The following is a 72,089-nucleotide window of genomic DNA, read 5'->3' on the forward strand; positions in this document are numbered from 1 at the left end:
TTACTAATTTCAGAAGAAAACGTTTAGTCATCTTAAAATCAGAATTCATTTTTTTGTTGCAAATATTCAGTGGCAGATAATTTATGCAACTTCAACATCTCTCTGTCCATGAAATTGCCTTAAAAAAATAGCCTATTTTAAAACACAAGCCCTAAATTAATAGAGTTGTACAATGGTGATATTATAATTATCTCATGATGTTGCACACCATGATTCAACATATACAAAATCACATCCTCGAAGTGTTTACAATATCACTGGGCAATAAGCTCTACAACAATGTAAAAAATAACAGCGAACACAATGTACTTGAAGTATGATGGTGTGCGATACTTAACATCCTCTAGAATCCCGAATCCGAGTATAGTGTACTATATATACAGAGCTTCCACAAGTTATTCTTGGGCGATTGTACAGTGGCTTTGGCCGAGCTTCCACACAGGATAGATGTCTCATATATAATTAACAATGATAAAGCGAGCCCTCTTAAGTAGATGGCAGGGTAAAGAATGGGAACCACACTACACGTACAGAAATCGATTTGACAGAACACGTACATATCACACACAACACATGGGGTGAGTGATTTTATTTTTTCACTATAAGCCTATAGTAAAATATCTACTCGACAGGGTTAAGTTTTCTCCCACTCCAAAAGAGTTGATGAAGACATCATTCACTTATATTTGTTTTATTTTATTTATTTATTTTAGTTGGACTATTATTTATGAACTTATGTAATGAACTTGGCCCTTTCTTTTTAGGGTTTCATTTGTTATTTAAATATCGTTTGTCATGTAATATTGACAGATGAAAAATGAATACAATTATTTTGGTGGCTTGTGACAATTTTCTCTCCTCTCCATCCTTCCTCTATTGATTCTTCTGTGGAATCTTCTCCCACCCCTGCTCTTCCCTTAATTCCCTATTCTCTCCAATAATCTGTTCTTATTTTCAATTAATTATTCGGGTTGGTTTTTCTTCTATACAATCAAATTATGTACGAGCAGAATTTTTGAAAGAATGCAAATGCTCTTTCATTACTTTACTACTGAAAGGTCTATACAGATGATCAAATCGCTCAGAGATGTTCTTTACTGGTGGTCGGTCCAATGCCTCAAATTTAATTTTCGTTTTTTCCTTGTGCAGTTGTCCTCTAATATTTGTTCGTTTATGTTGGTTGTTAACTTTGTTTCCCACAATGTAAACAGGTTGACCCATACACTAGCATCAAATGTCGTCTCGAGTGGTGAAAAGTTATGTCCATCGTATTCCTCATTTTCTTTCGTCCATAGTCGAAAAAAATTCATTACTGCAAATGTTTCGTTTGACCTTCAAAAAGTTTAGAGCTGAGATCTTTAACGTTTGAACCCGATTACTGAACAAGTAGATTAGCATCTTATATTATAAGAATAAACTTTGATCGACGATTTTATAGAGAAAACTGGGATAAATTGAGTTCATAGTATCCTCCTTTCCGACACTAATAATTACAAGAATATGAACAACAAATTCACAGGTTTATTTTTATTTTTATTTTTTTTGGAGTATTACAATCATTGGCTGACCAATTTCAGTTCCCGCTCACATAATAAAGACCTTGCAGAATGACCTTGTTCGGTTTGATAGATCATACAACAGTAAAAAAAAATTAAAATTAAAATCTTATCTATTCTACTCCGTGTGCTGAAACAAGCAGCACAGCCAATTAAAAGTTTTAATATAAAGACCCTAACACTAGCTTTCCAAGCATTTATTTCATTAGTACAAGTCACTTCTCTATCTCCACAATGATGTATGCGCATGAAAGCGCAATTATAAAATCTAAGAAAATTGAGAATAGTCCAAGACAATATGTCAGTGAAAAATGTAATATTCCATGTGAGAGAGAGAGAACCAAGAAGAAGAAGAAACTGATATGATCATATTCCAAGTCTTAAAAAAAAAAAAAAAATAAATAAATGTTTCATGCCATGCCGCATGTTGAGCAACTTTTCGCTTCACTTTTGGTTATGCTATTGACGCCGGATCACCTGAAGAGATATCGACAATTAATTGCGAGGAAGCAAAACATTTGTGTCCATGGATAGCTGAGAGCATCAGAATAAGAATGCATGACCCTCATTAACGCTTGACCCATTGGAAGCTCTTTCTTGCTTTGGCTTTACCGGGCTTTTTCCTTTCCACGACTCTTGGATCCCTCGTGAGAAAACCAGCTGAAAGAAAATGATATACTGGATTAAGAAGTGTCAAACTATCATGATCGAGAATGAGATCGATATGTTAAGACTGGAACTTGTTTTGGACACTATCTTTAAGGGTGATAGCGAAAATTTGGAAATATTAATAATGCATGCATTTCCTACAAAACCGGATCTTGGAAAGAAAGATATTTCATTGGCTTACAAAAAATTGAGAAAAAATAAGTATATGATCCGACAAGTCATACCATCTCTGAGAGGAGGACGCAAGCCTGGTTCCCAGTTTTGCAATGCCCTGCTGATGCCCAAACGGATGGAACCAACTTGACCTGTTGAAAATGCAGACTTTTATTACCACATAATAATGTACAGTACAAGAAGCATACAATCAAGATTCATAACTGAATATAAGTGAATGAGTTTCCAACTAAAATTGGGTTTAGAGCTTACTAGTTTGGTTATAATTCAAGACTGCATTTTCCAATCTGAATGAAATACCAAAAACTAATGATTTAGAACTAAGTTTCGACCATTGGAGGTTTGATTTCATGAGCCCATTGAGTCCACAGTATAGCTCTCTAACTTAATGGATGGTAGGGTAATTTTTCAAATCAGGACTGCATGGAAGAATTACACTGGATGGCTACTAGATCAACAACGGTTTTAACATGTCTAGCACAATGATCCCACTTGTATTTACTTTCTCCTGGTCTAGCCTAGACCCAATCAAATCCCAGACTACATGGAAAATACTATAATTCAACAGTCAAACTGAATACGCAACAACGATATGTATACGAAATCAATGCTCACCTGATACGCCACCTCCTTTAACAGTACAATTGACATCCCAAATACCCAAAGTTTTAGTTTCAGAGAAAGGCCAAAGAAGAGCAGCACGGTGATCAAGCATCCGGAAATACACGTCAAACTCTTTGTCATTTACTACAAATTTACCCTCACCAGGTTGAATCCAGACACGGGCTATGCTGCATTTCCTCCTTCCTGTTCCATAAGCCCTTCCCTTATTGAGTATTGTCTACTTGTCTAACACGTGAATTGGCAACTTCCTCCTGTTTCTGGCGCTCTATTTCAGCTCTACCGGATTTTCTGGTGTTCTTTTCGTAACACTGATCTTCAATATCCCTTAGAGGGGGCAGTCCTTGAATGCCTTCAAAGTCTTTCAAAGCAATCATATTATCTAACATTGCATCTGTGATTCCAGATGCTGCTATAAGATCCCCAAATGCACGATTTGGACCTGAAAGAAGTGATGCAATGATAAATTTATCTTCAAATACTATTCTATATAGATGATCTGTATGAGAAAATTGTTAAAACTTTGCCCCTTCACCCAACCACCACACACATGGAAAACTATATCCCACTCAGTGAGAACCTTCACGTGTAATGGCCACAATCATAGGATGTCTGAGTAGTAGAATTACGAAAGAAACTTCTAATGGAGTTCTACGGAGAAACATTCTGCATAAAAATGCAAATGAGATGGGAATAAAAGGAGTAGAATTATAAAGAAACTTCTCATAGAGTTTTAGTAATGCATGTATCCAGATGTTGTATTTTTAGGACCTAGACAACTATTACCCATCTTCAAAAGCTTGAGCATAACAGGAACTAAGTGGATCCTGAAGAAATATGATGAGCCAGACCCAAAATATGTGGTAATTGCAAATCCTTAGTTTTAATTTAGGAGTTGAATCAAAAGAATAAAAAGCTATATGGTATATATAATGGCAAGATGATAATGGCCATTCAGCTGAAAAATCAAGATAGCGACATGAATTATTCCAAAGCAACATCAGCTCTTGACCTTTAAGTTATTCATAATTGTGATTTTCATTTGTGACTAACAATAAACAATAAAATAGTGAAAATGTTTGGTATGTCAATATCACTACAGTGGAAAGAACTAGTGGGCATGAACCAACAATTAAAAGCTCCGGGCAGGATGTTGTTTTGAAACACAGCAGCAATACTAACATCGGATGTTAGAAAAAAGGTCTACAGATGTGAAAATCCACCAAATTAAAGATACATACAGTTTTATTTCCTAGTCATGACTAGTCTTGAATCCTACTAGCCAAAGCATACTATTAATTCTCAATAAGCAACCAGAAATATCAGATACATGAATAAGCTTACATATCTTTCAGACATAGAACATCAACATAGTAAAGCCATTATAAACAATAAAGAAACAATCATCAAACTATAAACTCAAATACTATCCCTCTCACTTATCCCATTTCAAAAATTTCCTGAAACCAAAGGAATATATGTTCATGCATATAAACTTCAAAAAGAACATAATTTTGCACTTAAATCAAACCAAAACCCCCTAAATTCTGTATTAAACCCAACAAACAAGTCCAACGATTCAACATCTGAATATAACTTAACAGGCAATGCCATCAAACTGAATTATCGTTAAGACACAAATATATTGGAATTGTACGAATAACAAATTAAAAAGGAAAGTAATCTTGCCTTTGAGTACAGCAGTGACATAGCCGGACCTGAGGAGAGAGGCCCAAGAGGCCATCGCCTCAGGCCCACATCTTTAGAGGGCCCAAAAAAATGATTTATTTTTTTGGATTTTTCTTTTTTTTTTTATCCTTAAATCCCACTAATAACATTCAAAACGTCCAATAATTGTCCCACTAAATAAAAACCTAAGCCTCCTCCTAAATTCTTAACTTCTCTAAAATCCAACCCGTTTATACTAATTCACTCTTGCTCCATACAAAAAAAGGCTTCTTCAACTATTATATCATGAATCTCGGTAACAATACTGTTTACATTTGAAGTTAAATTGCTTGAATTTTTTATTTTTTTTTTTGATTGATTTGCCCATTCTATTTTATTTATATTTGTTTTATATATGATTTGCAACAAAAATTAATTGTTTTATGTATGTCTAGATTTTTATTAGTTTCTAATGACTTTTATAAACGCCATAGTTTTTAAATTAACCGATTTTTATATAATAAAGCTTTTTCATGGATTTTTATTGATTTTGCATTTGTGTGCCTGCATTATTTATTTTTTCTTTTTCTTTTTATTTCACATTCGGAAAACTTTATATTTTATGATTATGTAAGAAACAAAAAGCCACTGAGGTTTGAGAGTTTGGGAAATTATATATTTTTTTGTTGCTCATACAAATATTTTCAATAATAAGTTTGTTGTGGGATTATTTACTTTGCTTCATTGGAATTTTTGCATTGCTCTATTATTTGGTCTCTATTTTGATGCCAAGTGTGAATGTGGTGGTTTTGGTGGTACTGCAAGTTTTGGATTAGAAATACTCATTTCATTGTGTGCCAATTTAAGTGTACTCTATATCCCTTTCTTTGGATCAAAATTTTCACCTACTTTCTGAACATGCTGCACACATTTTGGTTGCTATTTTTCTTTGATATTGATGCAATATTAGATTGACTTTTCAATGTAAGATATGCAAACATCTCCACAAAACTCGTATAGTTTCAACCCAATCACATAAAATAGGAGGCATGGGTTCAAGAAATTTTATTATGGTTTTCTTTGAGTGTTTTCTATAACTCGATGATGGTATATATGGATTCAATTGCCTTTGACTTATGACTTATGAGGGCTTCATGAATATTGACTATCAATTGATTAATTAATTATTATGTATTAATTTATGTTGTCATTCTTATGAATTTGCCTTATGGTTGGACAATTTGACTATTCAAAATTGATTTATTTTTTGTCTCTAAAATCGCAAGACGAGTTGTATTAAAGTTATCGTTTAAAACATTATAATATAAATATTTTGTATATTTATTTTATTTGTTGTTTTATTGCTGATTTTAACTTAAGAAATTTAATTTCATAAAACTCTTATAAATTAAAAAAAAAAAAAAAAACTCTGTTTGCTATGATTTAGGAGCTCAAATTCTAAAATTCGCCTCAGCCTCACGAAACACACGTACGGCCCTGAGCAGTGAGAGCCTTCTCTTCAACTTCGATCTGCTTCTTCTCGGCGCTCTTTCACTTCCGACACTCACCTCCCTGACACCTTCTAAGCCACTCAACCCCATTTCTCCTTTCTCCTCTCCAACACCAAATACATCCTCATCTTCACCATCATTTCCCTCAGCAGCGAAACTCCACGGCTCATTCTCCTCCGCGGTGTTCCAGACCTGGCCTCCACCATCAATCTTCTCCTCCGCCCTTCTAAATATATCACTCTCCCCTTCATTTCCGCCCTTTTCTTCAACCCCTTTAAACATACCATCTATCCTATCGTCAGCATTTTGATCATGGATGCCCTCTAAAGTTCCAGACTCTACAGAAAACACAGAGTCAATATCTTGATCAATTTCTGAGTTTAGCTCCCACAAATGTGAAGTTGAGGTTGCTGAATTGTCACCAAAGTTTCCATTGCCATTTCTATTTGTGGAGAAAAAAGAAACATTGAGGGTTTGGGAGGATAAACGGAAGGTGAAAACTGGAAACGAGGGTTTAGGTGATATGGGTTTCGTACTTAAGATGTGGGCTTGTGATGAAATTAGGGATCGAAAACGCTGGAAGTGTGAAGATTTGGAGATGAAGCGAGAAAGCATTGTAGAGACGAGAAAACGCGAACTGTAGAGAGAGAGGCGCGAACTAGATGGAGCGGAGAGAGTCCATATTTTTTTTTTTTTTCTTTCAATGACGGAGAAGACGCAGTCACTATCCTTTGATTGAACATTGGATAAATTCTCAGGCTTACGTAATGACTTACAAACTACGCCAACCAGATAAATTGCACTATGCAAACCTATGCGACAGACCCGACCAAAAAAGTGTTGACAAGGGAAATAAATCCATATTTGATTGGGCAAAAAAATGACATAACTGGCACAACCAAAACCATTTTAATACATTTTTGAAGTTTCAATTTTGTACAAATATAACACTGCTGATTCACGAATGAATCGGGAAAGTTAATGAAATCGATTTCATATCTTAAGTAAGAAAGATGAGCCTTCGACGCAAATTCCAAAACCAAAGCATACAAATTTCAGTTTCTGTGAGCCGGCCTGAACATGATAAGAGAGAGAGAGAGAGAGAGAGAGAGAGAGAGAGAGAGGTACTCAAACGATGTTACGATTTTTACATCGTAGAACCAGTGTTGTTGCCTGCACATATACTACTATTAACAAGTTTTTTGAAATTTTGTGCAGGCTTATTTATTTTACAAGTTCTTAATTAGGGCACAACCATAAAGAGTTCTAAAAATGAATAGATTAAACGTGTAATTCCCAAAAGGCAAGTAATGTGAAGACTCATTTGACGTATTTCTATAGGGAAAAATGAAAATTTATAAAGAAAGTAAAGAATTTAAGATTCAAAAGAGTAAATATTCACATTTGTATTTATCAACAACCAAAAAGTAATAATCTGTCACTGGTGCTCAAGAAATGAAGGGAAAGAAGAGAAAGAGCAAGATGACATCGATGCTGTACCCAGAAATACAATCAATCAATCAACCAATTATGCTACTTGTACAATTTATTTTACAACTTGATTTACAATGCATAAGTTAGCAAACATTACATTCATTTATTTGAAAAACTGTTTTTAAAATCAATGATCAGGTTTTTTTCAACACACTTATTGTCAACCAAGTTGTGCATAAATATTGTACATGTGACTTTATTCAAATATAACACAATCATGGCATACAATCATACGTATTACTAGACACAGCTGAATAATATATAATTATTCAAATTTTACCTTCTTCTACCAAATCTTCCTTGCCAAATATACCATAATTTGTAACAGCCCGAATAAGAGCTTTATATAGTTAATTCAACGGAAACTAGCAAAATGGTCATTGGACGAGTAATTTTACTCTAATTATATTTTTAAAGAACAAACTGGAACTCAACCTGGACAGAAATCCGAAGGACTATCACAAAATATAAGATAAATGGAAAATGGACGAGTACTAGGTTCACTCTTCTCTTCAGGAAAATTTTGTTAGGAACTTTCATGACTCGTTTTCGGGCTTTGAAGGAGAAGCCCCCGTTGAAACAACTTCTTGAAGTTCATTGATTTCGGGCTTCGATTGGGTAGCCATGGCTGGCGTAACTTCTTGAACAGCATTATTCTCGGGATTTGGTGGGGGGTCCACTGCCGATGAAGCTTCTTCGACCACATTGCTTTCCGGATTTTCAGTTGGAGGCATTTCTAAAGCAACTTCTTGTGCAGTATCTGAAAAAAGTTGTACCAAAGTGAACGAGAGGGAGAGTGAGAGAGAGTGTGTGTTATAAGTGATAATAATTTACCGACCTTGGGACTCAGCCTGTTCTTGCTCTTTCTGCAGCTGAGCAAGAGTATTTCTCAGATGCACTGCTAAGGGATCCTCGGGTTGGGCTGGAGAACCATCTGATATTTCAGAAGAAAAACAATGAAATCCATCAAGCTCTTTTTTTTTTATCCAGACAAAAAATTTCATAAACTCCCTGTTCCTTTCTCTTCCATTACCCCCCCCCCCCCCCCTTCTTTCCCCTCGACCCACAATACATGTAGCGTGGGAAAAGAATCTGAATGGGGATTTAAAAGCAAAGGGGGGTCATTATTTTGAACCGCCATGCATAAAATAATATTTGGAAAATTTGGCATGAAACTTGCTTTGTCAAACTATGTCTGAGAAGTGAATGTTTTGTATGCAATATTGAGCCGGATTGAATGAACAGTATGATAGACAAGATTTTAATTTCATTTTCATCTTTAGTACAGTCAAATACTGTCCAGCTTACCAAAACAGCAATAAATGCCCACATTTTTCTCCATAATAAGGTAGACACCAGCTTAATATTTCATTTTTCTGCAGTATATGAAGCAGGGAACTTAAATCTATACGATCCAGGGACTCAAATTTCCAAGATACATCTATAGATATCCAAAACCATCACTGGATAATGTTTGTGTTTTTCCGAGTAAACTAGATCTAAAATGTTTTCTTCATACTCTGTGAATTCACGATATTTAAAAAAATCAATGGATGATGAATTAATTAAAAGCTATGAGCACAACTTAAGTAGATGTAATCTGAACAGTAAGGCGACAACGATATACTCACTTGGGTCGACGTTCAATTCTGGGTCTTTGGAGTTGGCCTTCGATGGACTCTTTTTCACTGGATTTTCAATTTCATCTAGACCAATTTCTCGTTCAAGTGTGCTTTTAAATTCTCTTGAAACATCCTACGAAGAAAAATCAGGTGCTTTTAACATATTTAAACTCATTGCAGAAACTACAGGAACAGCCTGTGCACTGGAACCTAAGAAGTCACAAAGAGCCACCTGAAGTTCTCTAATTGTAGGTTGGAATGCCCGTAAAGTTTTCCCCAGGTTACGAGCAACCTGTCACAATGAAAAAGTCATAAGAAAGATTTAAATTGCATTGCTTTGGGATAATTAATTTTCCTTTTCTTCTTCATTTTTTTATTTTTTTTTTTTGGGCCAGGGGAATATGTTCAACATGCAACAATAATCATGTAACACAATGAAATAGATTAGGCATAAACATGCTTTGAAGCTGCTGCAATGCAAACATGAGATAACTCTTACCCATGTTTCAATTTATGTAAATAGGTAAACAAAAGAAGTGTAACAAATGGAAGTTACAGTGTTGTAGCATATTCATGGGAAACAAATAGGGATCAGAAAGAACATGTTCGGCAAAGCTAAGAGAGTTCAATTACAAGTATTAAGCTAGTTTTAAAATCAATAATTTTTTCTATTGGTCAAAGATAGAAATTAGTTACTTATTTTGATAGGAGGAAAGAATTTTCAAGATAAATAACCATTTGATAAATGGTAAGAAAAAAAGTCATCTAAACATATATGTGAACAAAGATTACCATAACATTTTTTTAAGCGTAGCGCTTCAAATCCAAATAGCTTTGCACTTGGTTAAAGTTAGTTTCAAGAAGCATAATTCATTCTCTCTTGTTTCGTAGCAAGGGAAGAGAGCCCAGAAGACAGGAAGGCAGCCAACTGGTCCTGATGCAATTTCCAGTCATAATTTTGGACAAGATTGGAGTAAGAATTGAAGATCAACATTAAGCATATGTTTGACAAGTTTTTACGAATGATTATGTTCATAAACAGATTGAAATGAGTGGCAGATAAATAAGTAGTACTTGTGGTCTCCATGAAATATGTGGATAAAAAGTGATTTGACTTACACTTGCCAAACATACGCCAAAATAGATACAAATACACTAAAGTCATCAATTACTGAGGGTAAAATAACAGGTAAATCAACATCTCCTTATTGTCCTTTCCTTGACGGTTGTGAGAGGAAATGAATTATCTATCACCTGAGATAAGGATTAAAAACCACTCAGTCGAATCAAAGGGGCAGAAAGAACTAGAATGTTTCCTAGAAGGACTTAATTAACCCAACTTGCAATCTCATAGTTTCCTGTTGGATCTAGATTTTTTTTCTTGGCCTACAATTAATGCCACTGACTGCATAAGTCGGAACAAAATATAAAATTAACAGAACCTGCCTTTTTCATGCCTTAATAGCCTGTGGTCTCTCAGTTAGACAGTTGTCGTAGTTTGGATGCATAAATCCTGTAGCTTTTTGGACTAGAATGCTGCTGTCAGTATTTCTCTCCACTTGCACATCATGACAGTGTGCGATTCACAAAGAGGGATTATATTCAGATACCTAGTTTGGTGCTCAGGAGCTGGTACTGGATTGCAGTCACATCAGTGTGTCTTTAAGATGGTGGTTGGTGTGTCATCAAAGGGGGGACAGAGACCAACTAGAAGGGGATGGGATAGAAGGAGGAAGAAAAGAGAACTCTTTTGGTGACACCCGCAACTATTTATAAATTAGGTCTTTTTAGCTCCACCATCTTGTTGGACAAAAATCTTACAAGTTGCATATTAGTCCATAACCGCGAGGGAGTTAGATGCATGTTCTAAAACCATGAGGTTAAGTTTCTCTAGCTAAAAGATGAACCATTTAATGGTTCTGCTTCTCACCATATTTTCATTGGTCCCTTTTTCAAAATCGCAGATTAAGCCATGCATGCTTATTTATTGCATTTCACGATTATAAACTTCCTGTCAGGTTTGTAAATTATTAGATGAGCCATTCAAATGTTCAATCTCACTTTTTATTCAAACAAATTTCCAACAATCACACTTGTTTAATTAAAAATAATTTCAGAATTAAACAGTATTTATGAATACAGTCATGTATATTTTTAATTTGAACATTACCTTAGTTAACATCACAAAGCATCGTCAAAATCCCATTTAGCTAGAAGCTTATAAGTTTTAACTAGTTATTCTTTATGACACTACTGGTGACACCACTTTCACAAATAGACAAATGATCTACTGTTTCACACATTTTTTGCTTAATGTATTTTCTGGCCTTGCGCTTATCCCATTTCACAAAGTTTTCATAAACAAAATTTAACTTTCTTTTAAGGCGGCACCACATTCATATAGTTGAAGTTCTTCTAGTATCTTTATTACATTTGATATACTTGTAGTCAACTTTCATTAAGAGTATAATAAACTCAACTTTTGACCACAACAACCAACACTTAATTATCTACGATAGGACATATTGAGCCCTTGCTTGATCCCCATTTTATCAAAAATTTATTTTTTCAAAACTCATTTTCAACCACACATTCTCCCAAAAAAAAAATATATATATATATAATAATAATAATAATAATAATAATAATAATAATAATAATAAAATAATAAAAAATCCAAAATACATTTCCCCTAATAATGGGGCTCAAACAAGGGCTAAATAAAGTACTATAAACTATCCACTTATTGAATAACTTATTTTTATCCTTTGAACCAAAAGTATACATGCTTTGTATAGCTAAGTACGGTTGCTATCATTGGTCAATCTTTCAATAATAGAGCTTGATCCCCCATCCTATTGATGATGTTCTTAAACATTTACAAATTTATGCACAAAGATGTCCTCTTAAAAGTATCATTTGATTACTATACGGAAGTATATCTAAAATTTTACTTGAAATGCTACCCCCACCACAATATGTATTGAGCTGACATTTAATGATATTTCAAAGTTTAGGACCATTTGGGAGGGATATTTCACCTAAAAAAATTGATTTTTTGATCGTTATTTTACTATTTCAACCGTAATTTGTTACTTATTCTCTCACAGATGGCCTCCAATTTTCTACTAACGGTAAAAAAATCAATTCTCAAAATCACTATCGAACAAGCCCTTAATTTCTGAACAAAAGTGATAGATCACTATTTCTATCACAAAAATTCTATCCCTACAATTTTTAGGATAGATTAAGACTTTTAGAAAGTTTGTGGTTATAAAGGGACTAACTTATACATTAAAGGGACTAACTTATAAACTTGAAAGAAATTACAATCTTGAAATGCAACAAATACATATGCATGACTTTATTTGCAATATAGGTAAAGGGACCAATGCAAATGCATCAAGAAGCAGAATCATCAATGGTTACTGCTTTGATTCTTGCTCCAGCGAGAGCCCTAATAGGCAGAAACTAGATTTAAATTTTGTTGTCAAGCTTTGCGCCCCATCATGAAAAATCAGCTCAATTCCATTGTTTTGGTAATAAGGCATCATTAAATCAACAATTAATTTCAACCACATATTTCATCAATCAAAATGTATGATTTCTACCTACAAAAAAGGGGGGCAATATATACGTGATTGAAATCATTTTTGGGTTCTAAGAGACATAAAAATGTATCTTATTCCCAAAAAAATATCGAACTTCAAAAAATTAAAGTGTTCAAGTTCCTTTCACGTGTTTTCAATTTTTCTTTGTGAAAATTCACCAAAGCTAGTCATATCCGTGAAAGCTATTCATCGAAGTGAACTTGAAAGAAATAGCTTGCCAAGAGGGTATAAATACAACTTTTAGGAATATGCATTTCATGCCTCCTTTTCTGGTTTTTTTTTTTTCCTCTCTTGAATTTGGTCTCCTAGTCTCTCAAAATATTGCTAACAATCTAAAAGCAATATTTGTTGCTAAGAGAAACAGAAATTTCCTTGCTACTATCCAATTTTGAAGTGGAAGTTTTGATGATAGGAAGATTAAATTTTGAAGGATTGTTGTTTATGATGATCAAGAAATTAAAGATAAGGAGTTAGTCTGGACTACAAATAGTGATCAAATTATTGATAGAAGAAGAGGACCTTGCATGTAGAAGAAGAGCGTGATCTGATTATGGTTTTAAACAGAAAAAAATAAATAAATAAACACCAAGAGGACATCATACGTGGTGGTTGCTGGATTTGCAGGAGTTTGTTACCATTGGAGATTTGGCAAATTGATAAGCTGCCAAAAATTAAAGGGGAACACTTTATCCAAACAATAAGTTACTTCTTCTTTTCTAATATATATGGGTATCAACAGTCATATATTTTGAGCAAGCATGGCGGTAGTACACCAGCCGAAACTCTTTCTTGTCTCTAAATTAAGTAAAGGAAATGGGCAATGTCCATTGTCTAGGATTTTCATAATGGCAGTGATCTCTGGCGACATAGCCGATGCTTGTATTAAACAGGTGGTATCGCCAGTAGGAGGGACTAGAAGATAGGTATATGCGGTGTTGGTGCACAATTTGAAAATGTATGGTTTTTCTTTTACATTTGATGTAAGGTTCAAAATCGAAAGATACCTTAGTTTATGAGTAAATGAAGGTTATTCTAATTTATATTGTCCGATTTCTAGGGAGTAAAACTAGGAAATCCTATATGTTTTCTGATCTGTAGCCTAGAGATATGCCATTTTATTTTCTGATTTTATGGCCTTCCTAAATCGATGGCCTTTTTCCTTCTATTTAAATTGTAATCGTCATTCTTGAATAAAATAAGAAGCAAAATTCTTCTTCTTCCAAACTAGATGGTATCAGAGCCTTGTGCTCCCCTTTTAAGTCCTCCCAGATGATGTCATATAAGTCGGCCATGACCGGCGCCCAAAGAAACCCAACCGTCGCTTTCGGTGCGCCTGAAACCGCTCAGCCCAACCCCACCGTTCCTCCCAATTCCACTGCTCCTCCCTCATTCGCATCTGCAGCTAATTATCCCCAAATTTCAGCCTCTTTTCTCATCACTACAAAACTCAACGAACACAATTATCTTGAGTGAGCTCAGTCCGTCAAATTAGCAATCGATAGCAGGGGCAAAATCGGGCATCTTACCGGCGAAACAACGAAACCTGCTGCCGAAGATCCGAATGTAAAAAGATGGTAGTCTAAAAATTCTCTAATTATTGGCTGGCTCATCAATTCAATGGAACCCGCCATTGGAAAGCCTCATCTGTTTCTTCCCACTGCTAAGGACGTCTAGGAGGCGGTTTGGGACCTTTATTCGAATTTGGAAAATTCTTCCCAAATTTTTTATTTAAAAACCCGACTTTGGAAGTTCAAATAGAACGATCGCGATGTTACTACCAACTACAACAAATTGGTAACACTATGGCAGGAACTTGATCAATGTTATGATGATGTCTGGGAAAATCCAAATGATGCTGCTCGTCACATGAAGAGGGAGGAAAATGACAGGGTCTACATGTTCTTAGTTGGCCTTAACCGGAATCTGGACGAGGTCAGGGGCCGTATCCTTGGTCGGAAACCACTACCTCCTATGCGTGAGGTGTTCTCTGAGGTTAGACGCAAAGAATCAAGGAGGAAAATAATGCTGCACAGGACTGAATCTGACCTTAATCTGGAGCCTAACAGTTCTGTCCTTGTGTCTAAAATGGATTCAGACAATGATGGGCAAAAGAAACCATGGTGCGATTATTACAAAAAACCGTGGCATAAAAGGGATACGTGCTGGAAGCTTCATGGTAAACCAGCCAACTGGAAACCAAAGTCCAAAAGAGAAGGTCGAGCCTACCAAACCATATCTGAAGAAACTCAAGAATTTTAAGCCAATTCAGATGCAATTCCTTTCTCCAAGGAACAATTAGAGCACCTGTACAAGTTATTTCAATATCCAAAAATGTCCTTAACTCCTCCTTGCTCCTTGGTACAAAAGGGTAATTCTCTTGTCACTGCTTTTTTATGTGTTATCCCTAATTGTGCTCTTTCTTGGATAATTGATTATGGCGCAACCGATCATATGACCGGCCGCTCCCAATTGTTCTCTCTTATAGTCCATGTGCAGGCAATAAAAGGGTAAAAATCGCTAATGGTTCACTCTCGATAATTGTCGGGATAGGAACTATCAAACTCACTTCATTGATAACCCTCCATGATGTACTCCATGTTCCCAATTTGTTTTGCAATTTGCTATCCATCAGTAAAATCACATCTGATCATCAGTGTCAAGCTAATTTCTATTCTTCTCATTGTGAGTTTCAGGAATTAACTACGAGGAGAATGATTGGCAATGCTAAGGAAAAAGATGGACTCTATTATTTTGACGAAGGACCTAACTCAAGTACGCAATGTCAAAGTACTTGTTTAAATTCTGTTTCTGATTTTGAGAATAATAATGTTATGCTATGGCACTATAGTTTAGGCCATCCTAGCTTTCAGTATTTAAAATACCTATTTCCCAACTTACTTCGGAATAAAAATCTGTCATCTTTTCAATGTGATGTTTGTCAGTTTTCTAAGCATCATCGTGCATCTTTCCCCACCCAACCTTACAAACCAACTACACCATTTACTGTGATTCATAGTGACATCTAGGGACCATGTAGAATACCTACATACTCTGGAAAAAAATAGTTTGTGACCTTTATTGATGATCACACGAGAATAAGTTGGGTGTATCTGATACAGGAAAGATCTGAAGTGGAAATAATGTTCAAAAACTTTTACACCATGATACAGGCACAATTTCAAAAAAATATTCAAATATTGCGAAGTGATAATGGTCGAGAATATTTCAAAAATATGTTAAACCAATTTTTTCTTGAAAAAGGGATTGTTCATCAAAGCTATTGTGTTGATACTCCACAACAAAATGGCTGAGCTGAAAAAAAAAATTACTGGAAGTAACTCGAGCATTGTTATTTACCAATCAGGTACCTAAATATCTTTGGGATGAAGCCATTCTTACTGTTACATATCTCATAAACAGAATGCCTAATAAGATTTTAAATTTTAAAACACCTTTCGATGTTTTTCAAAAGTTTTATCCAACAAATCGATTTTCTTCATCTATACCACTAAAGATATTTGGTTGTACCGCTTTTATTCACATTCATAAACAAAATCGGGGAAAACTCGAACCCCGAGCCACAAAATGTGTATTTGTGCGATATGCACCCACTCAAAAAGGGTATAAATGTTTTGAACCCATTTTCAAAAAAAGTCTGTTACCATGGATGTTACCTTTTTTGAATTACAACCCTATTTCACACCTCATCTTTAGGGGGGGAACCAAAATAAAGAAGATTTGGCAAATATTTTCCATGATCTTTTCCAAACTACAGAACCGCAAAATGATCCTTCTCCAACCTTGATCATTCAACCTGAAAACACTAGCGTCATTACGCCAAGTGAGTCAAGTTTCTTGGATACTGAAAGGGGAGTTCAACCTGAAAACCCTATCATCATTATGCCAAGTGAGTCAAGTTTCTTGGATACTGAAAAGGGAGGGCCTCCTATAGTGACAACTCATGATGTCCCCAACGAAAGAACAACAAGGAAAACATTTGACATTGTCTACTCGCGACAAAGGACAACTCAAAAGAAAGGGTCCTCCAATCCTTTGCACTGCCCAGAATCCGTAAACCCTCCAGGTAATGTCCTCACCAAACCTTTACCTCATGTTCAACTCAATTCATCTTCTAATTCTGAACCCTCCAAGTCTGATTCCTATCCTGAGATAGGTGATTCTGAACTTCCCATTGCAGTCCGGAAGGGTGTGAGGTCTTGTACCCAACATCCATTGTCCAATTATGTGTCATATAAAAATCTCTCACCTATATTTCGTGCTTTTACCTCACAATTGTCTTGTATGGAGATTCCCAATACTGTGCAAGATGCTCTGAAAGTTCTTGAATGGAAAGAGGCTGTCTTTGAGGAGATGAAAGCTCTTGAAAAAAATGGCACGTGGAAGGTAGTTGATCTACCAAGAGGAAAGACAACTGTAGGATGCAAATGGGTGTTTACAATCAAGTATAAATCGGATGGCTCTCTAGAACGATATAAAGCTCGATTGGTTGCCAAGGGATTCACTCAAACCTATGGTATTGATTACTTTGAGACATTTGCACTAGTCGCAAAGCTAAACTCGATAAGAGTTTTTTTGTCACTTGCAGCTAATCGTGACTGGCCTCTGTAACAGTTGGGCATAAAAAATACGTTCCTTAATGGCGAACTAGAGGAAGAAGTGTACATGGATGCACCCCCAGGATTCTGTGAAAAGTTTAGCACAAAGGTCTGTAAACTGAAGAAGTCCCTATATGAATTAAAACAATCACCAAGAGCCTGGTTTGAAAAATTCTCTCAATCTGTTAAAAGTCAGGGGTATGCTCAAGGACAAGGTGATCATATGATGTTTATAAGACATTTACATGATGGGAAGATAGCAATACTAATTGTGTATGCAGACAATATAATTCTCGCTGGAGATGATGTACTTGAGATGAACCGATTGAAGACTTCCCTCTCATCAACATTTGAGATCAAGGACTTAGGATCTCTGAGATATTTCGTTGGGATGGAGGTTGCCCGATCAAAGAGAGAAATTGCTATCTCCCAACGGAAGTATGTCCTTGACCTTCTCAAAGAAACTGGGATGAGTGGTTGTAGGCCGGTAGACTCTCCAATCGATCCCAATAAAAAATTGGGTGATAACAAGGAAGGTGATCCAGTAAATGCAACTCGGTATCAAAAGTTGGTGGGAAAGTTAATCTACTTATCACATACACGACCAGATATTGCCTTTGTTGTGAGTTTGGTAAGCTAGTTTATGCACTCACCCTACGCAAAACATTTTGAAGCAGCTTATCGAATTCTTAGATACTTGAAAGGTACACCAGAGAAGGGGTTACTCTTCCAGAAGACCACACAGCAGAACATAGAGGCTTACACTAATGTAGACTGGGCAGGCTCAGTTATTGATCGGAGATCTACAACAAGATACTGGACTTATGTTTGGGGAAATATGATCACATGGCGAAGCAAAAAACAGAATGTGGTTGCAAGGAGCAGCATCGAAGCAGAATATATGGCTATGGCTAACGGGGTTTGTGAGATGCTATGGCTGAAGAAAATTCTTGAAGATCTACGGATGCCAGTGAACATGCCAATGAAGTTATATTGTGACAACAAAGCTGCCATAAGTATTGCTCAAAATCCAGTACAACATGATCGCACGAAGCATGTAGAAATTGATAGACATTTCATAAAAGAGAAGCTTGATAGTGGAACTATTTGCATGCCATTTATCCCCACTACTCAACAAACAGCCGATATCTTCACCAAAGGACTTTTCAAACCTAGTTTTGAACTTTGTATAAGCAAGTTGAGCATGATAGATATCTACACTCCAACTTGAGGGGGGTGTCGGATTTCTAGGGAGTAAAACTAGGAAATCCTATATGTTTTCTGATATGTACCCTAGAGATATGCCATTTTATTTTCTGATTTTATGGCATTCCTAAATCGGTGGCCTTTTTCCTTCTATTTAAATAGTAATCGTCATTCTTGAATAAAATAAGAAGCACAATTCTTCTTCCAAACTATATATATCTCTTTATTTTTTGAACAGTGGAGGTTTGTTATAATTGTTCAAACAATAAAGAGAATTACAGGTTGATGAACGACAGATGACAAGCTGGTAGCGAAAGCCAAAGGATCGAAGCGGGAATTAAGCAGCAAGGCATTTGCCTTGTTGCATCTTTTGAGCAATTTTTTATGCTAAGCAGTTGCTGCTACTTTCAGTACTTTGTTTCCCTAGAATCTCTATCCTTTGAAAGAGTAAATGATCCTTGCAGTGCATTAAGTTTTAGAAAAGAAGTTGATAACTTGGGTATAACCGTATAAGTAATTAAACAAAGCGTTGCTTTAGCACTCAAAAACTTTCATTGTTATGAACTCTAATTATTGTAATCTAACACAAGTTAAGTGAGAACTAAAAGAGCATTCAGTAAATTCTTTATTTAAAAGAGAGAAGAACAAAGTCTAAACAAAGTTGAAACAGCAATAAAGCTGGATAAGCAATGTCAAATCAAGTGCATTCAGCAAGAAAAGCCACCAAATGTCATTGACATCCTTTTTTACTAACCGGACCCGAGAGCATGGCATTCGCATCACTGGTGCAAATACACATAATCGTGAAAAGAAATTATGATGCAAAAGAGTGCAGCAAATATGAGATAAAGAGAGGTCTATAGCCAAACCCCACCGCCAAAAAAGAAGAATTGAAACTAACCTCAGCAAGACCCTTTGGCCCGAAAACTAACAAAGCCACCACCCCGATTACCAGAGCCTCAGGAGCCCCAACTCCAAATAGAGATGCATACACTCCCTTACCTTTACATCTGCCCTTTCTTTCTGCAAAAAGCCATTACTTCAACTACTGAAAAACACTTGGAGCAAAAACCTTTTACAAAGCGAACTTAAAGATACCCATTTCGGTTGTAATTAAGATATTCCAATAACAAATTCACGCACATAATTTGCATACAATTTTTTTGTTTTGTTAATAATAGCACGTGCCCACAAAAGGACTAAAACAGTACCTATTTTCACAGAATGTTGCGAGATTGAGATGCCCAGATTCTTAAGACCGTTCCAAGGAGAAGAAAGACCGAGACCCAGTTGAGGGATGCATTTCAAATATTGAACATTCATATTTTTGGGGATTAAAATTGATGAATTTAAGAAAGCACACAGAGAGGGGTTAGATGACGAAGATGACAAAGATGAATTGGGAGTACAAATTGCAGAAGCCATGATGGTGCTACGATTGACCATTTGGGACTTCAGTGATACAAACTGAGCTTGATTTTGGATCTCCCTTCAGTCATATAATATTTGCGGATATTATTTGGTTAAACCAATGTGAAAAATGCTGTTGTAGAATTTAAGCATTAATGAAATGTAATGGAGAAATTACCCCATTCATCCCAAACTTGTTGGTGGAATAGTAAGTTGGTCATCAACTTTATAAAAATTGTCTAAATATTTAATAGTTGCAAGACTTTTGAAAAATCAAAATGAGATTTTGAAATTTAAAAGTAGTTTTAGAAATGTTTGATTATTTTTATGGAAATGTTTCTTCCAAGTAGAAAAGTTTTTAGAAGAAGTCAATCCAAAGTAACTTTTTCTAAATGCATTTCTCGAATAAAAAGTAGTCTTCAAAGAAAAATTAAAATAACTTTCTCCAAAACCTCTTCTACATGAAGTAAAAGTAAAAATAAAAATCATGTCTCCCCCCGGGGCATATTTCAGTGGTGCAAAAAACGAGGATGAAATATACTTAGCATTGTTGGCAATCGCAATGTGAGGGTTCGATTCCTAAAACATGGATTAAGATTCTTTGTAGGCGTCAGTGTACAGGCAACTCTTATTTTCTAATCTGTTGAGGCACATTCCGAGATTAACATTTCTCACGATACTCCACGGGCGAAGCGATGGGGGGGACCCTTAAAGTTGGGGTTCAACATTTAAAAATAAAAATCATGTCAAACAGATCCTGGGGGTATATCCAAATTGAGACTTTAAACGGCTTTTTGAAATATTTAAAAAGTTGTAGAATATTTAATGTAGAAATTTTGAAACTTTTTAAAAGTATTAATGTATTCAATTGAAACTTGTATAAAGTTTTAAAAAGTTTCTAAAAATTACGGTATATTAAATTAAAATCTCAAAAAAAATTTCACAATAACCATAAGATTGTGGGAGGGAAAAAAAATTTGATATGTTTTTTCTTTCAATATTTCTTTTCCCTTTTTTCCTTCTACGAACATTTAGTTATGATGAAAGTTTAATTTTTTATTGATTATATTTATTTCTATTTATCTTTCTCTCTCTATTATTGTTTATCTCTGTTTTTTATGAAAAAAATTAAATTGAATTTTTATAACTTTTTTCCTCTTTTTTTATTCATTTTTTTGTAAAAAATATATTTTTTATTTAATTATAAAATTTTATATGGCAAAAATATATTGATTTTTAAAGGAATATGTTGTGTGTGTGTGTGTGTATAATTATTATTATTATTATTTATTTAATTAAGATCTTAAATTTTTGTTCTTTTAAAATAACTTTTTCTTTTATAGGAAGAGAAAGGATAAGGGAAATTATTTCACAATATTACACTAGATTTATGTTAATTTTATTTCAAATGAAGGTCTTCAAAAACCTTTTGAATTCTACAAAAGTTTCAAAATGAAAGTTTATAGAAGTCTATGAAAGACTTCCACTAATTTCATACAAAAATCTACAAAAAAAATCATGAAATCCACAAAAGACGTCACTTTAAAAAGCCTATCAAATAATTCAAGAGTCCCAATTAAATACACAACCTAAGTTATTTTTAAAAGACTCTATATTTATAGAGAACATATTATGCATAATAAATATTGTTTTTAAATTATTAGATTAAATTTTTGTATACATTTAAAAAAATGATCTCTATTTCTTCTTTTTTTTCAAGAAATATTTATTTATTTCCCAACACACGTATTTGACGTATATTTTATATATCAATGATCAATCAATTCAAATATTGAATTTGTAATTTATTAAGTGCAATACTTAAAGTAATTAAAAAATCAAACTCACAATGTTATTTTTTTTTTTTAAAAGAAAAAAAAAGGCAATGCTATTTGTCATCATTGATAGCTATCGTAATTATTAGATGACATCGAATTCGATCTCTATTTGACTTCCTTTAAAATAAAATATTTATTTTTCAATCACATATTTACATAATAAAATAATTCGCATAAAAATTGAAAAAAATTATCATTTTTTAACGACACATTCTCCAAAAAATTACTTCAAAACATCATTTTTAAGCACTAATTACCATCAAACAATGGCTGATAACATGTATATGTCATTGTGCTTAAATGAACATATCATTTAATGTCGTTGTCTTGCCAAATATGGTCATAATGATCATCAATTATGACAAATATCGTTATTCATTTTAAAAAGTTTCAAATATGTATAATAACATCCAATTTCTATTTTTTTTTTTCACAAGGAAAATAATTGTGGACCATATGAGTTAATTAAACAAATCCTCATCAGACTTTATCTTATGTTCTCTGCATGAAAAATTATACGTTTTAGATTATTTGCATTAAGAATTTCGAATTGAGTATTGTACATAATATCTAGTTTGATTGATGAAATGGCAATTTTTCGTTAGCAAATATTGACTTTTAAAAACATCTTGCAAGATAGGAAGTCAAATTCCGAGTATGCTAAGCAAATATTGAGTTTGCTTGAAAGATCTAATTTTGTTTGATTGTCTAACTTCAAGTTCTTCAACGTACATAATTTTTTTTCCCAACTCCAAATTGCATCTTTTTTTCCTTTTTCCATTTTTTTTTTTTTGGGGGGAGGGGGTGGGGGTGTTCTCTCAAATGATATATTAACTGCCCTGCTAAAATCTGTGTAACAAAAGTTGTGTACTGATTTTCTCATATGCTCCCCAGTAAGCTCGTTATTATTTTAGCATACTCTACTTTTGTATAGAAAACAAGAGATTTCCCCAATAAATTCGAGGTAAATTTGATTTGCTAAATTGTCAAATGCATACATAATTCAATATTTGTTCAGTGAAAACTCTTCGTTTCACACATCAAACTAGAGATTATGTATAACACTCAATTCGAAATCCCGATATAGATTGTTATACGCTATTTCAACAACTTTTTTTATATATAAATTGTTATCAAATACAAGTGTGTTAAGTAATGAAAAGTTTAAAGATAAGAATGTCATTAAAAATCGTTAAGGACATAAATGTTATAATGAGTAAAGACTGAGATCCTTACATAAAATTAAAATACAATATAAGAAATAAATTTGTAGTATGAATATAAATTATCTTTTATCAAATCCAACGTGTAAAGACTGACATCCCATTTATTTTGGGACAGCTCTTGGTAATTTCACCCACGTTGGTGGACTAAAGATATTAAGCCCCAAAAACATTTTCCATTTTTCGATTCTTTTCCATAAAAGTTGCAACAAACCCAAAAGTAATAATCGTATATTATAGTTTCTCTTTTCAAAATAGACAGAACAGAATAAAAATGGGAAATTCTAATAATTAGATCTAAATCTTTATTTAAAAAATTAAGTTAATTTATAAACTATTTTTTGTTCGATGATTTGATTGAGCTAATTATCTATTGAACCATGCTACTCGGCCGGGAAGAAATTTCCTTGTCGATTTTGATATTTGTTATTGAATGCCAATCAGGGTGCAGGTAGGGGGGCAGACCTGAGCTATGGCCCAGACTTGCTCCAGCCCAATTTTGAAGCGAAAAGCCCAAAAAATTTTACGCTCAAATTTAGTTCAAAAATCTTTACGGGAAAAATTCAGAGGTCAGCCATTAAGTATGGAGTAATTCAATTTTCAAGTTCTAAGTTTCAAAATTCAAAACTCAAATACTAATTGAATAATTAAAAATATTTTATCAATTAAATATGTTAAGATCACAATTATATAATTAATGGTCACATGTGCGTGTTTATAGATCACAACTTATTTTTTGGTCATATACTATCAAATTAATTAGTCACATATTATTTTGTAGCTACAATAGAAATTTTTGATATGTGATAGTTTATTTCACTGGTCACAAATCAAAAAATTTATAAGTCAAGATATATTTGTCGATCATAAATTTTCAAATTAGTTGGTCACGAATTATTTTTGTCACCAATTATCGAATTTTTAGGTCACAATTAAATAGTTGATCACGTATAACCAAATAGTTGGTTAAAGATTAATCAAATAATTGGCCACATACACCAAAAAGTTTGTCATATAACATTACCGCCAACACTATGGCAACCATCACCATAGTCACTTGCGACCACTAACCCCAACATAGCCTAATGGGCCCACCATCACCAACATAGTCCTACTTGCAACCACCACCACTTCACCATTGCCATAAACCACAACAACCATCGACCATACAAACCATCATAACTATTTGAGAAATTAAACTCAAAAATAAAAAAATAAAAAAGGAAATAACATATCTACAATTGTCGTGGATTAACCATTGCCATATTAGAAGCAATGACGATAGGCACGTCGTTGGGCACCAAATCTTGGTAAAAAGGATAGAGAGAGGAGATGAGAGGGAATGATGTTATTGGAGTCATTGATCCTAATGATGTGAATCATGTGTTGGAGAAGGAGAAGATACGGGTGACTTCCATTAAGAGAAAGACGGATGAGATAACATATACATGGAAAGATGCTGTCGAGGAGAAACTCCTCTTACAGTGAAGTGAGTAAAGAGACAGTCTCCGACAATTTGGTCTGTGAGGGAGTGGATAGAGAAATGGGTGAGGAAGAGAGGAAGTGGAAGATGAGAGAGTGAATGATTTAGGGTTTGAATGGGGTAAATTAATTTATAATATAATTAATAATATTAAAATATGAAATTGTCAACTGATAATTGGTTAAAATAAACTTTGTTCCTGATTTTGAATTTGAATCTTTAAATACTTGTTTTAGTGTAATTTCTACAATGGGTAACCCAATGAACTTGAGACCAGCCCAAGCCTGATGTGTAATTATCCAAATTTAGTTAAAAATCAAAAGACTACATTATCATTGCATATTCATCTCATTTGCATTTGACTAAGTTTAAAAGTTCACTCATAATTAAATAAATAAAATTTTAAGAAATAATTTTCATTAAATAAAGCTAAAAACAAATGACTCATTTTAACAATAAGGGATGCTACATGTTTTGCAAAGCTTAAAAGTAATTAAATTTTTATTTCTATGTATGTTTTCTTATATTATTAATCTTTATTTATAAGTAAAAATTGTTATTTTGACCATGAAATGATTATTATGGTCAAATATGTAAAAAATATTTGTTAAAAACTTATTTACTTAAAATTTAATGTGATTAAAAGTATATTATTGAAGTGAGTCAAATATAAATGTGGAATAAATCAAAATTCTTCGACCTTCGGCATTGCTGGTCTATTTTCCCTTTTCAGGTGATATTAGAATGTATTGGTATAAAAAATTATACTTTTTGTTGTGTGTTGATAAAATATTTCAGTTGTTTTAGGTTGTCAAAATTCTTTGGGAAAATCGATCAGCAATGTCGAAGGTCGATTAAGAATTTTCTTAATTTTTGATTGATGAATTATATCGGCAACTATTCATGTCTATCAAGCTGTGCTAATTTTTATTTCCAGGGGAGAGTGTCGATCTTCTATTTGGCAAAGAAAGCTATGAGATCTAGTAAAGCATCTTTGAGTAGGCATCTAGATTTGTACTTGCACGAGTATGTGTCCTGCTTTATCATGAGTTTAGACTTCTAAATTGTATCTTGTGGTGTAGAGCATCTCTTATGGTGTGAGTTCATTGGAAATTTTGAAAATTTTCAGCCCACCATGACTTCTTCTTTTTTCCCTAGCTCCACCTTTGCCAATTGAGCTTAGTTCGCATGACTTGTATTATATCTAAGTTGCGAATAACCAAAGAGAATGTGGCCTTTGGAGGAAATAACATCCCATTAAAATTTTTTCACGTGCCGTTTTTCTTATCATATATTTGGCTCATGTTTATAAATTTTATATAAACAATAGATTCACTTTAATTCATATATTTCAGGATCAACAAGTAATATACATTTATTCACCACTCATTTTCTCCATTTTTAATTTAAACTTGATATTATCAAAAATTGTATCCGTAGAAACCCAATCTCGAGCTTAAAAAATGCAAGGGATGTGTATGAACGGGTCTTTTGAACAACTTGCAAAAATGGTTAGCGAAGTTCCCGTAACCCCTCCGGTACTTAAGTGAAAAAAAAAAAAAAAAAAAAAAGTTGTAAAGAATATATTATAAGACTATAAAACGAATAACGTACCCTAAATAAGAGTAACTGCTTGGTATGTAGAATCTAGAGAGGTGTAGTCCCATGAGATTGGATTGGACTTTTGATTGTCTTGGAAATTCTATTGTGGTTAGAAGTTCAGTGAAAGGGAATGCCTTGAAGGCACGGACTTCGAGCCCCCAGCTAATGGAGAGGTTGGGGCACCCCTTGACACCGGGAAAGTTGTTGCAGAGAATATTTGTGTAAAACTATAAACTGAATAACACATTCCTTATTGAATAATGAATAAATGTTTAGTATGTAATATAGAATCTGGGGAGATGTAATTCCATGAAATTAAAATGCCGGTAGGACACTTATCCTTGAAAACGTGTGTTATATTTAGTTATTTACTTATATTTAGTTATTTATTTTAGCATAATATGTAATTTCCTATTATTGTAAGTATCCTATTATTTTTAGGTTTCCTTGTAGTAGTATAAAACCTGTTTTTTACTTTCTTTGAAAACCTAATTTTGATGGCTTAATAGATTTTGGTTCTCTCTTTATTCTTCTTCTCCTTCTCTTCTCTTTTCTTCTTTTTGTATTGATTCAACATATTGGTTTGAGAATCATTATATTGTTATCATGGTATCAGAGCCTATAATTGAGTGAAATTTGTGAAATTTCTGTTTGGGCCGTGCTGAAATCAAGATAGAAATCAGGCAAAGAAAGTTTGTATGAAAAACCTATTCGACCGTAACTTAAAATCAAGATTCCGACCAAACTGGAGATCCATTAAGAAAACGGAGACCAGATCCTTGTTCAGCAGGTTGAGACGAAACGTCCGGTCAGGCGCGTGTTGGTGTTTGGCGGCGCGTGCCGGTGGCGCGTGAGGACCACGCGCAGAGGCAGTGGTGGCGCGTGAGTCGTTTTTTCGGGGTTATTCCAAAAGGCAGTTTGTTCCTTGGTAAATTTCTGATCTTTTGGTGGTATTAATTTGGTTATACGTATACTGTGCAGTATATTTTAACTATAGTTTGTGGAAGTACGTTGGTTATCATTGGTTTCCTTATCGTTGGTTATAGTTTGTGGAAGTACGTTGGTTATCGTTGGTATTTATTGACTTTATGATGGCTATTAAAAGAGATGATTCACTTCAATCCATTAGTGTCAGACTAAATGATAAAAATTACTCGTATTGGAATACAGTGATGAGAAATTTTTTAAAGGGAAAAAGATTATGGGGCTATGTTAGCGGAACTATTGTGAAACCCGAGAACACTGCTCAGAATTATGTAATAGAGTTAGATAATTGGGAGTCAAACAATGAAAAAATTCTCACTTGGATTCACAATTCCATTGAGCAATCTATTGGTACACAATCAGCGAAATTTGAAACAACAAAAGAAGTTTGGGAGCATTTTCAAACGTTATACACTAAATCTAACTTTGCAAAACGGTATCAGTTGGAAATTGATATACGGGCTTTACATCAGAAAGATATGAGTATTCTTGAGTTCTACGCTGCTATGAACTCTATCTGGGATGAGCTGGCTCTTACGGAATCAGCAGGACTGAAAGCATGTGAGGAATATATTACTTTTAGAGAGGAGCAGCGGTTAGTTCAATTTTTTATGGCACTTCGCAGTGATTTTGAGGGACTCAGAGGCTCTATTTTACATCGCACTCCACTTCCTTCAGTTGATTCGGTGGTTAGTGAACTTGTAGCTGAAGAAATACGTTTGAAATCTCTTGCAGGAGCAGTATCTCTTCCTCCATTTAGCACCTCAGTGTTGGCTGTACCTTCTCGACTGTTCACACAGAACCAGAATAAATGTTATGTGCAAGTTGTTACTGATGAGTGTAACTTTTGTAAACAAAAAGGACATTGGAAGTCTCAATGTCCAAAGCTATTGAAAAAGCAGCAACCTCAATCACAGCAGCGATCTTATCGTCCCAATGCTAACATAGCTGCCACCTTGCCACCTAATGATTCATCCATACTTGGAGCACCACCTTCATCCAATCCCATGTTAACGGACTTAGCAGAGCAGTTTCAGAAATTCTTAGCCACACAACCACATGCTATGTTAGCCTCCACTCATATAGGTTTGTTATCACATAATCACTCAGGTATTTCTTCCTCATGGATCTTTGACTCAGGTGCTTCCAAACACATGTCGTCTAATTCAAAACTCTTTAATGACTTGCGTCTTTCCAACCTATCTATGTCTGTTATGACTGCTGATGGTACACCATTACCTTTAGCAGGTGTTGGTTCAGTTAATACACATAATTTGTCACTGTCAGATGTCTATTGTGTTCCAGCTCTTACTTTGAATCTTATCTCTATTGGTCAATTGTGTGATTCTGGATACTTAGTTCAGTTTTCTTCTACTGGTTGTCATGTGCAGGATCCTCAATCTCAGAAGCTGATTGGGATAGGCCGTAGACAAGGAGGGTTATATGTTCTGGACAATCTAAGATCATCACACGTTGCAGCCTCTGGTGTTGATTTGTCATCTTTTTCTTTGAATTCATCGTCTTCTAGTTTTTATTTGTGGCATTTTCGCCTTGGACATGTTTCCGCTAGTCGTTTAAAATTTTTAGTTTCTAAGGGTCAATTGGGAAATATACAAACTCATGATATTTCTGATTGTAGTGGTTGCAAATTAACAAAATTTTCTGCTTTACCTTTTCCTCGAAGTATTTCTCATTCTGTTGCACCATTTGATCTTGTTCACTCTGATGTGTGGGGACCTGCTCCAGTTACTACAAAAGGAGGGTCTCGATATTATGTGTCCTTTATTGATGATTATAGTCGTTATTGTTGGGTTTATCTTATGAAGCGACGATCTGACTTTCTTTCTATTTATCGATCATTTAGAGCACTTATTAAAACTCAACATTCAACTGTAATCAAATACTTTAGATGTGACTTGGGTGGAGAGTATACTTCATCCGAATTCTCTAAATTGCTTGCTCTTGACGGCACAATTCATCAAACCTCTTGTACTAATACCCCACAGCAAAATGGAATTGCTGAACGAAAGCATAGGCACATTGTGGAAACTGCTCGTTCACTTCTTTTATCTGCCAAAGTTCCCAGTGAGTTTTGGGGAGAAGCAGCTCTTACTACTGTTTCTTTAATTAATAAGATTCCATCTTCCCACAATTCAGGTTTATCACCCTTTGAAACATTGTATAGGCATCCTCCGGATTACTCCTCATTGAGAGTCTTTGGTTGTACTTGCTTTGTTCTTCGTCCTGAAGTTGAACGTAATAAGTTGACATCTCGGTCTGCTATTTGTGTTTTCTTGGGTTATGGGCAAGGGCAAAAGGGTTATCGTTGTTTCGATGCCATTAATAATAAATTATATGTCTCTCGTCATGTCGTGTTTCTTGAGCACATTCCATTCTTCTCCATTTCTGATAATATTCCTAACGTGACCAAAACTGACCTCATTTATATTGATCCATTCTCTGATGATATAAACAATTCACCTTCCCATACCCCATGTACTATTGATTCTTCATGTCCTGCAGGTACACATACTTCAGATCATGCTACCCCTCCTCCTTCTATGGCTTCCCAAGCACCGCCTGAGATTGTTGATCCAGCTCCTGCTTCATCTCTTCCTCGTTATCCTCAACGTATTCGTAAGTCCACTCAGTTACCTGATTTTGATTATTCTTGTTATTCTGAGTCCTTTTGCTATCTTCTAACATCCATTCATAAGTTAGTTGAACCATCTTCCTATAAAGAAGCAATTTTATCCTCTTTGGCAACAAGCTATGGCTGATGAACTTTCTGCTCTACATAAGATAGACACTTGGGACTTGGTTGAATTGCCTTCAGGTAAACATACTATCGGTTGTCGTTGGGTTTATAAGATTAAAACCAAATCTGATGGTTCGATTGAACGCTACAAGGCTAGATTGGTTGCTAAAAGTTTTAATCAACAGTATGGTTTGGATTATGAGGAGACTTTTGCTCTTGTTGCCAAGATGACCACTGTTCGTACACATATTGCAGTTGCATCTGTTCGTCAGTGGAGTCTCTCTCAATTGGATGTTAAAAATGCTTTTTTAAATGGAAATCTTCAAGAGAAGGTTTATATGGTTCCTCCTCCTGATCTTTCTCACACTCCTGGATTTGTTTGCAAACTCAAGAAGGCAATTTATGGCCTCAAACAAGCACCTTGTGCCTGGTTTGAAAAGTTTTCTACTGTTGTTAGCTCTCTTGGTTTTACATCCAGTCATCATGACTCTGCTTTATTCTTTAGATGCACTTCAGCTGGTCACATTCTATTATTGCTATATGTTGATGATATGATTATTACTGGTGATGATGTTGATGGAATTGCAAGTTTGAAATCAGAATTGGCTTATCGTTTTGAAATGAAGGACTTGGGCACACTGTCTTATTTTTTGGGGATCGAAGTTGCTTCTTCTCCTAGAGGTTATCTTATCTCTCAGTCCAAATATACTATGGATGTCATTGAGCGTGCTCGTCTTACTGATAATAAATCTGCTGATACTCCTCTTGAGTCCAATGCTCGATATTCATCTTCTGATGGTGTCCCGTTGACTGATCCCACTTTGTATCGCACTATTGTTGGATGTCTAGTTTATCTTACCATCACACGTCCTGATATTGCTTATGCTGTTCAAATTGTTAGTCAATTTGTTTCAGCTCCTACTACAGTTCATTGGGCAGCAATTGTTCGTATTTTGCGTTATCTTCGTGGTACATGTTTTCAAAGTCTTTTGTTTCCATCAACCTCATCCTTAGTGCTCCGTGCCTACTCTGATGCTGATTGGGCCAGCGACCCCATTGATCGCAAGTCCACTACGGGTTTTTGTGTTTTTTGGGTGATTCACTTATCTCTTGGAAAAGTAAGAAACAGACTGTTGTTTCTCGCTCCTCTACAGAAGTAAAGTATCGAGCTATGGCATCCACCACCACTGAGATTGTGTGGTTGCGATGGTTACTTGTAGACATGGGTGTTTCTCATTCCTCCCCAACTCCCATGTACTGTGATAATACTAGTGCCATTCAGATCTCTCACAACTCTGTGTTCTATGAACACACAAAGCATATTGAGATTGATTGTCATCTGGTTCGTCATCATCTGCAGACTGGCACCATTTCCTTACCTTTTGTTTCTTCATCGTTGCAGTTTGCTGACTTCTTCATTAAGTCTCATCCGGTTCATTGTTTTCGCTTTTTGCGTGACAAATTCTTCCTGCTTCTTGCTTTAGCATCTTGAGTTTGAGAGGGGATGAAAACGTGTGTTATATTTAGTTATTTACTTATATTTAGTTATATATTTTAGCATAATATGTAATTTCCTATTATTGTAAGTTTCCTATTATTTTTAGGTTTCCTTGTAGTAGTAGAAAACCTGTTTTTTACTTTCTTTGAAAACCTAATTTTGATGGCTTAATAGATTTTGGTTCTCTCTTTATGCTTCTTCTCCTTCTCTTCTCTTTTCTTTTTTTTTTGAATTGATTCAACATATTGGTTTGAGATTCATTATATTATTATCAATCCTAACCATATAGGATTAAACTCCTGATGGCCTTACAACTATTATTGTGGTTAGAACACTTGAAGTGGAGTTAGAGAATTGTATGGAAAGGGAACTCCGAGGAAAGGTGAGATGAAGGAAAGATGAGTGATCGATGACAAGTTGCCCAGGGATAAGATCGAGGTTTTGCAATATGAAGAATGTTTGGTATACAAGTAGGGGTTTTGAACCCTTCTAGAATACTCACGATAAGGGGGTGGATGTAATTTTTTTTTTTTTTTTTGCAATGTTTTACTTATGTGGGGCCACCCATGTGAGCATTCTGAAATTATTTTGTAACACAGACTAATTGTTGCAGGATGGACTGGGGGACCCATGTATTGAATCATAAAAAAATGTTTATAACCAATTTTCCAAACATGTTTTATCATTCCTACCAAGTCTACTAAACACATTATCTTACTATGTATAATTTCAATTTTATGAGATGTTCATGTTCCAGAAGGAAACATGCTAAGTCCCTGTTCATTCAACTGCACTAAATTGTTCACGTGCATTATGAATCAGAATTAAATTGTTTTTAAATTACCATTACTTTAATTAGGTACTTATCTTAAATTAAAATTTATAGCTCCTATTTGGACTTCATTTTAATTTAAATACATTTTTCTGTTTACTCTTTTTAATTACATGTTTTTTCTTAAAATAATATTATACACAATTAAAAAAAATTCTTTTTTAATCATTTATCTTTTTCAAAATTTCATTAAAATGAAGTCCAAGGCATAATATCCAATTTTTATTTACTTATATAACACAACATCGTTCAAAAATGATATACTAACATGTCAACCTAAATTTTAAGGGATCAAATCATTGTGTTGAGATTTATTGTCCAATTTTTATCGTTGAATTTGGTGTCTATCAAATTAATTATTGACAAGTCATTTAAAATTAATATTTCATCAATGTGATTGGTTAGTTATGAAGTTAAAAATGATAAATTTGAGATGACATGTTGATTTAAAAATAATGCGTCAATAATTAATTAAATGAACCATACATTAAATAGCAAAAAAAATTGGATAACATATCTCAATTCAAATCATCACTTCACACTGACAGGTAATCTATTGGGAGAATCCAACGGCTGAAATAATCCCGATCAAAATCCTCAACTTATGGCACACAGTGACAAGCGCGGCGCCCGTGCCAGTGGGGTCCCCTCAAGTCGGCCGCCGCAAAATATTCTGTCAAGTTGACAGATTGCATTACTGGTCACCGGCTCCTGCCGGTTAATGCCAACTTATTATGGGCTTTATACCAAAACTTTATTTGTGTGGAATGCTTGATCAAGTCAAACTTAAATGGAAAACACTTGGTCGAACTGGAATGATGGGTGATCGGAAATGAACCGTGCACCATTACAGCCCCTCACAATGAGGGGCTAATAATTAAAAAATTTCATGTGAGCCCCTCAACGTGTGAGGGGACCGTAAATCATTCTGTACAAATAGTTTAATTTATCAAAAATAGTCCGTCCAAAAATCAAATTCTGTAGCCTCGTACTCAGGGTCTGTTTGTACCCTCTTAATTTCAAAAAATGTATTATTAAATAGTGATTAAAGTTGAAATGTGTAGGTTGATTTTCTTTATTTTTTTTTTCCAATTATATAGTGTTATTTCTTTATGGAGAATATTTTGCTTTATTTGTTTACTAATATACCATTTATTTAATTTATCTATTTATAATTAATTTTTCCAACTTAATCTTGAAAATGTACAAATATAAATAAGGGTAAATTAGGAATATTTTTGGAAAATATTACTTTTTTAATAATATTAAATAAGATTTCTTAATTCGTATGAAAAATAAAACTAAATTATATAAATGGAATGGAGAGAGTAAAATGTTCATCTTATGGAGAAATCATGAGTAATTCTCCCATGTTGTCATTGACTATTCCTAATATGTTAATATGTTGGATTCTTCTTCTCAAAATAGGGCCAACGTACCTTGTTTTTCCGCCGGGAGGGCATGTGTCCCCTCCCTATTGGCAAGGTGCCTCCAATTGAGAATTGAGTTGTTCATAGATTATAAACATTTTTCCTTTTGTCGATGTTTGGTAAAATTTAGCCTTTGTTTGATTTTCATTATTTTTAAAATACATTATTTTTTTTATTTTTCAATCATATATTTTTAAATAAAATAATATTACACGCAAAATCAAAAAAAATCTTATTTTTTAACCACATTCCACCAATTTACTGTTAACAATTAATTTTAATCACATATTTTATGAAATTCACAAATTTTTATCCTGACATTCAATCTTTTTTTATCAAAATCTATTAAAAACCTGATTTTAATCTCTACCAAATAGAGAATTTAAATTACAACCGCAATAATTCTTTAATTAGTTACACTGTTATATTCCATTTAATAGCGCGTGATTAGATGTTTAGTCCACAATTTGGTATAACACTATAACTTGTTATTTTCATTTTAGCTTCTCGGCATGGTTCTAAACTCATTTTGTCCAATATTACAAATTTTAACTTCTCGGCCCGGTTCTTAAAATTTAAATTTTAAAAATAACTTATGTCAACAAGTTTAACTTAAAAAGAGTGATTTATGTTAAAAAATTGTTTCTAATTATATATTTTTAATCTTTTCATCAGCGGTTTGACCCTTTGGTCTTTACTTGTGTGGATCAATGTTTGAATCAGCTTTTAATCTTATGCCCTGTTTGATTGCACAAATTTTCATAAAAGTAGAAAATTTAAATCCATTTTTCAACTTGTTGCATATTTGATTAGCCAAATTTTCTTGGCAATACCCCCCACGTGACCCCCACATTTTTGAGAAATTGGTTTTCTCATGGATTTGGTGGTTTTTGGTTTTCCATTTATTTATTTATTTATTATTTATTATTTTTTTTGCACAATTGCAACAAATTTCATGAAAAAAAAGCAAAAAAACACAAAAAATTTAAAATTTCAATATTTTTCAGGTGAAAATTTATACTGATCAAAATAAATTTAATTGACAATTCTCAATAAAAACAAGTTCTAGGTAATTCAATTTTTAGAATTCATTTTCTTTCCACCAAAATTTCTTTGTTGTAATTGAATAGACCCTTAAAGAAATTGAATCTACAAAGCAGATCACAAGTCAGAGGGTTTTGCTAAATATTCTTTTGAATTGACATATTGTTGTACAAATAGCAAAACTCCAAGTTACAGACCCCCTCACAAGGGGGGCATGATTTTTTTATTGGGCGTGGGCTCCTCTCATCTGAAGGGATCTTTCCATCGGAGTTGACACCTTAGTGTATAAATAGCGAAACTTGATCTAGTTGTACAAATAGCAAGACTCCAAGGTACAGACCCCACCCACGCCACCCCCGTCCGGCAGCAATAAATTAATAAATATTATAATTTCGTAAAAATGGAGTTAACTGGCTTTTAGATGCACCACGCGTTTAAGTTGTGCGTGAAGCTTCTCCATACGAAGACGAAGACCTTTTTGGGGTCCATTTAACCATGAACAACAGAGGACCAAAGTTCATTTAATATGTATAAACCCTTATTTAAAATGAGATTAGTGTCACGAGAAAGTATTTTCCCAGTTTTTTTCTCTTTGTAGGCCCTAATAATTTCAGCAAAAATTCTCGAATAAGAAAATATAAAAAAAAGTAGCAGAAACCATCAACTTCTTAATTTAAAGCTATTATACTCACGTCTCAATTATAAGAAAGTATACAATTGAAGAAATTTATATTGAATAAAGATGTAACTCTAGCAAATAAGAGGAATAATAAAATTTATATAATAATTCATCGTTTTTCCAACTACTAGTGGATTATATAGTGGTTGGCATTTTCACGTGCTCCTCATCCACGGAGAATCTAAAAACTTATTGGATGCTTTTTCCCGTAGAATTATAATTTAAAACAGCATCTATTTGAGTTTGAGTTAGAGAGCAATTTTAGAAAAAAAAGGCCTCGATACCGTGCATTATTGCATTCAAAATTTAGTAGTTAACATAGTAGAGCATGTTTAATTAATCGATAAGATTAACCTATGATGAAGACTGTTAGTTACAATTAGGACAGAAGTATTTGCTATTACAAAATAGGAAGGATTAGGTAAAATATGGAGTTTCAAAGTGGCTTCTAGTGGAATTTATAAAGACAATGTATGGTGTGAAATGACTTTAGTTAGGCAAAGAGATTTAGAGGTTCGTTTGCTCTATTATTGATAGGTACAGATTACGAAGTTTGGATTCCATTATGGAAAAGTAAGTAACAAGTGTGTTAGGTTGTTCGGAAGATTGTAACTTTTCCCTAGCAAATACAGATAATTTCGTCAAGGCAAAATTTCGTGCGAAATATGTTATCTTTCGATAAGTTATGAGAACATGAATGATCATTATTACTATGTTAATCACAAGCTATTAGAAATAGATTAAAGAATCAGTTCATATGGCTGTTGGTTGAGCCTGTCGCACCGGACTTGTTTAGTACGATTTATCTGGTTGGCGTGATTTGTAGGCTATTGCGTTAGTCCGAAATTTTATCCAGCGAGCACCCGAATGCTGCGGATTCCCCCGTCACCCAAAAAAAAAAAAAAAAAAAATCAGTTCATATATATATAAGATAATTTCGTCAAGGCAAAATTTCGTGCGAAATATGTTATCTTTCGATAAGTTATGAGAACATGAATGATCATTATTACTATGTTAATCACAAGCTATTAGAAATAGATTAAAGAATCAGTTCATATGGCTGTTGGTTGAGCCTGTCGCACCGGACTTGTTTAGTACGATTTATCTGGTTGGCGTGATTTGTAGGCTATTGCGTTAGTCCGAAATTTTATCCAGCGAGCACCCGAATGCTGCGGATTCCCCCGTCACCCAAAAAAAAAAAAAAAAGAATCAGTTCATATGTATATAATAAATAAAAGAGGTTGTAGGGGACCATATTAATAAGTGAATTTTGTTAAGGTTTTTAATGATAAAATAAGAATATAAACTTGATTTTTTTTCAATAATAAAGAAAAAGGGATTGTAGGGGACCAAATTATTGGAGAACAAATATTGAGTTTTTCTCATCAATGACGAAACAAGAAGATAAGATTTAAATGAAAATATATATGTTGGATGAATGCTAAACTGTCATTAAGCATTTAAGAAAGACTGTCAATGTTGAAAGGAAGAATCGTTCGTAGACCTTATATTTTTTATTTAAGCAAAACATTTAGGTGGAAAAAGAATATACGAATAGAGCATTTAAAATATCTTCGTATATGTTCTCGTGATCTATCTTTCTTTATTTTATTAAGGGTTGGGCACATAAGATTAACTAAGACTCACTAATTACAAAAACTTTACGCTATTCATAAATTAAACATTTTAAATTAAAGGTCAGTTTCAATATTTTGTAGCACAAATGTACACGCTTTAACAACTTAAAACGTAATTAATTATTAGGCACAAAAGAATCAGCGGAATCAAATAATCAAAGGCGAATGAGTTCATGATACTCCAGAGTTCCAGTCCATATACCCAATTACGGCCCCATTGACTGGATTTTTGAAAAGTCAAAATATATTTATGAGAATAAGAAGTTTCTTTTAAGTATATTTGAATAATTTCTTCAATGTACTTTATATGAATAGAAAGCTTTTAGAGAAAATTAATCTAAAGTAACTTTCTTGAAAAATTCTTCTACGAGAAATAGAAGTAAAAACAAAAATCATATAAAATGGATCGTACTTATTCCTTCAACAAAGTGGCGACACTTCAAGTAGGTCATAATACCCATCCCCACCTTCTCAATAATCAATGTTCTTTTTTCATTCACAAAATTTAAGTTGAATGTAAGCATCTACAAGGGGTGAGTATTTTTATTTTTTTTTCCGTTAATTGGACCTAATGGAGTGATGCTGTTTGATTCAATTCTAGTTAAACTTAATTTAGAATTCGAGTATTTACAACTAAAGTATGAGTTAATATTTATTTAGGGGTGTTTGATAGTCATTTTTAAGCAAAAATGCATTTTAGACTAGTAAGTTGATGTGTGTGATTGAAAAATAAGAAAAAAAATTTGATTTATGTGTAATATTATTTTAATAAAGAATATGCGATTGAAAAGAAGAGAGAGAAAAATGCATTTTTCTCTAAGAATGTTGGAATTTGATTTAAAAATTGAAAATTTTGGTTAAGTATAAAACATGAAAAGTGATTTTGTGTCAATTTCGACCAAATATTCGGATTTAATCCAATAGTCGAATTACAAACGTAAATAGATTAACTTGTTTTACTCGTCGAGTAGATCATCGTAGTATATTTGAAATCTCAAAATCAATTCTAGTTGAATGAGAAATTCTGGTATAAAGTTGAAAAGAAAAGAGGAAAATTTGATCGAATAATTTGCCTAGCTCTATCGCTCGCCTAGCACTCGATAGATGAGACTATCGCTCAAGAAACAGGCAGGCGAAAAGTTTCTATAAAAAATGTCACCGGCGTTTGAGCAAGAGGCCATCGACAAGCTATTAACAGCTTATAGCAAGGGATGCTTCCCTTCGTAAAGGTTGTTGAGTTTGGGACATGTCACTTCAATCACAATTTCTCATCTTCTATAAATAAGACTCTTTGAACGTCAATTATGCATCCCGATTCATATTCTTGAGTCTCACATTAAAGTTCTTGCGAAAAACTCTCCCAAACTTTACATTCAAAATCTTCTTTGAATGAAGAATAATCAGTTCAAATTCATTGTTGCTTTATAGTTTAGAGTGCTTCTACCATAAGAAAGTAATCCATTGTAGCACCATTATGAGGCAAAGTTGTCTTAAGAAAAGTGTGTTTTCACTTTCTTATGGTAGAAGCATTATGAGGCAAAGTTGTCTTAAGAAAAGTGTGTTTTCACTTGCCTCGGATCATTTCATTCATTTTTTCTTCTTCATATCTACTTTTGGTTTCTATCAATTTGTTACTTTGTTTAACTTCGTTTCTGCGTTGTTAAACTTAGTTCATTTGCATTCAAAACAAAATTTACTATATCCCCAAACAATGGATAAATTCAACTTGATTTGATTCTAATTAAATTTATTTGAATTTGAGTCTTGCAACTAAAAACTAGACAGATGTACTCCAGTTCATCCTAGCTATAACACCAAATTCTAATTTTATTTTAATATTAATTTTTATAATATCCCGTTCAAATCAACAACTATATTAGGGATGTCCCCAATTCATTTTTTAATAAATTTTAAAAGTCTACTGAAATCTCGATGTCTTTATCTTATATTTTAATTGATTTCATTAAAATTTAGGTCCTCGTCTCAATTTTCACCGATTCCATTAAAATTTACAGGTCTCCCATATATAGTTAGGGGATTTCTGAGTATTTCATTAGATTGAATATAGTTTAATGAATTTTGAGCTTATAACTGAAATCATTAGACATATCCCTCATATTTCAATAGACTTGGAGCCCAAGAATATAAAATTGAAATTATTTATCCCATTGACAAAAATAATAAATAATATAGAAATAGGTAAAATGAACTCATATATTCGAGTTATTAAACTTTTACTACCTCAACAGAAAGTATAAAGTAAAATAAGAAAATTTACACAAAGTTAAATTTTATACTTTTTATCCTTTCAAAAGCAAAATAAATTTGACTTGACAAAACTAGAAACACTTGGTCCCGATCAAACTTGGTCCCATACCTGCATACGAAAGTGCTTTATTCAATACGTAGAATTTTCATTGATACGTCTTTCATTTTAATTCTCATTAGAACCAAATCAAATTTAATCATTCTCAGTCTTACATTCACACATTTCAAATGTTCTAACTTTTTCGTCTAAATCCAACTCTATACTTCCACAAAACATAACGAAATAGACATCCCACCACTGAAGGAAAAACATTAAAATCATAGGATGATCATAAAGTAAAAAGTGACGTCCAAATCTTGGTATCACAATAAGGGCGGAGATTAAAGCTGGGAACCTTTTGTAGTTACTATTCCGGCAAATATTCATTGAGGAGACATAGAAACACGGTTGCACATTAATGGCCGAAACCACATTTTGTAAAGTTAGAATGAATTCATAGCATCCACATTCTTTTACTCTCCATTAATGTTTTCCCTTATTACATAACGATTTTACGTCCTTTTTTGTAGTTGGAAATAAATGAGATGAATTCAAGAAATAAAACGTGTAAAGGGACGCACGTGATATCTAGTCCATACTAGATGATGCTTTCTAATTTTTTCCCATAGCCTGGTATAATTTTAAATCAATTAAAATTAATTTTCTGATCGTTATTTCACTATTTCAACCTTTATTTTTTAACTCTTCTCCCACAGATAGGACCCACTTTATCTCTAACTGTCAAAAAATCAATTATCAAAATCCTTATCAAACAAGCACTAAGCCTAGACAAGAAACTCCCGTTCGCTAAATTAAAATATAAAAATAAAAATAAAAACAAAAAATTGTAGTAGAATTACTCAATCACACGAACCACTTCTAAGAGAAAAATATGATAAAAATATATATTCTTTCTCATCTCATAATATACCGTACGAAAACACAGCTGCACGGGTAACCAACTAATGCCAACACCAATAAATTTCTTTCCTACTAACAACTAACTTTTGTGTGTGTGTGAAGGAGATATTTCTATATGTTTTAATAAAAAATAATTTAAATATTTTGGCCTATGATTGGAAGACATAAAATTGGATATGTGGGGCATCATTAGTTGAGAACTTAATCAGTTTGCTGGACGCAGACATTTGGAGTTGGTGGGACACTATTAAACTTATTAAAAAGTTATTAAATAATTATGTATACTACATGAACACGTATTGGTGATCATTGTCATATATTCACAAATCTTATATATATAATAAATAACAATTCTCAAAAAATTTCAAATAATATCACGTATATGATGAACAACAATTTCTAAAGAATTTTCAAATTAAATATCACAAATGACAAAATAATCTCAACTCTCACTTTTTTAATTATTCGGTCATCACTGTAACCTTATCTTCATAAAAAAAAGCCTAGCTGCTGTTACTGCCCATATCTGATTTTTGACTATAAAACCCAAAAAAAAAAATAAAAAAATAAAAAAATCTTGAAAAGTTGGTGGGTCACTCGACCCACTAGGACCATGAGTAGGTCCGCCATTGGTTTCAACACTTCTAGACACCTTAAGATCAGTAAAAGTGGAACATTTCCGACATTCCTCTAGTTAAATTTATCTATATAAGCATTTTGTTTTTCACAATTGTATAAGCAATCATACGACTACACAAAATAATTGTTTCATTATAAATTAATTGAATAAAAACTCCAATATTAGCTTCCAAGATCTTTGTAATGAATGCAACAGTTTCAAATTCATATTACAGTTATAGCTCAAGAGAATAAATTTACGACGCTAATCCTGAGTACATTAAAACGTAAATAGGATGATTTTTCTAATGTTATCAGAATAGTTGACAAACTCTACTTAGAAAGGTAATGTTACAAGTACAAGTAAGAAGAACGTGATATCTAGTTAATAGCAAACAATTTATAAGTCGTGCGGGAGCTAATTTCCAAACAGTTGTTCTGGAATTAGAACTCTTCGAGTATTATTAGAATATGATTTGTTTCATTTAAAAAAAATGTAAGAAGGGATGTTTGTTCACACATGCAGACGGTGCGATTCGTGTGCTTGTAGCAGTGCCCTTGTGCTTGTAGCAGTGCCCTTGTGCATGCACAATGTTGGTACGTTGCACTATACTCGTGGCTAGCTTAGAAGTTACATTAAACTATTAGTGCAAAAAAAAAAAAATAATCATAATAATAATAAATAAAAGTGAAATACCATATGAAGCAGTCTCTTATTTCAGTGTGGTATTTTTTCCGAGTTATTTGAAAAGACATTTTGAAAGTTTAATGTTCACTAATACTTTTTTAGTCGGTTAAGTTAGGATAACGATACTTGTTCAGGGTCACATGGGTCTAGGGGGCGCCATCTGTCCAGAGCCCATGTGACCCTGGACGTATAGCGGGATCCGTTAAGTTATACCACATTAACAATTTCAATCTACATGAGCCCTGGAAGTATAGCAGGGTCTGTTAAGTTATACCACATTAATAATTTCAATCTATACCTAAAGTAAGATAAATGAAAATACAATCAAATTACTCTGATATTCTTCTGTCATGTTATCTTAAATTAAAATTTATCAATCTTTATGTTTAATTACTTAGCCGTTGTTTGGTGGGATTATACCGGACTTTTAGTAAATTTTGATAAAATTGACAAAACATGTAATTCAAAAGTTGTAAATTTCATGAAATATGTACTTAAAATTAATTTTTAATTTTAATTTTAATTTAAATCTAAAATTTAATTCGACTGCATTTTCAAGAATTTTAAAGATGCTCGAATTCTATTACATTACATGATCATCAATTGACACGTAGACTGACAAAATTCTAAGCCTATCAATGGCTGAAACAAACCCTCCGTCAACGGTTCTCAGTAGAATAATTAACATCGAGTCGGCCGCTGCAAATTATTCTTTTGATTTCACAAAATCCATTTCAACTTGTTACCGGCTGCTTCCGGTAAACGTGTTCTTATTCCATCACATCATAATAATCAAATTGAAATTGTGGAGTTTGACCTAAATAAGATCGTATTGTGGACTTTAAAATGAAAAATAATTCAAGCTTTGAATGTTACTTAATTCTAATTTAATTTTCTACATCCAATATATTATAAACGCTAATATTAAAGTATTAAAATTATACAACAAAAAAGGACAGAACAATAAAAAAATTTCTTACTGTGTATATTGTGGATGAACCAATTTAATTAACATATACGACATTTCTTTTAAGAAATAATAAAAAAAGGTAAAAAAGAATATAGTTTAAATTTGTTTTTTTCAAATGATACAAATATAATAGGATAAATGGGAAATACATACAATACACTGTAATTCACCTTAATATAATCCCCTTATCCTATACGTCTTAATCTTATTATCCTAGTTAATTCAATATAAAAAAAAAGATTTCATATGTTGATGATTGTTCTAATATAATAATCATATTAATTAAAATGACGTGAAATTATATTCTTAGGACGTATCATTCAATACGGTGATCATTGATGATCTAGAACACGATCCAAACTTAAAACCTAACTACTACTTGAGTTTTAAACTAACCTAATTACTTTATTGAACTTTTTGGATTTCGAAATCATTATGTATTGGGGGTTCATCTTTAAATGTCAAACTTGTTAAAAAGAGTATCAAAGTTCTAATACATTGATTTTTATTTTCACATTTTAACGATGTGACGTTAACATGCCATGCAAGAAGACTTTTTAATCTAGTAATTTTCCAAACTTTTCCGTGTTTCATGTTCATAATAGTAAATCGAAGTCAAAATAAATTATGACAAGCTTAGTGTCAATTGCTGATTATAAGAAGGAATACACCGACAAGATCGACCTCTTAATTTGAAGATGTTACGATCATGTGTTTCAAAAAAAAGTGTCACGTGAACATTATTTGTTTAAGAGCAAATAGAATCACAATGCACATTTAATTTGACAATCCGATGTGGGATAAAACTACAAGGCCTTTGGCCAATTGAAATGCTAAATGTTTTATTATTTATTGTATTCTACATTAACAAGAACTTAAATCATAGTCACAAAACACAAACAATTTTAATTGAACGAATCATATTATTTTGGACATATTATTATTATTTTTTAAGTTTTATAATAAATTATAAGATAATAAATCTAATTGACAAATATGAATTTATATTTATTTTGAATTAGCAGTACTAAAATTAAAAACATATTTTTGTTATTATATTTTATTGTTTGTGTGTATTTATTTATTTATTTTTGACATCCAATTCGACCCTTGACCCTTATTCTTTTTTGGGTTGATGTTCAGACCGATTTTTAAAACATTGAATATTGTAAACCTTACAAAGGCTCTCTTCTCAAAAATTACAAAACAAACTTCATGGTCTCTTCTATAATCAGTAACCTCAGTGCAAGTTTATAATATTTACTTTAATTAATTTTTTTTATTACTAGTTTGACCCTTCATCCCTCACATGATCCCCACGAGTCAATGCTAGATCTGATTTTTGAAACCTTGAATAAAAGTTTACACTTAATCCTGTTTAGTTTTCCTGAAATCAATTTTTAATAGATTTTGATAGAATATAATGAAATAATTAGGTGAAAAAGTAACAAAAATTGGGAGTCTCGTTAAATATATTGCTAAAATTAATTATTTACTTTAATTTGAAATTCTATCAATTTTTAACTAAATTAAACAGAGGTTTAGTAAAGATGCAAGTCCAAGTAGAGATAAGGGGTAGAGTAAAAAGATTATATAATAATTTCAACGCTTCTCTTCAGCCACTTGCGCCTCTTGTAGTGATTAGCATTTATATGTGCTCCTATTTGTCCCCGACTTAATATGGCCTTTGAATATTGTCACAACGCTTTGATACCAAGGTTATCGAGGTTTATCTCTATTGCTCCATTGCGTGCATGACTTCAATTTTGAAGTTTAATTTCAGAACACCACTCAACATACGCATCTATTGATGATACTTATTTTGTTTCAGAACCACCATCCAGAAGATACGATCGAATATGATATCTTTCTATTTTTCTTGCACCGCCTTGGCTTGGGACATTAGAAAGGGTGAGAAAGGGATTTGTAATGATCGAGCCACGTGCCCGACCATTCTTCCACGTACTATCTGCTTTAAGAGAAAAAAATTTATTTTACCTATCACAACTTTCCATGATGTTCCCCAAAATTCGAAACTAAGACATCTGTCTTATGAAAGACGTAAGTTAATCCTTGTACAATTGATTTAGGATCATTACAAAAATGTGTTCTCTAATTGGTATCAAGATCATATTTAAGACTCTCATAAGGCGGATGTATGGGGTTTGAATCTTGGGAGATACGACAGAAAGTCGTGAAAGGTAAGAGGGAAGATTCCTCTCCAAATTCGACAACATGTAAGGCAGTTATCCAATTGATACTAGAATTTCATATAAGTCCCTGATTGTTGTCTATTATTTGGAATGTTAAAGAGTTTTGAATAGTATTTTTTGAAAAATGTGTGGTTAAAAAGTAAACAAACTTTATTGATTTATGTATAGAATATTTTATTATGTAAATGTGTGGTGAAAAATGTTATTGTCACAAACAATTTAAAATTTTAAAGGGCCAAACAGACTAAATCTCCCATAAGACAAATGTCTTAAATTTGAATTCTGGAGGGCGCGACAAAAATGTGCAAAGGGTAAGATGGATTCCGCCTCTCACATAACAGACATTATGTATGATATAATGGATTGGACATGAAAATTGAATCATTACTGGCTTGCTGCTGGTTCGGGACAATTAATAGAGGTCGAGGGCAAATAAAAAAACAAAATCCCAATGCCGTGCATTATTAACTTCATAGTTTGGTGTTTACTAATTAACATAGGTCACAATGTTTAATTAAATTATTTAACAATATTTATTTTTGAATCGTGACTGGTTAGTTACAATTTAGGTAGACCGAACAGCTGTGCCTTGGGTACAGATCACAGCTCATTCAGGAAGACGGAAGAATTTGTCACTATAAAATGGAAGGATTAGGTAAATATGGAGTTCTAAAATGACTTTCAATGGAAATTACAAAGAAATATATGGTGTGAAATGACATAGTTAGGCAAGGGATTTACGTGATTCATTTGATTTGAGAAGTTCGGATTCCATTATGGGAAAGTAAGCAAAAAGGTTTGTTTGTAAATAACTTTTTCTTAATAAGTTCTTGCAATTTTGTCGAGGGAAAATTTAGTACAAAAAAATGTTATTTTCCTATGTACTACGAAAACACGAGTTACTTTCATAGAATGCGCAATGTGTTTAACTTATGTTGATATGTATTAGATAAAAGAAGTGTTCTTTAGAAATTTGAAGTATAAAACAAATTTGATGAAACCAAATAGAATCAATTGGTTCCATCAATGCACATAGACACAGTACGTAGAAATCTCATTAATACTCAATTCAATTCTATTTTCATTAGAACCAAACTAAATTGATCGTGCTCACTCTTTAATCACGTGAACGTCATAATTTTGATCTCTAAATCCGAAACCTTACTTTTACATAAAATTGGTGAGTCCGGTCCGATTTTTCATTGGGCAAAATGGGCAAAATAGACCGAGCCGCTACTAAAGGAAAAGAACAATAAAAAATCATAGAACACCGATAAAGTAGAAAGGTGATGTCTCGATATGGATGGTGATTAAAGTTAGGAACCTTTTGCAGTTACCATTCTGTCAAATATTCATTGAGGAGACACGGAAAGACAGTTGCATTTTAATGTCGAAACCATATATTGTAATGTTAGAATGAATTCAAATTTCAAAGCATATAATATTCTTCTACTCTCTGCATTTATATTTTTCATTTTACTTAAATGTTCAATTACTTTTACATCTTCTTGGTAATTGGAAATAAATGAGTTAAATCGAAAAAAATAAAGATGGGTTACATTTAGCACATAGTTCTCGTGTACACGCTTTAGGATCGACTAGGTGCATAATGTAATTTTCACTCAAGTAGGGCGTTGTTCATTTAGAAATTTCACAACATGATAAAGTCACCTTCTTGAAAAATGATATTTTTTTGAAACTTGAAAATGAATAATTACTTGCTCCAAAGTTCCCCTACGCTATTTCCATAAACATCACGATGTCATCTACGGAGTTGAGATCTACTGTTTAAATTGATTATCCAACTTGCTGTCCATCAAATTATTGATTAATACATCATTTTATACCTATTTTTAAGCGCAAACGACAGTAAGAAGAAAGCTGAACATGTTAATTTAAAGTGATATTTAAATGAACCATCAAGTAGACAGTCAATTTATTACAACAACCACTCATCATCTACGTACTATAGACAACTAGTTTTAATGTGAATATTTGTTAAAAGTTTTTAGACGATTAAGTTTAAAGTCTAATGTTCACACGATATTTTGAGTCTTCGATAGCATTATGGTATCATCCACTTCCATAATATAACTTTTTGTTTCAAAATAAATTTGAGAATATTTTATGGTGAGGGCATTGCCAACGTAGCCACCTTTTCAATTCCAATTTTCTCCATACGTGAATAGAGAAATGCTCCGGTGTACAGGTACACAGTCCACCTGAATATGGACACGTGTCAGACGATGTTTATCAAAAGTCAACCGAAGAATTGATATGCAGTTGGAACTTGGAACATAACAAAACTGTACACCGGTTGGAATAGTTACCGTGACCCTAAAAAGTACGAAAGCATGCTACTATTTGTCCACGTGTAAAGATCCGAATGCTTCTGCGATGCGGTGGAATCCATTGAAGCGTTATTATCGTCGTGCTTTGTCTATCATTCTTTTTTTTTTTTCTAAAATTATTTTTAACCATACATTTTTAAAATAAAATATTTTACACATAAATTTAAAAAAATTTCATACTTTTTAACAGTATATTTTTAAAAAAATCACTATTTCAAAATTTATTTTTCTCAAAAATATCATTTTAATGGACATCAGATGGGTACCGACAAGATTTTACTTTATCTTACCTAATATGCATGTCGTCTTATTTGACCATGTGTATCGAGCGGAGGTGTTTGTGATGTTTACTCCATTCAAGTGTTATTATAGTGCAATGCATATTTGATACAGAGGATTAGATTGTGCCGAATAATGTATTTAAATAATATTTTTATTTTTTATTTCTCAATATCTAGTACTATTCACCCGACCTTACAAAAGACAGTGAGAGATCTTGTGACGAAGTACATTAGCATGTTTCGAAAGTGCATTTAAATGATTTGAATTATAGATTTTGTTTGGACTCCATTATAATGAGATTTTGAGGGAAAATTTATTTTGAAATAAAGAATTTTTGAAAATTAAAAAATAAGAAAAAAATTTAGATTTACACGTAACATTGTTCTATAAAAGAATGTATGATTAAAAATGAATTTTGAAAAAAATTATTTTTAGAAAGATGGAGCTCAAATAGGGGCATAAGTAGGTTTAAATAAAGAGTGGATAAATGTACAATATTTGTGAATTCTTCAAAAACACGTGAATATAAAGTTGAGAATTTATAAACAATTCATAAACACAAACCATGTATAAATTATGTTAGCTCCCGTTTGGCCTCTTTTTTTTTTTTTTTTAAGTTTAATTGTTTGAAATAGTATTTTTTGGAAGAATGCGTGATTGAAAAAGAATGAAATTTTTTCAATTTATGTGTATAAAAGATTATATGATTGAAAATACGAGAATTTAAAAAAAAAAAACTGAAAGAGAATGGAAGCAAAACGGGGCCAAATTGAGGAGCGATAAAATATATGTATAAAATTCCAATTTATTATAATCATTTCGAAGAGTATTCTTTTGTGAAGTCCGAAAATTATGGAATTAATTTCAACTCACGCGCTCATTCTTTCCCATCTCCCCCTTTCCTTTTTGTCAAATGCTATATTTTTATAGTGGTATATTAGAATATCCCCCACTGCCACCTAATTTTCCCTTTTTATTTTTTGGCTCGTTATGGCGGTCCCTTTTTTCTTTCTTGAAATTTCCATCCTGTTTTATTCAATTCTAAAAAAGATTTCTCCTTTTAACAAACTATACTTGGAAGTCGAATGTGATATTCGTTTCAATGACTTATTTTGCAAAAGTTTACTTCTATTACAATAAAAATACAATATTTGTAATGACAATTCGTAAAAATGTGATGTTTGTTTCAATGACTTAATTTGCACTCTTCTTCTCAACTCGTGTTGTGCATATTGCGGCGTGCGCATACATCTTCTTGCTTAGTAGATCAATACAATATCTGTCACTGTTAACGAATTAACTATATTTTTCTCATGACAAGTTTATAATATTCATAGTGAGACAAATTCACAACAATGTGATGTTCATTGCAATAAATTACAATGGGACCATACATGAAAACTTGAGGTTCATTTTCAATAACGTATAAGTCTAAAATCAATTTCTAATAGTTTCCTTTTTTAAATTTCATTATTTGTATTTGAAAAACAACATACACGCACACATATTGAAAAATTGGTAAAAAGTACATTACACTAATCACAAGTTATTGACCCATAAATGGAAAATTTCGTGATGTTAGTTGGACAACTCACAAATCTCATTAATTTTTTTTGTCTCAAGACGCAAAGCTTTCATTGGATAACTTGAGAAAAAAATAAAAATAAAGTAGAATTACGCAAATCACTACTAAAATACAAATGTGACAAATCTTTGGTACTCTTTCTCAATTCATGTTGCGCATGACATACCTCGCACACACACCTAGCTACGTAATCGAGACAATTTCATACCAATGTGATATTCATTGTAACAATTAATAAATTCAGTATGAGAATTAACTTTTTTTTAATTTCTATTTTTAATTTTTTTCTATCATACTTGAAAATACAAGATAAGCAAACTCACACTATGAACTAATTGGAATATAGAAAGTACATTACATTAATCTCCCGTACATGTGCACATAAATAGAATAGTTACATATCATTGTCTGGATAAGTAACAAACCATGAAGAGGTACCCACTACTCAGTGAATCAACTTACAAAGACATCTTGATGTACAGTACAAAACTATTGAAATCTGATAATTTGTAATTCGATAATATGATAATATAGTCATCTAGTCATATGTACATATACTTGATCACAAAAGGCTAAGCATCCTAGTATATGGACCAAATTCTACATGTGAAAATTAGCGGGTCCAAATGCCTTTGACAATCTGGTCATACATTAAGGAATTTATAAAACGTGATATCTAATCCCTAGTAATCAATACAAGATAAATTTTCGCTCGAACCCAGATATTTAGTCAAGACAAGAAACTTTCGTTAGATAGATTTTGAAAAATGAAGTAGAATTACACTAAATACTATGACCGAAACAGAAAAGTAATAAATCATTTGCACTATTTCTCGATTCACGCTATTTGTACGAGCTACAACACATTGAGCCTACATTTGTTTTAATTAAAAATTAGATTTTTAGTAGATTTTTAGAAAAGTTGATGAAATGTATATTTAAAAAGTTGATAAAAGTCGAGAATGAGTTTGGGAGAAAAACAATTTTAAAAAATGTGCCAAACAAGGCTGAAATCTGTTACTGGCAATTACCAACATGTTATTTTCTCTTAACAACCAACTTTATTGGTTTTTCAAAAAATAATTTAAACCATGTTTAGTGGAAAAAATTGATGAAATATGTAATTAAAAAATTGCAAGTTCGATAAATTATTTGATTAAATTTAATCGGGACCATACATGAAAACTTGAGGTTCATTTTCAATAACGTATAAGTCTAAAATCAATTTCCAACAGTTTCCTTTTTTAAATTTCATTATTTGTATTTGAAAAACAACATACTCGCACACATATTGAAAAATTGGTAAAAAGTACATTACACTAATCACAAGTTATTGACCCATAAATGGAAAATTTCGTGATGTTAGTTGGACAACTCACAATTCTTATTAAATTTTTTTTCTCAAGACGCAAAGCTTTCATTGGATAACTTGAGAAAAAAATAAAAATAAAGTAGAATTACGCAAATCACTACTAAAATACAAATGTGACAAATCTTTGGTACTCTTTCTCAATTCATGTTGCGCATGACATACCTCGCACAAACACCTAGCTACGTAATCGAGACAATTTCATACCAATGTGATATTCCTTGTAACAATTAATAAATTCAGTATGAGAATTAACTTTTTTTTAATTTCTATTTTTAATTTTTTTTCTATCATACTTGAAAATACAAGATAAGCAAACTCACACAATGAACTAATTGGAATATAGAAAGTACATTACATTAATCTCCCGTACATGTGCACATAAATAGAATAGTTACATATCATTGTCTGGATAAGTAACAAACCATGAAGAGGTACCCACTACCCAGTGAATCAACTTACAAAGACATCTTGATGTACAGTACAAAACTATTGAAATCTGATAATTTGTAATTCGATAATATGATAATATAGTCATCTAGTCATATGTACATATACTTGATCACAAAAGGCTAAGCATTCTAGTATATGGACCAAATTCTACATGTGAAAAATAGCGGGTCCAAATGCCTTTGACAATCTGGTCATACATTAAGGAATTTATAAAACGTGATATCTAATCCCTAGTAATCAATACAAGATAAATTTTCGCTCGAACCCAGATATTTAGTCAAGACAAGAAACTTTCGTTAGATAGATTTTGAAAAATGAAGTAGAATTACACTAAATACTATGACTGAAACAGAAAAGTAATAAATCATTTGCACTATTTCTCGATTCACGCTATTTGTACGAGCTACAACACATTGAGCCTACATTTGTTTTAATTAAAAATTAGATTTTTAGTAGATTTTTATAAAAGTTGATGAAATGTATATTTAAAAAGTTGATAAAAGTCGAGAATGAGTTTGGGAGAAAAACAATTTTAAAAAATGTGCCAAACAAGGCTGAAATCTGTTACTGGCAATTACCAACATGTTATTTTCTCTTAACAACCAACTTTATTGGTTTTTCAAAAAATAATTTAAACCATGTTTAGTGGAAAAAATTGATGAAATATGTAATTAAAAATTTGCAAGTTCGATAAATTATTTGATTAAATTTAATTATTAATTTTAACATAAATTAAAATATAAATTTTAGTCCATATCATACTGGGTATTAGATAATTTGGCCTATTGATTCGAAAATATAGAATTGGATTATGCGGATCGGGTATCATTAGTCATAAGGAAAATGCTTCTGGTACATAACTATTTACATAATATGAGGTGCTAAAATGTAAGTAAAGAAATTATTCGACCGATAAATCATTATGTAAATTGTCATGTATTTGCAACATACTCTTAGCTAGAATACAACTTGGTCAGTTACAACGCTATACCGACCATTGTATGATTCTTCCAATATAGTGTATGCGTTGAATACACGTGACGACTCTGCGCGTGATCATCGTTTGGCATTGGTCAAAACCCACTCAAACCTGACCGTCGATTTAACTTTGAACTTTTAAAAAGACCAAGATTCAACTCATCTGATGGTCATAATTATTGACACGCGTACAGCATTGCCGTAAAAGAAACAGTTTTCCAATCAAACAAAACGCACACAAAAACCACAAAACCGGTGGAATTCTTTGCCTCCACCCCACCGGCCCATCTCTGCTGTGTATTACGTGTATACGTTTCTCTCTGTAAACTACAGCACTTTCTTATAAGGACAAGAATTTCAGTACAATAGCTTAAAATTGAAATTTTTTCATCCACCAGGCCCCTCCCCTCTCTCTCTCTCTAAAATATATTTTCCAGTTCTAAATGTTGAATTTTTTAAGGAATCTGACATATTTTAGGTGAAAGTATAAAAGTTGCAAGCGAAATATTCGATTTCTCTAGCTTGAAAATGTCTTCTGGGTTCTACGGCGGAGGTTCCGACTTCTACACCGTCGGTGGGAGGCCTATCACGAACAACCTTAACCCAAAACAGCAAGTTAACTACAGGTCCACTCTCGCCGGAATTCTACCCGATCCGGCTTCTCAGATCATGCCTTCCCGGCGACCGGATTTGTGAAACAGAAAAGTAATAAATCATTTGCACTATTTCTCGATTCACGCTATTTGTACGAGCTACAACACATTGAGCCTACATTTGTTTTAATTAAAAATTAGATTTTTAGTAGATTTTTATAAAAGTTGATGAAATGTATATTTAAAAAGTTGATAAAAGTCGAGAATGAGTTTGGGAGAAAAACAATTTTAAAAAATGTGCCAAACAAGGCTGAAATCTGTTACTGGCAATTACCAACATGTTATTTTCTCTTAACAACCAACTTTATTGGTTTTTCAAAAAATAATTTAAACCATGTTTAGTGGAAAAAATTGATGAAATATGTAATTAAAAAATTGCAAGTTCGATAAATTATTTGATTAAATTTAATTATTAATTTTAACATAAATTAAAATATAAATTTTAGTCCATATCATACTGGGTATTAGATAATTTGGCCTATTGACTCGAAAATATAGAATTGGATTATGCGGATCGGGTATCGTTTGTCATAAGGAAAATGCTTCTGGTACATAACTATTTACATAATATGAGGTGCTAAAATGTAAGTAAAGAAATTATTCGGCCGATAAATCATTATGTAAATTGTCATGTATTTGCAACATACTCTTAGCTAGAATACAACTTGGTCAGTTACAATGCTATACCGACCATTGTATGATTCTTCCAATATAGTGTATGCGTTGAATACACGTGACGACTCTGCGCGTGATCATCGTTTCGCATTGGTCAAAACCCACTCAAACCTGACCGTCGATTTAACTTTGAACTTTTAAAAAGACCAAGATTCAACTCATCTGATGGTCATAATTATTGACACGCGTACAGCATTGCCGTAAAAGAAACAGTTTTCCAATTAAACAAAACGCACACAAAAACCACAAAACCGGTGGAATTCTTTGCCTCCACCCCACCGGCCCATCTCTGCTGTGTATTACGTGTATACGTTTCTCTCTGTAAACTACAGCACTTTCTTATAAGGACAAGAATTTCAGTACAATAGCTTAAAATTGAAATTTTTTCATCCACCAGGCCCCTCCCCTCTCTCTCTCTAAAATATATTTTCCAGTTCTAAATGTTGAATTTTTTAAGGAATCTGACATATTTTAGGTGAAAGTATAGAAGTTGCAAGCGAAATATTCGATTTCTCTAGCTTGAAAATGTCTTCTGGGTTCTACGGCGGAGGTTCCGACTTCTACACCGTCGGCGGGAGGCCTATCACGAACAACCTTAACCCAAAACAGCAAGTTAACTACAGGTCCACTCTCGCCGGAATTCTACCCGATCCGGCTTCTCAGATCATGCCTTCCCGGCGACCGGATTTGATCGGAAAACGATCTCTGGCAGATTTTCAACAGCAAAGCTTTCTACAACAGCAGCAGATACATAATCAAAATGGGTTGGGGTTTTATCTGCGGAACGTGAAGTCCAGACCAAATTATCAACATGCATCTCCGGTATCTCCTTTATCTCTTGTAGATTTCTCGCCAGTTTCCTCCATTTCAACGGAAGTCGGTGCAATTTCGAATCCTCCGGGAAACCCGCGGTATGGAGTTCCAATTCTTCATCAACCCAGACCACAAAATATGAATAATGTTCCTGTGGGTTCTTCCTTCCCGAATCTGGTACAAAACGGTGCGGGCTCGGGTGTAAATTCGGGTACAGTTTCCGGTCAGGAGTGTTTCTCGACGCAAGAGTCGGAGAAGAAGCTGATGAATCATCGGTTACAGGAGCTCGAGAAACAGCTGTTGTGCGACGAAGATGAAGGCGAAGCGGTGTCTATTGTCACAAACAGTGAGTGGTCTGATACGATCCAGAATCTGATAAACCCAACCCAGAAGACAATTGCGCCATCTCCGACTTCTTCTTCCTCGTCTTGTGCCTCCACTTCTGCTTCTCCACCGCTGCCTTGCCCCAAACAGAGCATGATCGACGCCTCAATTGCTATCTCCGAAGGGAAGAATGAAATTGCATTGGAAATTCTCACGCGCCTTCGTCAAGTGTCCAACACAATAGGCACTTCTGAACAGAGGCTCACCGCCTATTTAGCCTCCGCTTTGAAGTCGCGCGCGAATCACTTCAATAATCCATCGGCGCTGACGGAGCTGTACAGTAAGGAACATATTGTCACGACACAGATGTTGTACGATGTTTCGCCGTGTTTTAAGCTCGGATTCATGGCAGCAAATCTTGCCATCCTCGAAGCTACCTCGGATCATTTATTTAACAAGCTTCATGTCGTGGATTTTAATATTGGGAAAGGTGGGCAGTATGTGCATTTACTCCATGCCTTCGCCGCCAAAAATGGCGGAAAAAAGTTGGCGGTTTTGAAGATCACAACCTTCACGGATTTTATGAGCGGCGGCGAAGAGAAGCTGAAGATAGTTGGAGAGGGACTTAAAGTATTAGCGAGTAAAATTGGCGTTTGCTTCAGTTTCTGCATAATGAATTCGAATATTCGTGAGTTGACAAGGGAGAAACTTGCCGTGGACTCTGATGAAGTTTTGGCGGTGAATTTTGCTTTTGAACTTTACAAGTTGCCGGACGAGAGTGTGACGACGGAGAATTTGCGTGATGACCTGCTCCGCCGCGTTAAAGGATTGTCGCCGAATGTAGTGACGGTGGTGGAGCAGGAAATGAACGCGAACACCGCGCCGCTGGTTGCGCGTGTCAAGGAGGCGTGCGAGTATTACGGTGCATTGTTTGACTCGTTGGACGCGACAGTTTCGAGGGATAACTCAGACCGAGTCAGAATCGAGGAGGGACTGGGTCGAAAGATGTGCAACTCGGTTGCGTGCGAAGGCAGAGATCGTGTTGACAGATGCGAGGTGTTTGGCAAGTGGCGGGCCCGGCTGAGCATGGCCGGGTTTCAATCCAGACCCGTGAGTCCACTCGATGCTAACTCACTCCTATCCAGACTCAATTCAGGGATGTGTAGCAACCCAGGCTTCACAGTGAATGAACTTTGTGGCCGCATCTGCTTTGGTTGGATGGGACGGACTCTCACCGTCGCATCTGCTTGGCGTTAATTGCTTATTTTCGAAGGAAAAAAGAGTACTTAATTTTTTAATTAACTATTATTGTTGTTGTATTAGAGTGTTTCTTTAACTTTTTAATTGAAAAAATGGGTATGAGAAATAATCAAAAGTATTTGGCATTTGCTGACTTGTATGGATTGTTTTGCTTGTTTCTTTAACTGTACTATATATGTTAGACAGTATTAGACTATCGACTAGTGTCCGATACGATATGATATACAAGATTTTAATTCTTATCTCGACAAACACGTCCTAAGTGCCAATATGGGGTGGGGGGGTCCACTGCTTAGATTATATTTTGGTTTATGATTGGTTAGTTCTAGTTGGGTGGGAATTCTTGTGTACTTGGCAGTGGTTTGTTGTGGACGCATTAATCCATTTTGTTAAAAGTGAATTCTTTTGTTATTTATCGAAGGTATCGACAAAAGGTTTTTCATTTGTGACATGTAGGGATAAATCTACAAGATTAGATAATATGGTAAACAACATTTTTATCTTCCTTGTTTACATTATTAAAGTCAACTGCGAGCTAATCTATTTTATCGAACACTTTAATTGGTTTTCTTTGATAGGTTAGACATGATAATATAGACGAAAATCAAGTTAACAATTTTTGTACAATTTATTTACGTTGTCAAACATAGAGCTTGATTTGTTTGGCGGGCTGAAGTTGGTTATTGCGAAAACTATGAAATATTGTGCTGCTCTGTCTAAAACTATCTAATAACGTATATCGAGCGTGTTATTATCAAACATGGCATTTGGGTTTGTTATAAAAGATTATTCTATTATCTTAATGTATATTCGTTTGTTATCTGCTCGAGACGACGGCAAAATGTTATGTTAAAATTACATTGAGTGTTAAATTATATGACTAAATAGTATATTAAATCTTCTTTATTTACTTTAGTACTATCAATTGCCAACTAATCTATTTTGTCAAACACGTTATTAGGGTATTTTGGTAGGCTAGATAGCACAATGTTAAAGAAAAATAAGTTGAAAACTTTTGTCGAACACTCCTTAATATCATACAACAAACGTGTTATTGTCAAACATAAAGTTAGAACTTGTTCGTAGACCGGACTAGATTGTGTTTAAAGAATAAAGATTAAAAACTTAAATATAATTAAAATGTGGTGTAAAAAATAAAAATTATAGTACGAATATAATTAACTTAAGTTAAAACGTGTTGTTATGTTCGAAGTAGTGTTAACAAAGAATGCACCCATGACCTAATGGGTTTCTTTATACCAGACTTGACCCCATTCGACCTAATGATATTTCAGTAAATCATAATTGTTTTCTTTACAAATTAAAATTTTACACGATGTTTTTTTTTTCTTTCTTTCTTTCTCGATTTAAGCCACGTCAACCCTGTGTTGAAAGATAATATTTTTTTCTTTGATGTTTTAAATTTTTATGAAGTGCCAACGGTTATAACAATAACTCCAAACTAAAATTAGTGCTTGTTTACGTTCCATTATTTATGTGTAATATTTTATGGAATAGTGATTGATGTTGAAATGTATGGTTAAAAAAAAAATTTTGATTTACGTGTAATAATATTTTAATGAAGAATGTATTATGTAAAAAAAATGAGTACTGTAAAAAAAATTATGTGGCAAAATGTGATAGAAAGGAAGACAAACAAAGCCTCATTATTGCATAATTTATCACTACTCACTTTTCTTACATGCAAAATAATCGTAATCATATTAAACTCTTGTTTGATCCTCATTATTCTCAAAATACAGTTTTTCTTTTCTTTTCAATCACGTATTCTTCAATAAAATCATATTATACGCAAATCTAAATTTTTTATTTTATTTTTTAACCATACATTCTACATCAATCTACAATGTCAAAATATATTATTAAATTATAATGGACCTCAGACAAGAAATTAGACCTTTATTTAATATAACGTCAGTTTTGCTAACCATTATTTATGATTCCTCAAGAAATATTCTACGAGTTAATACTCATTAATTAAAGACGTAATTGAATTATCATTAACTTACCAAGTTTAGTTATAAGCAAGTTCAACTACAACAAATAATAATTTAATATCTTTTCGTTAAAATAAAAAGTAATTGTGAAAATAATCCAAACATATAATTAGAACCAAAAAAATTACATGTAATTACTTTTATACCTAACAAAAATTCTGATAGTTTGCTTTTGCTGTGATTGACAAGACTGCTCAAGCGAGAAATGAGGGGCCATAATCCAGCATGATAATAGATGGAGAATTTAATTAATAATATAAAGTTTAATAAATTTTTTAAAAGTATATTGATGAAAAATATGTCATTAAAAAAAAAAAATTTGAATCTACATTTAATATTATTTTATTGAAGAATATGTGGTTGAAATAATATCAAAATATTGTTGAAAAATACATTTTTTCTAAAGAATGAGGCTCAAATATGGGCAAAATCTGTATATTTCTAATATATAATAACTAAGGAAATAAATTTATTATCAATTATTGGCATAATTGACGTGTCATCATTCGCGTTCACGTAGTTGTCATTCCGAGTGAATCCCGTAAAGACATGGACCCAAATTTGCAAGATGAACTCACAATAATTCGAGCCGCTGTGCCAGTGGTCATCAATTGTTTGATTAAGCTTAAAAATAAGTAAAATACATTTTTAAAAGTAAAAATGGTAAAAAGCTAAAAAAATGTTTAGCGAAAAATGATTAAGACCATCAAATAAAGATGGTAGAAGCATGTAAGTTTGACTAATTTAAGTATAAATAAAAAGTATTTCTTTTAAAATGTAAATAAAGACAGTTTTAGATTTGATCAAAAAAATGTAATTAAAAACTTCTAATAAAGCTTAAATATGAATAAAAATTATTTAAAACTAACTTTATATGGTTAGTCAAGCAAATCATAAACGAGAGGACATGATTAAATGCATTAGAACAAATTATAGATGAGCAATGATGAGAATATTAATAGCCTTGTTAAGTGGAAATCTTCAAATGGTTAGGAGATATAGGTATAATAATTAATGACGTATAAAATTGATATATTTTTTTCTTAAAAAAAAAAAAAATCAGTTTCAGAAAGTTGACAATTAGGCAAAAATTGAAGAAGCGAAGTAAATAATTTTAATGAGCGTTGGAATGGAGAAAGCCTGGATATTAAGGCCCCGTTTGATATTCATTTTTTTTTAAATACATTTTTCTCTTTTTTTTTTCAATCACACATTCTTTATTAAAATAATATTACACGTAAATAAAAAAAAATCTTTATTTTTCAACCATACATTTTTTTATCAATTTATTATTTCAAAATACATTTTTACATAAAAATGGCTCCCAAACACCCTCTAATTGACAATTTAAAGGAAATAATTTTGACGACTAGACATTTACTATATAAGGAGAGAACTTTTAGGTCATTCGGTGGGAAAATTTTAATGGGTTTTGGCCTTCAAATTGAGATATTTAGATTCTCGTTTCTTATTGAAAATTATTCGAGTTTCATATGCCTTGCAAGTGACATTGGAATATAAATTTGGATGGTTCCTAATGTCCAGGATTATTTGTGTAACATTAGTAAAAGGTTGAGGTTCAATATGTCACAATTTAAAAGTTCATGATGAACTTGCTACATAAGATACAATACTTCTAATTTTGCTACTCGATTAAATTCACTTAACACACAAGTTTAATCGTCAAGAAACAAAAAGTTGAATAGTACTTGTAAGTTTCTCAAGATGTGTTAAAAGTATTTATAAATATGAGCTAAACATAGAATAATCGTCAAGGTGAAATTTCACACTCTTTTCATAGTCATCGATTTATTTTCAAAATAGCATCTTAAATAAACATGGAGGCAATAGCAATTTTTTTGTTATTTTATTTTATTTTTATTAAGCCCTTGTTTAATAGGGATTAAAATTATAATTTTAGTAAATTTTGATAAAAATTGATAAAATATATGATTGAAAAGTTTTGAGTTATAAAATATATGATTGAAATTAATCGTCGATTTTGATTTAAATTAAAAAGTTGATTTTAATTATCACCAAATAGCGACTAAATATAAGACTTTATCTATCTAAAAGGTTGAACCCCAAACTTGAGGGCCCCCACACTCCGTCCCTGGAGTATCGTGAAGGACATAAATCGCGAGATGTGCCCCAACAGATTAGGGAACAAGAGATTGCCCGTACACTGGTGTTCACAAAGAGTCCAATTCTATATCTCATGAATCAAACCCTCACAATGCGGCTGCCAGTAAGGTTGAGACTACCTCTCTCCTATCCTTTGCGTCATTGGATTATGCCTCGGGGCGACAACTTTATCTATCTACAATATATTAAAAGAGGGGATGGTGGAGAAACTTTTAAATACCAGATTTACCCCTACATATTTAACTATATGCCCACTATATCCTCATAATTGGAATACCAATTTGATTAGTATTTATCATTTGGTTTAGAATTAATATAATATAAGGAATGAAATATTTAATTAATATTTATCATTTTGGATTGGATTTAATAGAAGGAGTGAAACTAATATTCGATTATATCAAAAAATAAAAAATAAAATCAGTGCCTTACTACTCAATAGACCATTTTGTTCTTACAATTTTTATTTTTCATCAACAAAACTCTTATTAATCTTCATGATTTACATTATAATTCATACAATGACTTTTTATATTTTATCAACATAGCAATTTTTAATCTTCATGATTCACATTATAATTCATCCATTAAATTATTGTTTAATTGAGGTTACAAATATTTTAAAGGTTGTATTGATATTAATGAGGAGATTCAATGAATAAAAAAGAAATTACACAAGGAAATTCAATTACTAAAATTCAATTAATTTTTTTTCTTTACAACTTTTAATTTTCATTGACAAATCCCTTATTACTAATTTAATTAATATTTATTATTAGGTTTAGAATTAATATAAGTGGTGAAATATTTAATTGATATTTATTATTTGGGTTGGAATTAATATAAGGAGTGAAACTGACATTCAATTATTGAAAAAAAAAATCATAGAAATTTAGTAACTTATCATAAGCAATTTTTTAATTTTTATCAACAAAATCCTTATTAATTTTCATGATTTACATTACAACTCATCCATTAAGTTTTTATTTTTCATTAACAAAGCAATTTTTATTTTTCATCAACAAAGTCCTTATTAATTTTCATGATTTACATTGTAATCCATCAATTAGGTTATTATTTAATTGAGGTACAAAATTGAAAGGTTGCATTAATATATTAATTGGGACATTTGATCACTAATATATATATATATAGGGAAGAGTTCCTCCTACACATGAATTTAACAAGTATTTTTAACAAATAATCGTGACCTTTAGATGAAACAAATCTAACGGTTAGTATCTCATGGATCTCAAGTGGTTATAACTAACTCTCTCATAATCCTAATGAAATATATACCGACCGTTGAATTTGCTTAATTTAAAGGTCACAATTATTTGTCAAAAACAATTTTCTATATATATATATACACACACACACACACATACATACACACAACGGTGCGGGCTCGGGCGTAAATTCGGGTAAAGTTTGTTAAGATTTAAATGTTTTATTTCATATTTATTAATAGTCTAGTTGATAGGTTTGACTGAGTCTTTAGGTAGTTGTTTTTTATTTCGTGGTGTCTTATGTGTGAACTGTTTTCTAGGAGTCGTGGCTAGTGGAGTTATTCTGATGTAAAGCCTATATATAGGCCCTTTTTCTTTATCAATTGAATGCACAGAGTCTTCCCTTCAACTCATCTCTTTTCGTTACTTTCCTTAAGCTTTGTATCAGTGGCATCAGAGCCAGAAACGTGTGAGAGAAATCAAGCGAGAAATTCTTCCCAAACAGTGAGAGTCTCCACAAATAGTTCAAAATAGCCGCAGCTATTTTCTCATTTTGATTTCTGGGTTTAGGAATCGATGGCTTCCGATTCAAATTTTGTGCAGGCAGCAATCCCACGTTTTGATGGCCACTATGACCATTGCAGTATGCCAATGGAGAATTTTCTACGATCAAAAGAGTATTGGCCGATCGTTAAATCTGGAATTGAAGCACTTGCAGCAACTACAGTCTTGAGGGATGTCCAGAAAACAGAATTGGAAGCGCGAAAGCCAAAAGATTTGAAGGTAAAAATTTACCTTTTTCAGGCCATTGATCGTCGCACCTTGGAAACGATTCTTTGCAAAGAAACTTCCAAAGATATTTGGGATTCCATGAAAAAGAAATATCAAGGCTCAGCTAGAGTGAAGCGTGCACAGCTTCAAGCTTTGAGAAGAGATTTTGAGACTCTACAAATGAAGGATGGGGAATCTATCACCAGCTACTGTGCCAGGACTATGGAGATAAGCAACAAAATGCGATTTCATGGTAAGAAGATGGAAGATGTCACCATTGTGGAAAAAATATTGCATTCCCTGAAACCAACGCTTGACTATGTCGTGTGTTCCATTGAAGAATCAAAAGACATAGACGCATTCTCTCTTGATGAACTGCAGAGTTCTCTGCTGGTCCATGAACAGAAGTTCAACTTCGGAGGAACAAGCTTTGAAGGCTTCTACCTCTACTCATTTCTCAAACTCTAGAGGAAGGGATAAAGGTTGAGAGAGGCAAAGGAAGGGAAGATCGAGGCAATAGAGATGCTAGCAGGTTTTTCAAAGTCAATAATGATCAATTTCAGGGGAGAGGCAGAGGACGAGATCAACATTTTGAAAAATCCAAGGTAGGTGCTTTCGATGTCATAAATTTGGATATTATCGTTCTGAATGTCTCACTAGGCTGCCTAATGACAAAGAAAAGGAAGAGCAATTGAATTTTGCTACGAAGGAAGTGGAAACTTTGTTGATGACCGTTCAAGCCAATCAGGTTCCTGACTCTAATGTTTGGTATGTGGATACGGGCTGCAGTAACCACATGTGTGGAAGTAAGTCTTCTTTTTCTTATTTAAATGGAGGCTTTCATTCTACAGTAAGTTTTGGTGATTGTTCCATTGTGAGGGTAATGGGAAAGGGTGATATTGAGATAAGAACCAAGAATGGTTTTGTAGAAATAATTCTTAATGTCTTTTATGTTCCTGACTTGAAAAGCAATTTGTTAAGTGCTGGTCAATTGCAAGAAAAGTGTTATGTAATTACTATTCAAAAGGGTGTTTGTGAGATTTATGATCCTACTAGAGGAGCTATTGCTGTTGTGAAAATGAGTTCAAACAGATTGTTTCCATTGAAGATTGAAAGTGTGCAATCTTGTTTGGTACTCAAAGTAAAAGATTCTTCTTGGCCGTGGCATTTTCGTTATGGCCACTTGAGTTTTGGTGGACTAAAGACCCTCCAGCAGAAAAATATGGTGATAGGTCTTCCTTAAATTAGTATTCCTTGAATTTCCTTCCCAAGTTTGTAAAGAATGTATTGTTGGCAAACAATATCGTTCTCAATTTCCTCAAGGGAAGTCATGGAGAGCAAAAGGTGTTTTGGAGCTAGTTCATTCCGATATTTGTGATCCTATAACACCAATTTCAAATGGAGGTAAAAATTACTTAATTACCTTCATTGATGATTACACTCGAAAAACGTGGATTTATTTTTTACAGGAAAAATTTGAAGCTTTTTGTGCATTTAAAAGCTTCAAGGCTTTTGTGGAAAATGAAACGCAAAAGACCATTAAGACCCTCCGAATAGATCGTGGTGGAGAATATTGCTCAACTGAATTTGAAGTTTTTTGTGAAGTTCATGGCATTCAAAGAGAGCTGACAACTGCTTATACACGACAACAAAATGGTGTATCAAAGAGGAAAAACAGAACCATCCTTAATATGATGAGAAGCTTGTTGGCAAGAGGGAGAATTCCAAAAACTTTTTGGCCCGAAGCAGTAAATTGGAGTATTCACATCTTGAACAGAAGTCCTACATTTGCTATTCAAAATATGACACCAGAGGAGGCTTGGAGTGGAAGGAGAACAGTTGTGGATCATTTAAAAATTTTTGGCTGCATTGCTTATGCACATATCCCAGATGAGAAAAGGAAGAAACTTGATGATAAAGGGGAAAAGTTTGTGTTTCTTGGAGTTAGTAAAGCATCCAAAGCGTATAAATTGTTTAATCCCCTAACCAAAAAGATTGTGACCAGTCGAGACGTTATCTTTGATGAGGAAAACAGTTGGGATTGGAATAAGTAACAACCTACTCAATTTCTTTTTGATAATGATTCTGAAAAAGAGCCAACTCCAACAGCCTTTATGCCTGAAAATTCACTAGAAGTAACTCCAACAGCTGCTGAGATTTGGCCAACAGCAGTAGAAGCTATTGATGCAGTAGCTCGATCTCCTCGTCATATTCGAAAAAGGCCCGCATGGATGGAAGACTATGAGATGACTAAAATTGAAGATCCAATCACTCATTTTGCCTTATTTTCAGATTGTGATCCTACAACTTTTGAAAGTGCCGTCAAAGAAGCAAAATGGCGGAAGGCGATGGATGATGAAATTGACGCCATTGAAAGAAATGATACTTGGGAGTTGACTGGTCTTCCGAATGGGCTTAAAACCATTGGTGTAAAATGGGTCTTCAAAACAAAATTAAAGGAAAATGGTGAAGTTGATAAGTATAAGGTGTGTTTGGTAGCTAAGGGCTATAAGCAGGAATATGGGATCGATTATACAGAAGTTTTTGCTCCCGTTGCAAGACATGATACAATCAGATTGGTGATTGCATTAGCGGCGTAGAACTTATGGCCTTTTTTCCAACTGGATGTCAAATCGGCATTCTTGCATGAAAACTTGGAGGAACAGGTATTTTTAGAACAACCCCTTGGTTATATTAAGATAAAAAAATTAGCATAAAGTGTACAGACTAAAGAAAGCTCTTTATGGATTAAAACAAGTTCCACGAGTTTGGTATAGTCGTATTGAGGCTTATTTTTTGAAAGAAGGCTTTCACAAATGTCTTTATGAGCACACACTTTTCGTTAAAATTGGAGATAAAGGGAAACTACTCATTGTTTGCTTATATGTAGACGATCTTATATTTACTGGAAATGATGGTGTCATGTTTAAAGAATTCAAGAAATCCATGTTGGTTGAATTTGAAATGACTGACCTTGGTATGATGCATTACTTCCTTAGCATAGAAGTAGTGCAAGCAGCTAATGAGATCTTCATTTCTCAAGAGAAGTATGTGCGAGATATTTAGGATAGGTTTCGGATGAAGGATTGTAATCCTGTGAGCATACCAACTGAGTTTGGCTTGAAGCTAACCAAAAATCATGAAGGGAAGAAGGTGGATAGCACACTTTACAAGCAAATTGTTGGCAATTTGATGTATTTAACTATAACAAGGCCAGACATAATGTATTCTGTGAGTTTAATAAGTAGATCTATGGAGAATCCAACATAAATGCATTTGTTAGCAGCCAAGAGAATCCATCGTTACTTGCAAGGAACTAAAGATTTTGGGCTGTTCTACAAGAACGGTGAAAAGCTAGAGTTGTTTGGGTTTATTGACAGTGATTATGCATGAGATCAAGATGATAGAAGGAGCACTTCAAGTTATGTTTTTATGTTGGGCACAGGGGTTGTTTCATGGTCTTCTAAGAAGCAACCAATTGTCACCTTGTCAACTACAGAAGCTGAATTTATTGCTGCAACAACTTGTGCTTGTTAAGCTATTTGGTTTAGAAGAATTCTTGAAGAGATACAGTTAAAGCAAGTTGAAGCTACTACAATTTTTTGTGAAAGCAACTCAGCAATCAAACTCTTCAAGAATCCTGTGCTACATGGCATAAGCAAACATATCGATGTGAAATATTATTTTTTAAGAGATCTCACCAATGATGGAACAATCAAACTAGTTTATTGTCGAAGTGAAGACCAAGTTGCAGATATACAAACCAAGCCTCTCGAGTTGGCTACATTTGTGAAGTTGCGTGGTCTACTTGGAGTTTGCTCAAGTGTTGCTGTAAAGGAAGACTATCTAGATGGTTGATTTTCTTTTAAACTAATTTCTGTGTATTTCAGTTTAAGGGAGGGTGTTAATATTTAAATGTTTTATTTCATATTTATTAATAATCTAGTTGATAGGTTTGATTGAGTTTTTAGGTAGTTGTTTTTGATTTCATGGTGTCTTATGTGTGAACTGTTTTCTAGGAATTGTGGCTAGTGGAGTTATTCAGATGTAAATTTTTTTATCAATTATTGGCATAACTGACGTGTCATCATTCACGTTCACGTAGTTGTCATTCCGAGTGAATCCCGTAAAGACATGGCCCCAATTTTGCAAAATGAGCTCACAATAATTCAAGCCAATGTGCCAGTGGTCATCAATTGTTTGATTAAGCTTAAAAATAAAAAGTAAAATACTTTTTAAAAAATAAAAATGGTAAAAAGCTAAGAAAATGTTTAGCGAAAAATGATTAAGACCATCAAGTAAAGATGGTAGAAGCATGTAAGTTTGACTAATTTAAGTATAAATAAAAAGTAAATAAAGAAAATTTTAGATTTGATCAAAAACTATATTTAAAAACTTCTAATAAAGTATAAATATGAAAAAAAAATTATTTAAAACTAACTTTATATGCTTAGTCAAGCAAATCATAAACGAGAGGACATGATTAAATGCATTAGAACAAATTATAGATGAGCAATGATGAGAATATTAATAGCCTTGTTAAGTGGAAATCTTCAAATGGTTAGGAGATATAGGTATAATAATTAATGACTTATAAAATTGATATATTTTTTTCTTAAAAAAAAAAAATCAGTTTCAGAAAGTTGACAATTAGGCAAAAATTGAAGAAGCGAAGTAAATAATTTTAATGAGCGTTGGAATGGAGAAAGCCTGGATATTAATTGACAATTTAAAGGAAATAAATTTGTCGGCTAGACATTTACTATATAAGGAGAGAACTTTTAGGTCATTCAGTGGGAAAATTTTAATGGGTTTTGGCCTTCAAATTGAGATATTTAGATTCTCAATTTAAATAAACTTGGAGGCAATAGCAATTTTTTTTTTTCCTTATTAAGCTAATAGGGATTAAAATTAGAATTTTGATAAATTTTGATAAAAATTAATAAAATATATGATTTAAAAGTTTTGAGTCCTAAGAAATATATGATTGAAATTAATTGTTGATTTTGATTTAAATTAAAAAGTTGATTTTAATTTTCACCAAACAGCTGGAAATTAGCACAAAAGGTATGAGGGAAATTAGCACAAAAGGTTCATACCTTTCAATGTTATTGTGCAAAATTCCATACCTTTCTTTTTTTAGTATTTTCACCCTTACATTTCACCTTTCATTACGCAAAAGGTCATTTTCTTCCATTTTTTCAATAAATGACGATTTTACCCTCCTATTTAAATAAAACAAAAGAAAAGAAAAATAAATAACTAATTGCAATCATAGTTCTAGATTTTTTAAAACATTACAAATAAATCTTAAATTCTCCACTACCACTACTTTCACAACCCCACCAAGACGTCACCTATAGATCCACATAGGGTGACCTTCCGGCCACAACACCTGTCGGACTCCACCACCACCAGTCTTGCCTCACTCTCCCCAACATCTTCCTCTACAATATTGTCACCATTTTATCTGAAACAACCACATTTATAGCTTAAAATACCAAACAGCCGTATACAACCTTCACGATGATCCCACTTTCGACACCACCCATGATCAGCACCACCACAGACAGTTATTCCTCGCCTCGATAAACCTATTCCTCGCCTCGATAAACCTACGCATGGCCTCACATCAATCAAAATTGCCTCAAATCATTTTGTTGTAATATTAGAACATTCGACAGTAACAACGTCCATTTTGCTAAACTCTTCTCCTTCAATTCATGCATCCCACAATATTAAATCCTCAAATTGGCATCAATCGAACCATCAACAAACCCAAACGACAATAAATATAAATCTAATCGAACAAATTATCCCCTCAAACGTTTTATACGAAACAACCACATTTACGGCCGAAAATACCAAATAGTCGCATACAACCATTCACGACAATCCCACTTTCGACACCACCCACGATTTCACACCACCACAAACGGTTACCCATCACCTCGATGAACCTATACATAGCCTCACATCAATCAAAACTGCTTCATATCATTTTATTGTAACACTAGAACATTCGACAGTGCCAACGTCCATTTTCCCAAACTCTTCTTCTTCAATTCATGCATCCCGCAACATGAAATCCCCAAATTGGCATCAATCGATCCATCAACAAACCCAAACGACAATAGTTATGAATCTAATTGAACAAATCATCCTCTCAACCGTTTCAATTTTTGATCTAAAACTCTCTACAAGCGCGAGGCACGTCGAGAGCTGTCTGACTAAAATTGGTGGGTCCTAACTGCTCCGATGATTCAAATTCGTGTGTGAGAGGATTGGTCGTGGTAGAGTTCGGTGGGCAAGATGGCCGAAAGGTGATGCTATGTGAATCTATAGGTGACAGCTTAGTAGGTTGTGATAGTGGTGGTGGTGGAGAATTCATAATTTCTTTGTAATTTTCTAAAAACTTATGGATTATGATTGCAGTTGGTAATTCAATTTTTTTAATATGAGGGTAAAATCGTCATTTTATTGAAAAAAGGTTGAAAATGACTTTTTGATCAATGAAATGTGAAATGCAGGGGTGAAAATGTCAAAAAAAATGAAAGATACGAACGTTTTGCACAATAACATTGAAAGATAGAACTTTTGTTCTAATTACTCATAAAAAATAAACCATTACACCAAAAATAAAGCAAAAGGAGGGGGGGAAAATTTAATGTCATTCTTGTAAAATCGCTAAGAACGGAGCCCTCTTCTGAGAGGGCAAAATCTGACCGTTGGTTCGTCACTTCTCTATAAGAAGAAGAGCCTTTCAACACAATTTGCCCGTTGAAAATTTTCAACAAATCGCCACCACAGGAGGAAATTTCCAAGCAATATTCAAGAGGTTTTCGAGCAAATATAGAGAAAGATATATAGAAATTCTGTAGAAAGGCAAAGAAAGCTCGCACATATCGAAGGTAATTCCGTAAGTTAGACCCTGGTTTCTTGAAATAGTGAAGACTTTCTGTTGAAAAGTAGATAAGCACGTTCAAAATTATCTATATTCACCAGGGTTTATATTGGTGTTCATTTCAATAAATCCCTAATTTGATATCTGGTTTCATTATATTTTTCCCTTTTTAGTTTTTTGATTACGTACAGTAAGTTTTGAAGTGATGGAATATGAAGCAGAAGTAAAGTTCGCCGTACATTGGTAGCCAGAATTTTTAGTTGTGTGAATTTTTTTGGTTTATTGATTTCAGATAGTATGACCAAGAAACAAGGTAATCCGGGACCAGGTTTTGTGAAGAAATTTTTTGCCTGTGTTAGCAACTGAAATATTTAGATGTGTGATTATTAAAGAGAATTTACAACTTGTACGAATACTTTTTGTTGAATCTAGTGATAGTGTTGTGCTTTAATGATTTTAGATGGTATATCTTGAAAATGTTCCCGTTTGCATTGAGGAGGAGGGACTCCTGCACAATCATCACGAGTGCATCAAAATCCAGAGTATGGTCGTGGATGTGGATTATTTTCTGAAGTCAGTCGTCGGACTTGATAATGGTAATTGTTGACACATAAAAATTCAGCCCAAATCGAACGGCCCAATGAATGAAGCCCAATTGGAGGATCCCCAAATCAGATAGCCCAAAGAACGAAGCCCAATCAGACAATTCAAGATGAAGGCCCAAATAGGGAAGCCCATGAACGCGGTAACACCATCGCCCAAGCTTGCAAATCGCCCAGGATTTGAGCGAATGGAGTGCCATGCAGTCGCCCAGAACTGCTACTCTATTCTCGCCCAAACCTTCGAGTCGCCCAAGGTCTTAGCAAACATGAAGTGTTGTGGTTATCAAGAAGCGCAGTTATCAAAGCAGTTATTAAAGCAGCCCTATCACGTTCCACGATTCAAGGAATTCAATTGAAGACGGTTGAACGACAAAGAGTAATGGCAGCAGTTAGAAAAGGCAGTTCCATGACAAGTTGACCATTACGAGGAAAGTGGGCAGTTATAGAACGATCAAACAGTTTTTAGGCGGTTGATCACAAAGAGATCATCCAGGGAGTATAAAAGGAAGAAAAGACATAGAGTAAAAGACCCCGGAATCGAAAAACTCTCGAGCGGAGAACATGTAATTTTAAATTTTTTAGTTTAGATTTAAACACTTCTTTCAGTAACTCGTGTGCTTGCGCCCCTTGGAGGCATTCTGTTTTTACTTTCCGATTGTAAAGTCATGGCCAATAAAGAACACCCCTATTTGGGACTTTGTCTCAAGAGGTCTGTCCCTTACACAATCATTTGATTCCTTTTTAATTGTTAGCGACGACCCGCACGAAACAATTTGGCACGCCCAGTGGGACAGTGGTGTTTGGTGTCGAAAATACAAAAGTTGAAACAATATGCCTCAGAGATCCGATAAGAAAGCAGCAAGTCAGGGAGGAGTCCAGTCTGTAATCGAGCGATATGAAGAGCAACATGCCTCTCCACGAACAGATGGACAGAATCAGAGCAATAACAGTCGTTACGAACCAATGACAGAGTTGAGTCCTCGAACTATTGCACTACTTGGAGAACTCACACAAGATGTCGTTGAACAGGTAAATCTTTGAAGTATTCATAATATGGAAAGATTTACCCAAAATGGGAATGCACATTATGGCAACATGGCCAAACAACTAAACACTTTGAACGAAATAATGAATAAGTTAGTAGGCCAAATATGTCAACCGGTTATGCCTCTTGCAAACCACTTTGAAACTAGGATAATTGTGGGACATAATCCCTCAGTCCTAAATCCGAATCAAGGGATAGAACCACTTTCTGGTCCCTCTACTTCAAACCAAGGGGGTGGTGCAGTGCCAAATCAGAACAATGGTAGTGGTACACCTAACTTGGTGGGTAATCCAAATGTAAAAGATAATGTCCTAAACAATGGACAGAATACCCCACGTGTTAATGAGGGAATAGATGTCCAGACTAATGGTAATGACCCTGATCATGGTAACTTTGTTGCCAATCAAGGACCAAACATTAGGCCTCATGCAAATCAACCGGTTAACCAACCTGTAGGAATTTCATATGACCCCAACGTCATGTTGAGGAATCAGATTATGGAAATCGCACAGGATCAGATGGCTTTTGGGGTGCGTCCTGTCATTAGGCCGACTTATACAAAGCCATATCCTAATTGGGTAGACCAAGCATATCCATGGCCTAGAGGGTATAAAGAGCCAGAATTCTCACCGTTTACCGGTTTAGGAGAGGTGTCTACTCTAGAACACATAGGGCGATTCACATTGCAAAGTGGTGATGTAACTGATTACCATAAAATGAGGTTTCTCCTGGTTCATCAACTTGCCAGCGAACTCTATTCAAACATGGCAACAATTGGAACAATTATTCCACGCTCAGTTTTATAAAATCGAGTCTGAAGTCACTTTGCCTGATTTGGCGAATCTACGCCAAATGCCAAACGAATGGGCAGAAAGTTTTCTCCAAAGGTTCAAGATAGCAAGAAGCAAGTGTTTTGTACCTTTGCCCGAGAAAGAATTTGTCAAAATCGCTCAGCGTTGTTTGAGCTTTGATTTAAAAAAGAAATTCCAAGACAAGGAATTTCCTGACCTTTTCCAGTTGAGTGCGAATGTGATTAGGTATGAACGATTGATAAGAAAAGAAGAGCAGATGAAAAATTCTAGTAAAGGGACTTATTACAAAGACCCAAATTTTGACGTTCATACCATCAGCGTCGAGTCATACGATCAAGCCGAAATGTGTTTGGCCGAATTGCTCAAAGGAGACACGTATACTTATCCTATAATGGCTAAGCCTAGACCATCGAGCAAAGATGAGCCCATAAAAAATGGAAACATAAAGGCTAGAACGTTCTTGTTCGATGTAACAAAAGCCGACCTTATATTTGATAAATTATATAGGGATAAGCAGATAAAGCTGAGCGATAAGCATAAATTGCCAAACCCTGAACAAATTAAGGGTAAAAAATATTGTAAGTGGCATAATGCATGGTCACATTTGACTAACAATTGGTTGGTTTTTCGCCATGTATTGCAGGATGTCATTGAATCAGGACGAATTACGTTCAACGATAAGAAGAAGATGGCAGTGGATGAAAATCCTTTTCCACAGCCACTTGGAGTGAACATGGTGACGTCTGGTTTCAAAAACAAGTTGTCAAAATTCAAGTTGGTCATAGATGATGGAGAAGAGGACCCTGGATCACATCCACTGGTGTCTTTGAACGAATCAAGGGGAAAGAGCCAAAAAAGGACGAAGATGTCCTGTGTGCAAGATGTAAAAGAGAAGTGAGTGGGAACACGGAGAAACCAGGTATATGGCAGCATCCC

At 33.5% G+C, this 72,089-nt stretch overlaps 4 protein-coding genes, 1 long non-coding RNA gene and 1 pseudogene across 7 annotated transcripts in view; 3 read left to right on the plus strand and 3 right to left on the minus strand.

Moving 5' to 3' along the window:
* Positions 1 to 2,012: 2,012 nt before the first annotated feature.
* On the minus strand, positions 2,013 to 4,764 carry LOC111403977 (annotated as a pseudogene).
* A 1,375-nt stretch (positions 4,765 to 6,139) lies between these two features.
* On the minus strand, positions 6,140 to 6,816 carry LOC111403987. Its single transcript, XM_023032686.1, has one exon. The coding sequence runs from the start codon at positions 6,812 to 6,814 to the stop codon at positions 6,140 to 6,142; it is 675 nt and encodes a 224-aa protein (XP_022888454.1). The 5' UTR covers positions 6,815 to 6,816.
* Positions 6,817 to 7,948: 1,132 nt separating this feature from the next.
* Positions 7,949 to 20,284, minus strand: LOC111393251 (sec-independent protein translocase protein TATB, chloroplastic). 2 transcript variants are annotated; one of them, XM_023018704.1, is made up of 6 exons: positions 19,960 to 20,284; positions 19,650 to 19,771; positions 9,548 to 9,607; positions 9,325 to 9,448; positions 8,532 to 8,627; positions 7,949 to 8,438 (listed from the first exon to the last, which is right to left on the minus strand). In XM_023018704.1, exons 1-6 carry the CDS (start codon positions 20,192 to 20,194, stop codon positions 8,230 to 8,232), a joined length of 846 nt encoding a protein of 281 aa, XP_022874472.1. In that variant the 5' UTR covers positions 20,195 to 20,284; the 3' UTR covers positions 7,949 to 8,229. The 2 variants fall into 2 exon arrangements, with proteins under 2 accessions (XP_022874472.1, XP_022874463.1); XM_023018695.1 differs by having other exon boundaries at positions 7,949 to 8,453.
* Positions 20,285 to 52,283: 31,999 nt separating this feature from the next.
* Positions 52,284 to 55,762, plus strand: LOC111393263 (scarecrow-like protein 8). 2 transcript variants are annotated; one of them, XM_023018723.1, is made up of 2 exons: positions 52,284 to 52,551; positions 53,877 to 55,762. In XM_023018723.1, exons 1-2 carry the CDS (start codon positions 52,431 to 52,433, stop codon positions 55,622 to 55,624), a joined length of 1,869 nt encoding a protein of 622 aa, XP_022874491.1. In that variant the 5' UTR covers positions 52,284 to 52,430; the 3' UTR covers positions 55,625 to 55,762. The 2 variants fall into 2 exon arrangements, with proteins under 2 accessions (XP_022874491.1, XP_022874482.1); XM_023018714.1 differs by lacking the exon at positions 52,284 to 52,551 and having other exon boundaries at positions 53,601 to 55,762.
* Positions 55,763 to 61,595: 5,833 nt separating this feature from the next.
* Positions 61,596 to 62,258, plus strand: LOC111404000. The gene has a single exon (XM_023032703.1). It carries the CDS (start codon positions 61,596 to 61,598, stop codon positions 62,256 to 62,258), a length of 663 nt encoding a protein of 220 aa, XP_022888471.1.
* A 6,313-nt stretch (positions 62,259 to 68,571) lies between these two features.
* The window catches only part of LOC111393289, a 14,430-nt gene continuing 10,912 nt past the window's right edge, over positions 68,572 to 72,089 (plus strand). The window contains exon 1 of the long non-coding RNA XR_002702385.1: positions 68,572 to 69,290. This is a non-coding gene — a long non-coding RNA (uncharacterized LOC111393289). The remainder of the gene's footprint in view (positions 69,291 to 72,089) is intronic.

The sequence above is a fragment of the Olea europaea genome, chromosome 1 (assembly GCF_002742605.1).
Source record: "Olea europaea var. sylvestris chromosome 1, O_europaea_v1, whole genome shotgun sequence".
NCBI classification, from domain to species: domain Eukaryota; kingdom Viridiplantae; phylum Streptophyta; class Magnoliopsida; order Lamiales; family Oleaceae; genus Olea; species Olea europaea.

Excerpts from the sequence above, each read along its gene's own strand:
- LOC111403987 (XM_023032686.1), bottom strand. The coding sequence starts at position 6,814 with ATGCTTTCTCGCTTCATCTCCAAATCTTCACACTTCCAGCGTTTTCGA.
- LOC111393251 (XM_023018695.1), bottom strand. The coding sequence starts at position 20,194 with ATGGTCAATCGTAGCACCATCATGGCTTCTGCAATTTGTACTCCCAAT. Across the intron at positions 9,608-19,649 it reads GGCCAAAGGGTCTTGCTGAG|GTTGCTCGTAACCTGGGGAA; the intron begins GTTAGTTTCAAT and ends TCATTGTGACAG. Across the intron at positions 8,454-8,531 it reads AGAACAGGCTGAGTCCCAAG|ATACTGCACAAGAAGTTGCT; the intron begins GTCGGTAAATTA and ends AACTTTTTTCAG.
- LOC111393263 (XM_023018723.1), top strand. The coding sequence starts at position 52,431 with ATGTCTTCTGGGTTCTACGGCGGAGGTTCCGACTTCTACACCGTCGGT. Across the intron at positions 52,552-53,876 it reads CACTCTCGCCGGAATTCTAC|CCGATCCGGCTTCTCAGATC; the intron begins CCGATCCGGCTT and ends CCGGAATTCTAC.
- LOC111404000 (XM_023032703.1), top strand. The coding sequence starts at position 61,596 with ATGGCTTCCGATTCAAATTTTGTGCAGGCAGCAATCCCACGTTTTGAT.